Below are 71446 nucleotides of genomic sequence, written 5' to 3'. Positions count from 1 at the left end.
CTAGCGCATCGCTGGAATCACTTCTATGCTGCAGCAGTCCTTGGAGGGACTTCTTATTGAAGGTCTTCAGACTTCCAACATGGACATCGTGCGCCATTGCCTGAGGACGTATGCCACCATTGACAAGACCCGGGATGCCGAGGCTCTAGTGGGACAAGTGCTGGTCAAGCCATATATGGATCAGGTAAAGAACTGTTGAATCGCAATAAATACTCTTGGTGTAACATTTTCTTCTGTGACAGGTTATAGTGGCAGAGATGATCAAGTCAACGCCAAATGGCCTCCAGACGATGTATTCTAGGTTGCTGGAGTTTGTTCCTCATCATTGTAGACTGCTTAAGGAAGTGACTGGAAGCGGCATCTCAAGGTAGAAAAAAAAAGTTGAATGTAGGGATGCACTGATCCGATCAGGCCTCTCAGAGTAGGATCAGGTCGGATTGGTGGAACGATCTAGGTAATTAAAGTCACGCCACAAGATTCAACAACACTTGCTTCATTAAGCATCTAAAGAAGCATCACGCCAACGAATTTGAGCGGTTCAAGAAAAGCCATTAATTTTGCTGGCTAATCTGAGACAAGCGAAGCTTTCAACTGATTGTATAAAAGCGTCAACTATAACAGAAATAGTGCTTGCATTTGTTTAGATGGACAGTCCTAAAAGTGGTTCAAAATGAGACACATGTCGCAATGTTAATTATTTCAGAACCACGGCACTGTCTGCTCTCCCGTAAATATTTTTTTTTTTTTTTTTTAGAATCCCTTATTAGTCCCGCGAGGGGAAACATTTGATATCCTCTTAATAGAAATTGTATATTATATGCTATTTGACTTGGACATTTTTGTTCAATGGCGCTTAAACTTTGTTTTGACGTTTTGTTTTCACATACAGAGCTCGCACTGTTTGTAATTTCATATGTAGTTATTTTCTTTATTCAAAGCACGACTAGTATTATCTCGCAGCAGGACAAGAGAGTACATATTTTAACACTGGTATCAGATGTGGATCGGTCGACAGGTATCAGTGTCAGAACCATAAAAGTCAGATTGGTGCATCCCTGGTTAGATTTATTTGCAGTGCTGTACAATTTAATTATTTCACAATGTTTTTTCTCTCATAGTGACAAGTCTGACATCATACCTGGCTATGATTTCCTGGTAAATTCTGTTTGGCCCGAGATAATCAACGGAATAGAGGAACGACTGTCTTATCTCTTCAATCCAGGGAACGCTGACATTTTCTTTGAGGTAAGAGTGCTTCGTTATGCATTTTGTCTGGTCTGCACCTTTGAATTGTTTGTTCACGTTTAGTTTTCTTCTTCCCCAAGCGTTACAGTGGTAGTATGGACTTTGTGAGGAAATTTGAACGCCAGTGCAGCTCCCAGGCCAGCGTGAAGCGACTTCGAGTTCATCCATCCTACACCAGCTTCCACAACAAATGGAACCTGCCGGTGTACTTTCAACTGCGGTACATATTTTTCCAATATAATATCCATATGGTGCCATGGTACTGAGAAATCTGCAGCCGATTATATTGAGGCTGTGATCGTACAATAGTAAATCCAAGATTATCTTTCTAGGATCAAAACAGATTAACTAAAAATACAAATGCAACAATAAGAAGTTGACCTACATTTTATACTTGACGTGTTGAATGTATTCATAGATTAATGTTATTTTAGAGACCATGATGGCACAGATGTATGGTCCATTTATTTCTTTATATTTCTTTATATTGTCACGTACTAAGATAAATGCTCATATATGAAACCAGTAGAATGTTTACAATGTTTTTCAAACTCTGTCTCTTTTTCCTTTTGTATTAATTTACTTCTGTAATTAAAAAATAACATTAATACTTTAAGACATTATGTTTCATGTTTTATATGTTGTACTAGGGTTTATACTTTTTTAGCGAGATTGTGATTACTAATCCATGACTATTAAAAAAAAAAAACCCATTGCACACATTGTACTGTAAATACAACACACCCACACAAATGCACATAAAGATCAGACCTGTGTGCTAATTTTTCAATGCAAACCTACAAGGTTCACCGTGTTTGTTTGTCATTCGCTGTCATATTCAAATATTGTCATTGATGACGCACAAGATGTAACAAATGATGACCTTCTGTTTCTCAGCTACAAGGAAATCGCAGGAAGTTTGGAAATTGCCATAAACAATTGCTTAATGGCAGCACCAGGTATTTGTCGTTCCACTCTTGTGATTGTAAGACAATGTTTCGAATTTTAAGGTGAAGAATTGACACTTTTTATCTTTATGTTTAGCCGGCAGTTCGTTTCACCTTCATGTGACGGTGGTGTTGTGGTCCTGCTTAGTGAGGTGCTGGTCAGACGAGGTTTACCTCTCACCCCTGGCTCATCGCTTTTGGAAACTCTTTCTTCAGCTTTACTCACGATATGCCAAGTTTCTTGAGGAGGTAAAACCAAAAGTCGACTCGATAGTATTTTTAAATCTCGCCTTAAAAAACCCTTCCTGGCTTTTAAGACAGCATTAGACTCCATATGTGTTCTTAGTGCCTTTTACTTGTTTTATTTGGAATTGTATTATCTTAGTGTTTTTAACTGTGCTTATTTTATAAAATATATGTTTATGTTCTTGTACAGCACTTTGTATCAACTGATGTTGTTATCAACTGAAACATAAATAAAGTTAAGTGGAGTATTTGGTCAACTTTGCCAATTTTTCCCTGCAGGTGTTGACTAAACGCCCAATACCTGAAGCATCCAAAGAACCAACTCGGCCTCTTCCCAGCTCAGCGTCGTCCACTTCCAGCAGAACGTCGATGGAGGAGACGGGCAGTGAGAGTGGAAGTCCTACGTCAATTTCCACGAAGCAGCTTGTGTTTATCGCAGCAGACATTCAGAAGCTACAGGAACAGGTTCTCACTTTGAAAGACAGTCTGTGTGTCCTTTCTTTGGGTTTTCTAATGAAATAATGTCTTTACATACATTTCAATATTTCTTTTGTGATTTAATATTAATGTTGTCTCTTTTTTACAGTCACCAAAAATGTTAGAAATGGTCCGACAACGGTTGGATGTGATCGGATTTAAAAACTTTGCTATTGTAGAAGGTAAGAAGACTTAAAAAGTTCAAAACGACATAAAATCTTCCTATTTTCATTTGTTTACATTAATTTGCACTAACTAACCTCTTCTTCACATGTCAGAGGCTCTGGTGGACTCCAAGACCTGTCTATCAAGTAACATCCCGACCCTTAACACAAAGATGACCCAGCATCTCACAGAGAGGTGCTGCAGATTTCTCAAAAGTGCCTCTGAGGTTCCTCGACTCTACCGAAGGACTAACAAGGTTTGTGCTGCAGTCTAGACCAAACATTATGTTGATGATTGTAGTAAGGGGCTGTCAAAAAGCCCAGAAAAAAGGGAACAAGAATTGTATTGGATAATTTAAAGTGCAACAAATGTGACTCTCCTGACTCACTCACATGTTTCAAATGTTGAAGTCTTTCTCTCCAAGATACAGTAAGTCTCTCATCATGACCATGTTTTGAAATTATTACTTTATAAAGTTCTCCCCTGTCTGGAATTTGGGCAAACAAGAGGTTACAAGAGCGGAGTCCATTTTGACATAATAATGGCTTCACTCCTCCAGCCAGCTGTAATCACACCCCGCTTTGTTCATACAACAAGTCACTTGGAGGTGGAGACTTCCCGGATTGATGAAGTGCGGTGACAAACGCCAATGTCTGACTAATCACTGCACAGTGGGTGTGGTTATGGTAAACTAGATTTAATCTCCAGAAAAAACAGTGTTTTCAGTGGGTGGGCCTAGTCCTGGACTTAAAGAAGAGCTGGATGTTACCCTGTATGTATGATTTATGCTTTGAATGAATTCCATGAAGTGGAAATTATAGACAATTTATATTCCAATGGACCAGTTGTCTTCATGCACCTAGAAATATGGAAAGGAACCTCAACACTTGTCCTCCTTCTCTCTGGTCAGGAAGTACCTGTGCGTGCCTCAGCGTATATGGATAATGCTTTACGTCCACTTCATCAACTGGTGATCGACTCAACAGGACTAGTAACACCAGCCACTGCACATGAGTGGCTGCGCATCGTACTGTCTGACTGCACACAGAAGTAAGAGCGATCTGCACACAAACCTTCCAACTTAGTTGCTTCTTCAGACTGCTCAAAGTCTTTTTTCTAATCCTATTCCTTTTTTTCTGTAGATACTATGAGAACATTGCAGAAGTTCTGAGCTCGGTGAGGAAGATGGAGGAGAGTCTTAAGCGATTGAAACAGGCAAGGAAGGGGGCAACTATGACTACAACAACAGGACACAACGGTGGACCCTCAGATGACACCAAGATTCGTCTACAGCTGGCGTTAGACGTCGAGTACCTTGGTGAACAGGTAGGCGGCAGATGCAGATTCGTTCAAAGGGCGACTTATGTGTAGATTTAAGTGTTTAAAATAGATGTTGTACCTCTATTGTACTCATCAGTATGTGTCTGTTTGTAAAAAACTCTCTTTTCATTGAAATATTTATATTAGATTGGTCGAGTAACCAGGATTTATCAATCCCTGAAGTCTCCACCTCCTAGGGACTCGTTGTATAAACAAAGTGGGGCGTGATTACAGCTGACAGGAGGAGTGAATCCATTATTACATCATAATGGACTCAACTCTCGTAACCTCTCTTTAACTTTATAAAGTAATTAGTTCAAACTTCAAGAGAGTTGGGTTTCAACATTAGTTGCCCTTTAAAAAAAATGTTCTCAATGTTAATTTGAACTTTTTTCTCTCAGATCGTGAAGATGGGCCTTCAACCGTCTGACATTCCTATTTTCTCCACCCTGTTGGAGCTGGTCAAAGAAGCCCGGGAGCTGGCCGAGCACACCCAGTAGACGTTTGTGAGCACACAACTCACACCATTGACTAGGATAAAAAGAGTGAAGGAAGGAAACGTGTTTCTGTCCATTGATCAGGGATGACGTAGGACAATGATGCAGTACTACTATCAACCGTCTCTAGATTTCCAGATGGATGAAAGGTGGGACTAGAGGTTGGGGATCAAATGTTGGATGCACTGTAGATGAAGTCAACAAAGAAAATGGGTCTGGTGTTGGTGTTTTACTCTACACTATACAAGAAGTTGTCGGGATGAAGTTCCTTGTATCATTTGTTTCTGGATTTGGAAATAATAAAAGAAGGTGTGGTTTTATTTACATCTGGATAAATGAGAAAATTATTACATGTTTTTGTTTAGTAAACATGAATCCTTTATATTCTGCCTTTACCTTTAATTGTATTGAATTGTTTAAAGAATAATGCTTATTGTAATTATGGACATCTGGCTCATATTTTCCAGCTGCAACAAGTGCCATAAAAGCTGCAGGATCTGCATGTAGTGACAGATATCCAAAAGCCATCCCAGAAAGAGGTGAAAGTTGATGATGTAGTCTTGTAATTTTCTACCGTAGTTCACTTTCTTTTAGGAATTTGAGCTTTTGTACATTCCTTCCTCTAAACACCTTTGATAGGTTAGATATTTGGAGAGCAAGAGTTGCCAATTTTGGAGGAAAACAAAATAAACCCAGGTTTAAGGGAAATGTATCATTTTAATAGTAGAATATTCTCATTAATTATGATGCATTTCTTATGAAGTATATCAGTGGCATCAGAATAATGAATCGTTGAATTTAACATTTCAAATATTGTAACATTTAACTCATTTTTTAAATAATGGAAATCAATACTTTTTAAACGAAGGAATTTTTCACACATACAGTTTGATATTCCAATAATTCAAAAATAAAATTTCAAGATTCAGTATTTTTTTATTTGCAACCTTTTAAATTCAATATTATGACATCTGAAGCATAAATAAAATGCTGTTATATCAGTGCAACCAGGCAAACCAAAAGAGTACCAAAATGTCTTTATTTAAGATTTAAAATGCTACGAATTTAAAAAATGTTGAACCTAGAAAATTTAATTTTTAGTCATTGAAACGAGAGTATCAAACTATATGTGGAAAAGAAAATGTAATTCAATTCGAAAATATTCGCCTTTTTTTTTAAATTCAATTAATTAAAAAAACGAATTCAACCTTTCGATACTTGAATTATTGAATTAATTTATTCCAAAAAAATGAATTTATTCAAATGACAACATTCACATAATACAAAATGTTAAATTGAACCATTCAATATCCTACTGATATACTTCCTTAAATTTCTCCTGATTCTTAATCTGACCCTTTGAAATCAGATTAACACGCAGATTCCAGAGACCAACACAAGAACCAATTTATTGAAAACATGTTTTATTTGTGTAATTACAAACTACCAAACCAAAAAATAAACTCTTAGTTACAATATACAATGATATTATAGATCAACACACCTGTTCTACTGAAATGCTGTACAAAAGAAATTAACACATGAAAGCAATTATGTTTTTATAAATACTGAAAGTTTTTCTTTTTAAACAGAATGATGAAACATTTGAATACTGCACAAATGAACGAAGTGCTTCAGTTCATTTAAGTACTTTTGGTCATAATTTGGCAAGTAAACAGATACAAGATGTAACTTTTAAAGTGTAGGGTTGCTGATTCTACCCAGGACAAGCATGGAATTGGAATCTTCCTTCACGACGGAAAAGAAAAATGGACGGTTGATCGACAGCTTGATGGGAACGCCAGCCACGGGTACATCGTCCAGAGGCTCCAGTACTTCCTCAGACATCTCAAACGACACCTCGTTCACCGCCTGAGAAACAGAAGGTGCTCCACTCAGTGATTCATGCACACATTTAGCGTTTGCAGTGATTTACCTGATCTATGGTGAAAGGTTTGTTGTCGCCGATTTTGGTGTATTCGGACTCTGAGCCCAAAAGTTTGGCTTCCACTTCTGGATCCATGTTGGACAACACCTGACGCAGGTCGTTTTCAAAGGAGACGGGGAACTTGGGAAGAGATAGTGACAGCAAACTGGAGAGAGACGTTGGATTTAATTCATGGTTTTTGTTTGATTGAAAAAAACACCATTAGCTCAATAGCATTGAGCTACATTAAAACTTGCCGTTAAATTAACCTGCTCAACAAAACATTATTTTAAGACAACAAAGGTTATAATGTTATTATAGTGACCAGCAAACAAACCTCGAATACAACATTGTTTTATAATGGTATGTTAAACTAAAGGTTGTAATATACTTATTCATAGTTTTAAAAGGTATTTGTAGGCTTTCACCAAGTGCCAATCTCACCCTTCCTGAAGGTTCTCGTGCCAGCCCGACATGACGTTAGTGAGCAGCTTGGATTCAATCTGATGAAGGTCGACTCCTTCATGAGGCAGAACCAGCAACATGTAGCAGCTTTTGCTCAAGGACAGCTTGACCACAGTGCAGCGCCACATCTTTACGAATCATCAGAGAATATCTATTGAGTATTTTGTGCCTCAGTACATTCCCACCTCAGTGGATATTCACCTTGTCATTCAGGTAATGGAATTGGCCGATGCGGTTCATCGTTGGAACCATGACTGTAGTGTTTTTATCCACATGAAACTCTGCTACTGAGGTTTTTTCAGGCTTGAACGTTGTTCTCCAGTTTCCTAAGAACACACGCAGCAGGTTGATGAATGAAAAAACATCAACTTAATGAGCATATAAAAAACAGTTGACAAAATTATTAGAATGAAATGATTGATCGTGAAATTAAAAAAAGAATCCAAAGAACCGAAGATTGTATACATGTAGTACATATACGCTCTATTACTTACAATGGTAACTGGCATTTGAATAATGAAAAAAGAACAAAACAAGTTATGAATTTTACTTCAACAAAAAAGAACATTCAACGTATCATCAAATTCCATTTTGCGTTAAATAAAGACACAATGTCTCACAAAATCATTTGGAATGATCCAGACAAGGTGTTGCTTCAATTGTATTCTTTAAAATTGAAATTTTACATCAGACATACTTGACTTGCTATACGGTGTATCCTATGTAAATATATATTAGGGCCAAAAAGCGTTTAATTTCTTTTTTTTAATTTTAAAGTTGACTTAAATAATTTGTATATTGAATGGTTTAATTTATTTTCCTTGAATAATTGAATTCGTTTTTTGATTTTTAATAATTTAACTTTAAATAATTGAATATTTTCAAAATAAATGCATTTTATATTAAACATATAGTTTTTATATTGTAACTAATCATTAACATTTTAATTCCATATTGTTTAATTAGCTGTCTTTTAAATGTAATATTTTAAAGTTCAAAGTCTTTTAAATTCCATGTAAAATGCTGGTATAAGTACCAAGCACCTGATCTTCTATGGCTCACCTGATTGGCTAAAAGTTCAATCAAGTAGCTCGGCACTATTTTTGGTATTGTCTCAAAAAAAATTGAATTTAGAAAAATATTTTCTATTATTTGAATCAGAATATCAAACCTTATCTTTGAAATAAAACAAAAAAACATTAATTTTGAAAATATTCAAATTACTAATTTAATTTGAATTGAACTATTCAATAAAAACCAATTCAACTTTTTTATATTCAAATAACTGGAATAAATTTGTAAATTAAAAAGAAATGTAACTTTTAAAAACAGAAATAATTACATTTATTTTTCAAATAAATAATTAAATGCTATACAAAAATACATTGAAAGGTGTTGAATTCAACTATTCTAATATTCCGATGGCACTGATCTACTTCCATATGAGTTAATTAAATATGTTCTAATATTCTGTACATCAGTTGTCCAGTGAAGAAAAAGAACAATTGTTAAATTGCAACACAATATTTTAAAAGCAAAACATGGTTGCTTCGGTCCTTTCTTTGTTTTGGGGTAAATTCAACCTTTTTTTTTTACTTCACGTTCCTCAAAATCATGTACTTGTTTCAAAAGCTGTTAAATGAAGGCTCCAGTCTACCAAATCTTAAAGATTCTGGGATGCACTTGTTGTAGAAGAGGAATTAAAACAAACCTTGGAAGTTGAAGGAAGTAACGAAGAGCATGTTGGAGTTGGCGTTGATGTTTTGGAAGAGGCCCTTTATCTTTCCACCGGATGTTTTTTCCATGAAAGTGTTCACCAACGTGGCCGCCTCCTCGTGCTGGGAAAAGTCCACTCCGCGGACAAATGACGTGTCCGAGAGGTCTTGAGTGCCTTTGACAAAGTCTTCAGATAACGTTGTGTTGTGGCGGACGAACGCCCAGACTTGTGTGGTGATTTCATCCTTGGGTCCGTCGTCCACCTGGGAGACGATGCTTTGTAGGGTCTTCAGAACTTTGTGTCCGTCCATCAGGGACACGCAGTCCTCGCGGTCCGTGTCGCTCCCAAGACCCAGAAGACGCTAGGAAGTCAAGAGAGTTTGCGTTAGTATGTGGTGTGTGTTGTTTTGGCGAAAAAACAAAGATGTACCTGGAACAGTCTGGCGGTCACCTTGGACGTCCCCAGGTAGAGGGTGACCAGAGCTCCATACGTGTTGATGGGAGAGATGACGGTGTTGATGCCCTTCTGCTTGCTGCTGAGACCCTTGTACATCCTCAGGCCCAGAGAGTTCACCAGCTCAGCCAGCACTGCAGCTCTCTCTGTGATGTTCTGTCCGTTCTGTGTCAGAGCGTCTCTGCCGTCGGCGGCCAGGACCTCGACGTCCAGAGGCGTGACAGGGATGTGTTTCAAGTTCAGGTCGGTTCGGCTGTGCAGAGGCTCACAGCTGACGTTCTCTGCGGCGAAGAGGGCGAAGGGATGCACGTAGACGCGGTTGCAATGTCCTCCCGCGAGAAGGCAGCAGAGGAGCATCGGCAGATGCAAGGCTTGCATTTTTACTGTCAAGGAGCTACAACTCAAAATGATTCTTCTGTTGAAGGAAAATAAAGTCAATGTCATGTAATACCTGCAAACATTCTCTTGAAGCTTAGCTTGTCATATGTAGAAGCCACACTGAAAGGTGAAATTGATCCAAAGCCACTGACCTAAATAGGTTATGCAGTGCTGGTTACGCACAAAGATTTTGGATCGCTTGTGTACATAATTTCAAACATGACAGCCAAAATACTTTGTCACCTGGTCATCGTCACTTACAGGGTTATGGTCGAGATGCACAATTGTTCAAATTGCAATTGTGATAATACACCGTGCGATTCAACTGGTTCAACTGGATCTCAGTTGTCTTCATCTTCTTCTTCGTCCAAAAAGACACTTAAAAAATCCAAATACCTCCATACTACTCGTCTGTAACGTCCATCTTGTATTGAAGCCTCGACATGAGGAATTGTTATGACATCAATTTAAATAAGTCTATATTTGAAGCTTGTTGGTAGCAGAAGGAAAATCTCACTCAAGTTTTCTGTCTGTGTAGCATGTTAGCATTCACGCTTTCTCTTAAAAAAAAGCTTAAAATATAGAATTGTTTCATTATTTTCTGAACAATTCCTCATGTTGATGCTTCAATACAAGATGGACGTTACAGACGAGCCGAATGGAGATATTTGAATGTTTTTAAGTTTCTTTTTGGACGAAGATGAAGACGAAGACAACTGAGTTCAGTCGCTACATTAGCATGAACATACATTTTTGTCTATAATATAAAAAGAACAGATTACTAATATATAAAATAATCCCAACTCTTAGTCAACATGTGTGAGTAGAAAAAAATTCAATTTTGGGTGAACCATCACTTTAACTTGTTTAATTAGCACGATATTGGATTCAAAATTTTTGTATTAGCAAAGTATCAAACGACAACATGTAGAAATATTATTCAATTTAATACATGTTAAACTATTGACAAGAATACAATTTCAACTGAATAATGCATTCTAGTGGTCTGGAGCTTGTGTTACTGATGAATTTTTGGTTAAAATAACACATTTGGGTTTTTAATCGGTGGATCTTGTATCTGGCAGAGACGAATGGACTCACTGAACGTTGATGCCATCTTGTGGACGTTTTGCCGCACTATTCCTTAACATTTATTACAATTATTTTAATTTTATTATTGTCACTTTGTTTTTTATTAACTCCTGGCTAATACGTTTTGTGACAGCTCCTTTTGGTGCAGCATCAGTTGGCACTTAATCTATGTCAATTGAAAAAAAAAACCTGAACAAGACTTTTTTTTAAATTCAAATTAGATATATTTTGATGCATTTTTTTTGTCACAATTTAGTACCTCCATATCTAACACTGTTGGGCACCAAATTAAAGTCACTTTTGGAAGAAAACCTACATTATTTATTTAACCGTTTGTCTTATTTTGATTGTAAACTTCTGGTTTTATAGTTTTTATTTGTATGTTTTGATAGTATTGGCAATATTGTTCACGTACATTAAACATTTTCGTCCCATCTTGCAGCCATAGTTTATGGTATGATGACTGACAAACACAACTATAACGAACTTGAAAACTTATATAACATATAGTTCTCTTAAGTGTTATTATTCGTTGTGTTTTTTTTTCTTCTGGAAATTTGGAATCCAAGTACAGAAATTGCATGATGTGAGGATGTAAACAGGAAGATAAGTTAGAAAAAAGGTATTCTATGACCACTGAGTCAAGACACGCTTAGTTCTTTTGGTACCAACAAGTATTTCTGTAAGTCTAGTTTCTGGTTTAATGTAAAACTAGTATGCAATAGATGGTTTAAGTTCTTGCAGGCCACATAAAATGTCATGTCCTGTTTTGCAATGTCTAATAGAGTTGCTGCTGAAATGTTTTCCTGTTCCTAGTTCAGGTTGTGTGACAGTTAAAAATAGCAGCTCATAAAACTCTTTTGTCAGCACTTAATAACACACACGCAGGTGTGCGACTAGTTCTGAGAATTGTATGGACTGAAGTACAATTCTATTATGTTGCTTTAAGAAATCTGGCTGGATCTGGTTTGTTGTCTTTGGCAGGAACGTTGAGCTCAGAGCTGCATGTCAGTGATTGATTGATTGCTCTTTGTGTGTCCTTTTCCCAGGCTGGTCGTTGAATGAACTTAGGCTTTAGCCTGCGACGCAGAGGTTGCTTAAATAATGAAGCGCATCTTTGCATGTGAAAGATCTTCGTCAAAGTTTCTTGCAGTTAAAGGTGCATTTCCCTGTTTAGATGAAGGAGATCATCAAGGTTGTGCAAAGGGACTTTATCATCTCTGCAGTAATCTGGACTGATGGACTTTCAGAGGAGATGAACAAACACAAGATTTCTGGGTGTTTGAACACGTACAACAGGACATGGCCTTGGTCCCCAATCAATAAAACCTTTTTAAGGTGAACCCGTTTAGTTCAAGCATTATCTGGGTTATTGACTCCATTCGAACAACTTTTTAAAGTTTATGTGTCACATATTTCACGGTGAAATCTTCAACATTCACCATATAGAGTCTGAACCACACGGTTTAAATTAATATCAATGCTATGTAAAATAAAGGAAATGTCTTACTGTGTGAAGGTTGTTGCTGCTGCTCCTGCTTCCAAATGAAGTCCCGACTCTTTTGCTCCTCTTTTTGAACTGGATCAGCGGAGATCCTGTCCCTGTTACTGATTAACCCGGACCAGCATTGACTCAGGGGTTGTCCTGTCGTGACTCATTACTGGTACTGACCAGAAATGGGTCTGACGGAGAGGAGAGACCACCCAATGTCCCTCTCGGTGTTGACTTTAGGAGGTTGATGCAAGCACATCCTGGAGGGGGAAATAGTGGGTCTCGACCTCCACCTCGGAGGGAAGCAGTAGGTTTGTTTGTGTTGGCTGTTCTTCAAAGTGATTCACTTATTCTTCAATCTTGTTCAGGGGCACAGTCTTGTCGTCAGCTGCTTGTGAAATCGTGAAGTATGTTGTGTCAATATTTTCTCATTGATTGAATGAACGAAACAAAGTTCTACGTAGTGATAAACACATGTTTTATTTTCCAGAAACAGATAATACTAACCATAGAAGCAGCCTCATTCTATAGGCTCTGCTGGTTCATCACATTTGATCAAAAATACATTTAAAATATATCAATTTATGACAGAATAATGTCCTCAGCTTGATATGAGAAAGAAAGGTTTGTTATTTTGTATAAGGCTTGTACTCTGGGCACTCCGGTTTCCTCCAACAGTTCAAAACATACAGGGGTTGATTTGGAACTGCAAAATTTCTGTAGGTGTAAATGGTTGTGTGTCTCTGTGTGCCCTGGGAAAGACTGGCGTCCTGTCCAGGGTGTCCCCCGTCTCGCCCTAAGAAGCTGGGATAGGCTCCGGCCCCCCCGCAAACCCCATAAGGGAATTAGTGGAAGAAAATTAATGATTTAGTTAGTTAAAAAAGATAATTATGAAATCATATGTGAGCATAGCATAAGGAAATTGTCATTTAAAAAGGAATCAAAATTGTAGATGTTAAATTCCTTTTTTTTTTATTGTCATTTAAAACATTAAAACAATTTTACTAAAGGTCTTGTTATGTAAAAAACAAACTTTCCTGACTCACTCGCATGTTTCAAATCACTTTAAGACAAGAACCAACAAACATTTTCAGGAAACAAATATGAAAGCATCATGAATAAATACTCAAATCACATATTATATTAGAATTGTAAACTTGAGAATCCACTTTGGTCTTGCCGGGATTAAATGATGTTATGAGATTATTTCATCTATCAATCAGAATCATTGTATTTGCTGCTAAACTGGTTTGATTAATCCCATTGTAAAATGTTGATTCAACAGAGATGTTCCCACACATGATTGTCATCACACATTATCTGAATAAAGAAGTTAAAAATATTCAGAAATCACAATCACAGACTGTAGATCTGGACAGTTTAGATTCTGGCGTTTGTACCTGATGTTAAAAGTTATCAAAAGAGAGGTGAGGTTTCAATTTAGAAACGAAAACCATTAACTCACACACCACCACAATTTTTACTATAAGACTCAATGATAAATTGAAATTAAACTGTAAACATTTCCTTGCGAGCAAGCAAACAATCTATCAAGCTTTGACGAAAAAGTATTCAAAGTAATTTTCATTTTCAAAGTGTTGAATTGTGATCTATACACTGGGCTCTTTGCTACGTACATTTTTTAATGGGTTTTGTTGGGGTTTTGAGAGTTTAAGAGAAAATTCTCGTTTAGTGAAATATGCAAAAGTCAGAGACACACTTACATGATTCATGGACGCTTAGCAAGCAGAAATCTATCGCAGAGAGGTCTTTAAATGTCGAAGCAAATACTAACGAAATGGCGGATCTTTTATAGTATGACTATTCAGGTAAACGCCTCTAGTCATTTGTGCATGTATGATTGGTCACACCTGACATCTAAGATGGCCGTGCCACGTGGTGGTTGTGGAAAGTTACCAGAGTTTGATCTTCTAGAGAGAATCTGTTTATCAGATGAATTGCGTAGATGTCTGTCCTTGGTCCAGAGACAAACTGGCGCCATCTACAGATTGTTTTGTATTTCTTAGTGTGACCTGACCTGAAGAATTGCCGAGGACATGAATTTCTAAAGAGATATGAATTAAATATGAAAGATTATCAGTTAATCAAGTGATTATTTGAAATGTATGTTCAATTCTAGATGATTGATTACAGTAATGCTGTCATATCCTTACAGTTTTATGCAAACAATTACATCTGGTATGTGGCAATGGCATCATCCTATTGTCTCACTCACATGTTTTAAATGTTGAAGTCTTCCTCTTCAAGATGCAGTAAGTCCCTCATTATGACCATGTTTTGAACTTATTACTTTATTAATTTTTCTCCTGTCTGAAATCTGGGAAAATGAGAGGTTACGAGAGCGGAGTCCATTGTGACGTGATAATGGCTTCACTCCTCCTGCAGCCCGCTTTGTTTATACAACGAGTCCCTTGGAGTTGGAGACTTTTGGAATCGATGACGCGCGGTGATGTTTGACCAATCACAGCAGAGTGGGTGCCGTTATAGTTAACAAGATTGAATCTCCAGAAAATGTGTTTTCAGTGGGCGGGGCTTAAGCACATTTTCTAATGTAAGTAAGTAAGTAATATTTATTTATATAGCGCTTTTCGAGACCAGGGTCACAAAGTTCTAAATATTTCAATGAAAAGAGAGTTTTGTACAAACACACACATACTGATGATACAATAGAGGTACAAGATGCATTTAAGACACACTTAAATAAACACTTTAGTTGAACTATAAATGAACTGATTACAAGACAAGGATTTAATTGATGGAAAATAACGCTGGTATAATTCTTTATTTGTTTCATTCTCCACTCCAAGGGTCACTAAGCGCTGTAGCCAATCTGACTTCCCTTGAGGCACAAGTGCATCCTGGAAAGAAGGTACCAACTGCTAGTTAGGGCTGGTCATTATTGAGTCTGGAGGCTTTACCAGAACCATTGCATTCTAATAGAGCTTATCTAAATTGCCATGAGAAATCTCTGAACAACCTTCACATGGTTTCTATGAGCAGCAATTTCAATCGTGGCACCAGTTGTGTGGGGAATACACACCTGAACAAATAAAGATATCTTCATTTTTGTCTCCTACAGCACTAGTAATACTAGTAATACTAGTGCTATAGGAGACAAAAATAAAGTGTAATTGATCGTATAGTGAGAACATTGTAGTTCTAACAAGTGTGGTTAAACTTCAGAAAAAAAAGCAGATCTTACCTATCTCCGACCACAATCTTCATCCTTGTCCGACCCACGTCAAGAGCCTTGTGATCCTCCAACTCAAACACCATAAACCACCTTGATGATGGCCCACGTCTGTGGCATTCCCAGGATTATTATGGTGACACGCCATTCTTTATTGTTGCCTGTCTTGTATAAAGGAAATGCACCTCAGCATTCAGGCAGATTGAAAGGTGACAACATTCATCATGTTGAATCTTCTGCTCTCCCTCAGTCTGCTCCTCACTGCTCACAGTGAACAAGGTAAAATTTGCTTGTCAGCGTTTTTTCAGTTTTTGCTTCAGTCATTTTTAAGATCTTCCTGTGTCCGACGGTAAAGATCTTCCTCTGTCCCGCGGTAAAGATCTTCCTCTCTCCGGCGGTAAAGATCTTCCTCTGTCCGGCGGTAAAGATCTTCCTCTGTCCGGCGGTAAAGATCTTCCTCTGTCAGGTGCTAAAGCTCCAAAATGGACCAACTACTGGACCGCAGGTACTTCTCTTTAAATTCACAACAGCCACGGCTATTATAAAATATGGAGACAGTAAAACATCCACGATTCTTCTTCTTGAAGTGATGATTGGTTGATCAATAAAGTTCTACCTAACCTGGTTGTTCCATGCGGCGTAAACTGTTAACTTTGATCCTATTCTCTCTCTATTTTCTTTTCAAGTTAAATCAAAATCAAAGTCATTATTTAAGTTGGCCGTTCATCTGATTCCATCCTTTCATGCGCTTCCTCTTCAGGTCAGCAGTCGTGTCGCTACAACTGTGGCTATCACATGGGAGGCTGCTCCTGTGAAAGCTATTGTTGGAACTATGGCAACTGTTGCCATGACTACAACAGTAAGTGTCAAAAAATTATTTTCCCTTTTTTTTCTTTAAAATATCTTTTTACAAATGATAGATTTTCTCTGCTCTTTTATAGTTATTTAAGTTGTTAAGTGTATTAAAATAAAACAGTTATGATTTCACACTTTAAATAAAAGGTTTCTAATGAACACATTTTTGCAGGATACTGTCCCTCGACGACTTATGAGCCTCAGCGGTCGTGTCGCTACAACTGTGGCAATCACATGGGAAGCTGTTCCTGCGACAGCTCTTGTCGATACTATGGAAACTGTTGCCATGACTACAACAGTACAACAGTTTTTCAGTTTTCATCTATGAAAATATCTTTTTACAAACTAGAGATTTTCTCTTCTCTTTCATTGAGTTATTTAAGTTGTTATGTGTATTGAAATAAAACAGTTATGATTCCAGGCTTTAAATAAAATGTATCTAATGAACACATTTTTGCAGGATACTGCCCGTCAACGACTACTACACCTCCTACGACCAGTGGTATGAAATATATCTTTTTAAACTACTAACGCTGATTCAACAGTATATTTCTCACACTGAAAGAAATATGTCAACCCTCAGGTCAGCCGTCGTGTCGCTACAACTGTGGCAATCACATGGGAAGCTGCTCCTGCTCAAGCTCTTGTCGATACTATGGCAACTGTTGCCATGACTACAACAGTACAACAGTTTTTCAGTTTTCATCTATGAAAATATCTTTTTACAAACTAGAGATTTTCTCTTCTCTTTCATTGAGTTATTTAAGTTGTTATGTGTATTGAAATAAAACAGTTATGATTCCAGGCTTTAAATAAAATGTATCTAATGAACACATTTTTGCAGGATACTGCCCGTCAACGACTACTACACCTCCTACGACCAGTGGTATGAAATATATCTTTTTAAACTACTAACGCTGATTCAACAGTATATTTCTCACACTGAAAGAAATATGTCAACCCTCAGGTCAGCTGTCGTGTCGCTACAACTGTGGCAATCACATGGGAAGCTGCTCCTGCTCAAGCTCTTGTCGATACTATGGCAACTGTTGCCATGACTACAACAGTAAGTGTCAAATTTATCTTTTCCAGTTTTTGTCTTTAAAATATCTTTTTACAAATATAGATTTTCTCTTTTCTATTATAGTTATTTAAGTTGTTAAGTTTGTTGAAATAAAACAGTTATGATTTCACACTTTAAATAAAATGTATCTAATGAACACATTTTTGCAGGCTACTGTCCCTCGACGACCAGTGGTATGAAATATAACTTTTTAAACTAATAATCCTGATTCAACAGTATATTTCTAACAATGAAAGAAACATGTCAACCCTCAGGTCAGCGGTCGTGTCGCTACAACTGTGGCAATCACATGGGAAGCTGTTCCTGCTCGAGCTCTTGTCGATACTATGGCAACTGTTGCCATGACTACAACAGTAAGTGTCAAGAATTGTTTTGCAGTTTTTGTCTTTAAAATATCTTTTTACAAAGATAGATTTTCTCTTCCCTTTTATAGTTATTTAAGTTGTTAAGTGTATTAAAATAAAACAGTTATGATTTCACACTTTAAATAAAATATATCTAATATACACATTTTTGCAGACTACTGTCCCTCGACGACTTATGAGCCTCGTCCAACCAGTGGTATGATGTATATCTTTTTTAACTAATAATTCTGATTCAACAGTATATTTCTAACACTGAAAGAAACATGTCAACCCTCAGGTCAGCGGTCGTGTCGCTACAACTGTGGCAATCACATGGGAAGCTGCTCCTGCTCGAGCTCTTGTCGATACTATGGCAACTGTTGCCATGACTACAACAGTACAACAGTTTTTCAGTTTTCATCAATGGAAATATCTTTTTTCAAACTAGAGATTTTCTCTTCTCTTTCATTGAGTTATTTAAGTTGTTATGTGTATTGAAATAAAACAGTTATGATTCCAGGCTTTAAATCAAATGTATCTAATGAACACATTTTTGCAGGATACTGCCCGTCAACGACTACTACACCTCTTACGACCAGTGGTATGAAATATATCTTTTTAAACTAATAATCCTGATTCAACAGTATATTTCTAACAATGAAAGAAACATGTCAACCCTCAGGTCAGCGGTCGTGTCGCTACAACTGTGGCAATCACATGGGAAGCTGTTCCTGCTCGAGCTCTTGTCGATACTATGGCAACTGTTGCCATGACTACAATAGTGAGTCTCCAACCTCCAGTTTTCATCATTGAATTATCTGTTAAACATTATTGAAATGCAAGGAAATATTAATCTAAAATAAATGTGTAGGGTACTGTTATACACCAACTCACGACCCCTGGTGGACAACGCCAGGTACTATACCTCATTAAACTTCAAACATTTACGGGTTAACTGCAAATTTCAGTAATTCTGTTTAATACAGCGAAAACCTGTGGAGGATCCTTGTATGGTGGTGGAACTTTCACCAGCCCGAACCACCCAAACCACTACAGCGACAGGACACGTTGTGAATGGCAGATCAGGGCTCAAAGTGACCACCGGGTTTTCTTGAGGTTCACCTACGTGGAGTGAGTTCTTTTCTAATTATTTTTTTCTTTTTGCATCATGTAATCAAGAATCAATAATTTAAGCAGCACCAACAGTGGTTATATATTATTATATATATATATATATATTATAAATGCAAAAATTAAAATACTGAGAAAATTGTCTAAAAATAATACTTAACTTACTTAAGGAAAAATAAAAATATACATATTGTATATGAATTGTGATTGTCATTATTTGCAGATTAGAGAACTGCTGTAACTGCGACTACATCAGCGTCTATGATGGTCCTTCCACTGGATATCCATATCTTGGGAAGATCTGCAACAGTACCTTAAGGTCCTTTTACTCCTCTGGCAACGTGATGACTGTGGTTTTCAAGACCGATAGTTCAGTGGTGGCCCGAGGATTCAAAGCAGAGTATCACAACTCTCTGTCTCCCAACTCAGGTGAGACAACACGAGCCGCCTGTCTGAAACAAAAGGTTTAGAAGCAGCCCTTGACTCGTTGACCAAATATGCATTAGTGATGACTGGGGTGGGTGATCTTCAAAGCTTTGTGAGCACACGGAGCTCTGGCTAGATTAACCCGAAGTGTCTCTGTCTGTGTAGCATGTTTGCTTGTAGCTTCTGCTACAAATAAGATAAAAATATAGACTTTTTTAGACATTTTTTCCAAACAATTCTTCTTGTCGAGGCTTTAATACAAGAGGGACGTTACAGACGAGCAGTACGGAGTTATTTGGATGTTTTTAAGTGACTTTTTGGATGAAGATGAAGACAATTGAGCTCCAGTTGCTACATTAAAATGAACAAATATTTTTTCTATAACTCTTAAAAGATCAGAGTACTCTGAAAAAGAATCCCAACCCTAAATCGACATGAGGACGAGTAGAAAATGAGTGAAACTGTCCCTTTAAGTGTCAACAATTTATATTTTTTTGAAACTTTGAGTTTTTTGCATTGAATAGAAGTAGGTAGAAGTTTTTGGTGCCAATAATAGGAAATCTGCATTTATAGAAGTCAAACTTTGATCCATTGATTAGATTGACGAGTCATTTTGTTTAGATTGTACATCAGATGTCAGTGTAGCTCGGAAATTGTCCTTATTCTGTCATAAGACCTGGAAGCGAACTAGCAAGTGAGTCGATCCCGCTAAACACTGCACCACCGTGCTCCCAAGTTATTACTTCATAATGTCCCCCCCCGTCTGAAATCTCGGTGGACAAGAGGTTACGAGAGCAGAATCCATCATCATGTAATCATGGCTTCACTCCTCCTCCAACCCGCTGATTTGTTTATACAACATATCCCTTGGAGTTGCAGGCTTCCTGGATTTATGATGCGTGATGACAGACCTGGATGCTTGGAGAAACCGAAAACTGTTTTCAGTGGGTTTGGTCTCTGTCTTCAGGCTCCATCAGCTGCTCCGACTCCAAAATGACCGTCACGCTCAGAAAAAGCTACTTGCAGTCCGTGGGCTACGAAGCTGAAAATCTCTTCCTGAACGACGAAACCTGTCGACCTCGGGAAACCTACTACGATGTCATCTTCAGCTTCCCCATCGACACGTGTGGCAACGTCCAGAAGGTGGATCTTTGCTCCTAATTCGTTCAGCCTCGTGCTTTCTCCCTCTGAGCGTCTGGTGTCTTCGGCAGTTCGTGAACGGCACCGCGCTCTACACCAACGTCCTGCGAGGCTTCCCCAACCCCGGTGGCGAGATCACACGGCAGGACTTCTTCCGGCTGAACCTCACCTGCCTCATGAATCAGGAGTCGTTCTCCCAGATCCTTTACGTGGTCAAACATAATGGGAACAGCAGCATCATCGGAAGTGGGATGTTTAAAACCAGCATGGATTTCTACACATCCAGCAGCTTCTACTACAAGGTGGCCACACACTGAGCTCCACTTGAAGTGAGTCACGCTGACCTGTCGTTGTGAAAACAGGTGAATCAATGGCCGTATGAGGTGAGCCTCAGGCAGTACCTGTACGTGCAAATCAACATGGACCACCAACTCAACAACAGCCTACATGTCTATATCGACACATGCGTGGCTTCTCCTTCCCGCACAGACTTCCAGAACAGAGCCTACTATCTGATCCGCGACGGGTACGTCAGCAGAACTTCTTTTTTTCTCTTTTCAAAAATAAAACTAGAATGAATTTGAGTGCAGTTCTGTAGTTCCAGTCACTGTTGCTCACACATTCGTGTCTCCGGGTCAAGGTGACCCAGTGGCCTGAAAACAAAGTTGTTTGTAGTATCATCTTGTGTTATCTCTGGGTCAAGGTAACCCAGGGGCCTGAAAACAAAGGCGTTTGTGGCATCACCTTGTGTTATCTCTGGGTCAAGATGAACGACCTCCACCAGTGCATATGTATGAAGCCAGGGAGGTTGAGAGACAACACAAGGGATACCACAAACACCTTTGTTTTCAGGCCCCTTGGTCACCTTAACCCAGAGACAACACAAGATGATACAACAAATACTTTTGTTTTCAGGCCCCTGGGTCACCTTGACCCAGAGACAAAACAAGGGTTAGGAACTAGCAACAACAGTTTTTTTTAGCTATGTGACGAAAAATGTATGCTGTCAAGTGAAAAATGAACAGATTAATTGATGATACATAATTAATACATGCTTTTTTTATTTTTATTTAATGATTGTATCAGATGAACAATTGAGACATTAGTGGTTTTGCTGAAACTGGTCCAAACTGTTTCCTTCAACCCTATGTTTCCACCAGCAGAGTTCAATATTTCTATGTTCTTTCTCAGATGTACGCGTGACAGCACCTACTACTCCTACGTGAGCGGCACGCAACCCTACGCCCGCTTCAGGTTCCAGGCCTTTCAGTTCCTTAGAGCCACGGACACAGTCTACCTGCAGTGCAAGGTCTTCGTCTGTCAGGCTCCGTACTGGAACTCCGCCTGTCGCAGGACCTGCAACGGACGAAGGAAGAGAGAACTGACGTCCAATCATGAGATCCGAACTCTGACCCTGGGTCCCATCCAGCTGAAAGGTTGTGCGAGTGTTGGCCGTCGTCGGAGCTGAAGAGATCCGACCCTGATTCTCATCTCTTTAACTTTGTCCACAGCTGGTGAAGACACCAAGGAAGAAGGGAGTGAGAAAAAGGAGCCTTAAAACGAGGCGGGATTCATCCTTCATTCCACGAATCAAAACCGTTCTACAAGATTTCTTACTTTCCTCCTCTTTTTAATTAAAAGCATTCAAGTCATTCTGTGTTCACGTGTTTCTTTTTCACCATCGGACTCTTATTTAGTATTTAAAAACATTGCAGGAAAGTTCTACTTCTCATCATATATATTTCTACTTCAATACCTGAGGGTCAAGTATCCGAATGAGTCACTCCGTTAAGCACTTGAATCTTTATTTAAAAAATGATCTCAGTGTCTCAGCCACACCTGCGAAACATATCCCAAACTCGGGTCTTCTTGGTTTTACTGTTGTTCAGTTAAAAAGCAGCAGTTAGTCCAGTGAGAAAACACTTATAAATTCAATAAAAGAAAGGAATTCCAGACGTTTGATCGTCCAGAAACGATTGAGGAGCGATCGAACATTCCAGAAGAACCTACGACACCGAGTAAGGCGGTCATGACCGAACTTGACAACAAGAGGTTCTAAAACTATTTCTGTACAGGCGTTGCCAGATAATAGGCAACTAAGAACAATCTTTAAATATAGCAGTTTTACAGTTGAGTTGCTTCTTTTACGACACTTACATCAACACTTTGATTACAAGTTTAGAGTCAGAGAAACAACATTGGCTCGACGAAAGACTTCAAGTGTTATGCTACTTCTGACGGAGCCTGCCGAGCTAAGACGATTCCGATCTCTTACACAACGTGAAAAACATGTGCACTTGATCTGAAGCTCTGAGGCAACAGATGAAGAGGTGAATGTGAGGGCAAGTGGTGACTCAAAGCAACATGGTGATAGTGAGGGGGGGGCTCTCCATATAACATCACATAAACAATGTCTCGGACTCACCGCAGGACTTTGAGTAACAGCGCTGAATGACGTTTAAAGCAAACACAACATACAATCCCTTACACAACTCACACACGTACGTGCACACAATGATTCACAGACGAGTGATCACAAAAACAAGGCAATAACCAACATAAACAGTGAAAGTATGAGTATATTTTGCTGGAGGCAAAAACAATTACAAGTCAAATAAATAAACAGACACACAAACATGTGTGTGAGGCACAAAAAGACACACTTTCACACAAACACAGACAGACATTGGACCCACAGCACTAAGAGAAACTAGTAGTTTTCAAAGTTACTCAAAGTCTTGCAGCGTGATTGTCGACTAGTCCGGCCATAACCGTGACACCAGTGAAGACGAGGCACATCAGACTTACTCAAACTCCTAAAAAACTTTTAACTTTTAAAATACTACAATCTGTCATCTATCATTTCAGTCTGACATTTTGTTGACATCATCCGACACACAACGCTCATCTTAAATAATTCCTTGCACTTCATGTTTATTCGTGACAATTAAACAGTTTCCTTCCTTTAAGACAGACACATGAGAAACTTGGTCCAGTTAGTAAGGCAGGTTTAAAACACTTATGATTAAATGAGCCTCGTCATTTTGAGCACTTAAAACAACAACTTTTCTCTCACAACAATGGTATAATTCTCAAGAGGCAACAATTCTTCTCTAATGTGTTACTGTGTTTATACTTCAGTAGTCAATGGAAACTAAATATTGCTGCTCATGTTCAAGTCATTCCAACCGTCCACCGACGTCATCCCCTTTTTCCTTCTGGCTGTCAGAACGACTCGTCACTTTTCACCAGACAATTTCACAGACGACGACACATGGAATCACCTGATTGAACGTCTATGCTACATGGCGGCACCAGTAACGGATGAAACTATTCTCCGGAGCGGCTCCCCTTCACTTGTGCTGCCCGCGGGCGAAGTGGCAGGCGAAGTCGTACTTGCTCTTGCACTTGTGGCCGCAGATGTTGCACTGGAACGGGTTCTCGTAGCCGTGGCAACCCATGTGGATGGTGTAGAGGATGTTGTCGGAGAAGTAGATGTCGCAGTGCTGACACTGCTGCAGCACCTGAGGGTCCAGGTTCGGGGCCGAAAGCCCGGGGAGCGGGGTGCTGGGTTGGCTGTTCGAGATGCTGGGGGTGCTGGTGCGATCGCTGCAAGCTCCGCCTTCGGGGCTGCAGTTACTGTGTGGAGGGGGGCGGGGCTCCGGGGGCACGGGCGACGAAGAGGAGGGGTGGGTCATGTTGGGCGGTACAGCAACAGGCGCCGTGGCCGGGTAGGGCTGCTGGATGAGGAAGGGTTTCTCGTCGACGATGGACTCGGCGCCGGGAGACAGAGGAGGTTGACTTTGGGTCTGGGACTCGGAGGGAAGGCTCGCCAATTGTCCCGCCAGCGTGGACAGCTGGTTCAGCGGGTTGTCCATGACCATGTCCTGGTGGTTCTGACCGATGGAGAGACCCTCCTCGCTCCCTTGACTCTGGTTCTCGTAGCACTCCTGGTTCAGGTGCGGCAGCTCGTGGGCGTAGCCGCCGCCGCCGCTCTCGGGCTTGAGCGCCGCCATGGAGGGAGGGTTGTAGTTGATGAGGAGGCGGCGGCTGAAGCCCAGCGAGCTGGCCTTCTTCTGCAGGGCGCTCAGCATCTTCTTGTGGGACAGGGAGCGGGCGCCTTTCATCGGCAGGAGCTTGTGGCGTCTGCGGCGATGGTGGGACAGGTTGCTGCGGTCGCTGCAGCGGAAGGAACAGAGTTCGCACTTGTACGGCTTCTCCCCGGTGTGGGAGCGCATGTGCGCCTCCAGGTGGCGCTCGTAGGCCGAAGCGAAGGGACAGAGGTGGCAGCGGTGAGGTTTTTCCCCTGTTGAAAGTAATTTTTAGAGATTTAACAAAACAATTATGACACATTTTTTCACATTTGAAACTGGAGGGTTTGTGTCTTCACCTATTTTCACCTATTAAACTTATCCAATCAAATTCTGTAAAATCAATCAACTAAAAACTAATTCTGTCTCAATGTTAGACACCATCTCAGCAGAAGCACTTGCCGGTGTGAATCCGAATATGCTCGATGAGTCGCGCGGTCCCTCTGGTCGCATAGTTGCAGTATCGACACTTGAGTTTGCCGTCGTACGTTCGCTCAAAACCGTCCACCAGAATCCCGGAGCCGTCCTCCAGGGACATGTCCACGGGTGGATGGTCCAGTCCGTTGTGGCTGCAGTCTGCAGGAGAGGTCATCAGAGGGAGTTCATGCTTTAACTTTGTACGACACAAACATGCATAATATCTAATTTTCCTGGATTGTGAACACTTTCGTCTTTCGGATGTCAAGACGGATAAAAGCTATATTAAGTAAGTAAGTAGTTATTGTTAGGGCTTTTCCAGACCAGGGTCACAAAGCGCTTAAACAATCAAAACAATATTCAATAAAGTATATACTTTAAAGATCAAGATAAAACTGATAACACAACAGGAGTTCCAGAAAATCAAGGAAAAGCCTGAACAAATAAAAACGTCTTAAGATGTTTCTTGAAGGAGTCAGTAGATCCATCAAACACAGAGAGAGAGGAAGATTGTTCCAAAGCTTAGGAGCAACAGCCTGGAAGGATTTCTCTCCTCTGGTCCTGAACCTTGTTCAGGAACCATAAGTAGATTCTGATCCACAGACCTCAGAGCCCGAGCTGGGGTGTAAGGCTGGATCAGATCAGTGATTTAAGGAGGAGCCTGACCATGAATAGATCTGAAAGTAAGAACCAAAATTTTAAAGTTGATCCTGAAAGAAACTGGAAGCCAGTGAAGAGTTTTAAGCATCGGAGAAATGTGAGTTCTTCTACTAGAGCGGGTTAGAATTCTCGCTGCAGAGTTCTGAATCAACTGCAGGCGAGACAGCTCCTTCTTATTAAGACATGAAAACAAACTGTTACAATAGTCCAGGCGAGAACAAACAAACGCATGAATTACAAGCTCCAGATCATCTTGTGACAACATTTTCCTAAGTTTAGAGATTTTTCTCAGTTGAAGGAAACTTCTGGTCAGTTTTCTGCATCATTTGTTTTATTTTCGACCATTCCTTGGTTTACAGATCCGTAAAATGTATTTAGAATAAACTTATTTGATTTTTTTTACCATGCAGACATTGAACAAAGAAATCCTGGCAGATCCAGGCGATGACTGAGGTTGAGAGGATACAGTCCGCTCCAGCAGCTTTTAAAGCTGATGTTTGGACATATTTTGGTTTCAAAACAAATGAAAGTATATACGACTTTGTCAAGAATCATGTTCTGTAAATTCTGCAACCCCAGAGTCAAGTACTCGACAACACTACAAATATATCCTACAGTACCACAATATATCGTATTGTTCCCCCTGTATCATACATGTAGGTATCGCCATATTCTTGCCAATACACACCCTGACAAAGTATGGTTATCTGAATTAGTAAAAATAAGTAAGTAAGCTTAGGATTTACTAACAGAAAAGTGGTATTATACAGAAATCCCTACAACTTATTTGGTAGCAAAACGATCAACCGCACACACTTTTAACAATATCTATCAAGCAAACAAAGCAACTGACAATCAAAATGACGAGGGCAGGAAAGTGTGTCACCTGGTGGAATTTCATCCGTTTCTTTCACGCCACTGACGGAGCCTGATATCATGTTGACATGCTGCGTCTGCTGGCTCAGGTACTCCTGGAAGTCCTTGACGAAGTCCAGCGTGTCGGGCTTCTCTTCCCCCATTAGGACGATGTGAAGGGCCAACACTGAAATTCAAAATGTGAGAATTGATCAACCGAAAAACACAAAATACAATATAAATAAATCCATATTAACCTCTGCCCTTAATCGTCACTTTGCAAAAATGGCAGACTAAACATGTGTTTTACTTCTTAAATGTTTGACAAGCAGAGGAGAAAGTAGGACAAAGTAATAAGATTCAAACATCTGATTTAAAAAAAAAAAAACGACAATGAATTTGTCACTGTGCGTCATCAATCCAGGAAGTCTCCACCTCCAAGTGACTTCTTGTTATTACGTTATAACAGAAGGAGGAGAATTTATAAAGAACTAACTTTACCAAAACATGGTCATGATGAGAGACTTACTGCATCTTGGAGAGAAAGACTTGAACATTTGAAACATGTGTATCAGAAGAGTTGGGTTTTCACATTAGTTGCCCTTTAACTGTCAAACTTTCATAGTTCTGGTAGAGATGATCTTCTCTCAGTTCTCACCTAATATGGAACATTTAGGTGACTCAAATATTAAGATTTGCTTTGAAAAAAAAGCAATAACAATTATTATCTATTGCTTGAAACTGTTTATATGTGACTATTTAATGCAACCAGAATAATATTGACTAGTTAAAAGTAAACAAAGCAGGTAAAATGTTGTAACACTTGGATGGACATTAGGATGGAGTGAAAGAATGCAACAGTTTTCAACGTAAAGACGTGATGAAGCTCAATGATTTCGTTTTGTGTCCATAGTTAACACCGACGTACCTCACAGACAATATCCAGCTGCTTGTAGCGGATTATTTTCTCAGGAAACGGGTTTAAGACGAACTGAACATGAGTGTTGATCCAGAGTCGAGTGTTAGCCTGAGAGCAAACATTAGCTTCAGAGATAAACACGGTCTTCGTCGTCCCGGTGACGAGGCCTTTCCATCATCGTCAGTGGACGACAGGGAAAAATGGCTGTGAAAGAAGAGGTTTTTTCTAAAAGGCCGCGATGTGAATCTGGAGAAAAGACGAACCAAAACAATAATGTCTGTGTTAAGGTAAAGGGTCGCGGCTGGGCGGTGATCGGTCTTCGAAACACCGCCACCTAGTGGACCGGAGGAGGTTATCGCCATGACACAGAAGAATACAACAACAACAATAATAATATTATAAATGACGATGTTAATAATTATGACAATAACAATAATGGCAATTACGAATATATTAATTACTATAATAGTAATAATAATAATATATGCTCTTAAATTATAATAAAACTCTATATGTAAAACGACCACGAGAGCTTCTGCTACTGCGACTCTCTAAAACAAACGAATGAGTTATTTTATTTAAATTTCTAACATGATAATGTCTCTTTTTTTATTTAAATGTATTGTATGGTATTTTATTAATCTCTTTTTATTTTATTCGTATTATTTCTTTAAAAAATATATATATTCTTTAATGCCACTACAACAAACAACGGTGTCACTGGCAATAAAAGTTTTTCTGAATCCGATTCTAAATTATTGACAGTTGTATTTTTGCGTGTTTAAACATTGCTTTCTGACCATGAATACTATTTAATAATATTTAACGTTTTTCATGTTTTAATTTAGTTTAATGTAATTTAATATATATATATTTAAATTATTAATTATTCCTTATTTATAAGCCATTTTGTGTTATTTTATTTTAAGGTAAGGTAAGATAAGGTAAAAACTTTATTGATCTTGAAATTGTTTTTTTCCAATAGCCACAGAAAATACAGCAATTTTTCATAAGAAATAAATCAAAATAAAATAAGAACAAGAACAAAGAGAAATAAAGAGAAAGCACAAGATGATACAATCTAAGTCTAAAACGATATTTATTATTACGATATATTTATTAACAATATTTATTGTACTAATTTAATTTTTTTTAATTCACATTATTTCATTTCTATATTCTCTTATATCACCACAGCAGATTCCTGAGTTGTGTTTACAACACTGACATTAAAAGTCTTTTTGATTCTGATTACAAATATCACAAGATACAATTATTTCGAGATGAATAAAACATGTCCATGATCATTTCATTGTTATGATGAGATACAGACGCTGGCTCACTTTGCCAGCAGCTAGTTAGTTATTTAGTTAGTTATTGAGCTGATCCTGACACGACATACTTTCATCATGCGATTACAGGCAAGTAAGTTGCTAAATGAGGCACAACAATCGCATTACTTTCAAAAGCTATTGACTCATCAATAATTGACCAGTGAGTGCTTAGCAAAGATCGAGTTGCTCCATTTGTGTCAAAGTTGCTGAAGAAGCACTGGTGAGAAGATGATAAATGGTCAAGTTGAGCGAGGACGCCGGATCCTTTTACCACATTTACAACTCCATTGTCAAGAGTCCAGTTGCTGTCAAAGCTTGGACACAAGCTACAGATGATGTCAATCTAATTCAGCCGACATGATTGTCAGCTAAAATAAAACTGCTATTATCACAACTGATACTACTGTTGCTACTACTAGAATTAGAACCGCCGTATATAATGTATTATTTAATTAACAACTGCTGCTATACATACTACAAGTTGCAAAAAAAGAAATTACTACTATTTAATGATGGATTACAAAGAATGAAAAAATATAACACACAAAATCGGCAATACTTGCTGACTTACTTGGTGCTGGTTATGGTAAAGAAGATTTAATCAACAGAAAAACAACCATTGCAAAACTCCATCATAGTTTTAGTATTTTGGGATTTTTGTACCATAACCACCCCAACTCTGCTGTGATTGGTCAAACATCAAGGTTTGTCACCATGTGTCACCAATCCCAGAAGTCTCCACCTCTAAGGGACCGATGTATAAACAAAGCGGGGTGTGATCACAGCTGGCTGGAGGAGGAGTGAAGCCAATATTATATCATAATGGACTCCGCTCTCGTAAGTCTTGTTGGCCGAGATAGACAGACGGACGGACGGACGGACGGATGGATGGATGGATGGATGGATGGATGGATGGATGGATGGATGGATGGATGGATGGATGGATGGATGGATGGATGGATGGATGGATGGATGGATGGATGGATGGATGGATGGATGGATGGATGGATGGATGGATGGATGGATGGACGGACGGACGGACGGATGGACAGACAGATAGATGGATAGAATGGACCTAAATGGATATCGACTGGTCCAGTTTCGAACAATGAACATTTCTTTTGCCCTTTAAAACACATTTAGTATCTCTTACTGGTTACCTTAAATGCAGTTTGATATTTAAACACTAGATGGCAGACTTGCCTCAGAGACTAATCACCAGGTTTCTGTCCATCCAGGATCATCTGAAATGTTTACAGTGTGTTTTATATATTTAATGTCTCAAATGTTTCAACGTTTTTTTATTTTTACTCACGGCTCACAAACCAGATTTATTGAAAGCAAGTGTCAGCCGGCAGGTTGAGGTGGAAGACTCGCTGACACTTGACCTCCTCAGGTGAACCATGACCAAGAACCGGAGCAGCTAATTACATCAACTCCCAACAGCCTGTCCTCACTAATGTTATTTTATTGCAATTTAATTATCCTCAGGTTTCCAGCCGAAGCCAGATCCTGCTCAATAATTCACCTCCTGACACAATGATTTGTGAACGTGGAAGACAAAGAGCATGTCTCTCACTAGTTTCTCTCACTCGGACCACACTTGTTGACTGAAATCTTACTGCTTAAACACACCTGCCGGTGAAACTTTCATTCTAAAACGATCGAGTCCAGCTTCATTTGCAAGGATGTGTACTTACAACTGCAGTTACGTCCAGTCTAGATTCAACAAGCTTAAAGTGATAGTTCACCCAAAATTCACCCTCATGCCGACTAGGGGCTGGGATTATTTTCAGTAATCTGATTGTTTTTAGTGTTATGGACAAAAATGTTTGTTCATTTTAATGTAGTGACTGGAGCTCAGTTGTTTTCGTCTTCATTTCATCCAAAAAGACACTTAAAAACATCTAAATACCTCCATACTGCTTGTCTGTAACGTCCATCTTGTATTGAAGCCTCGACATGAGGAATTATTTTGAAATAATTAAACAAGTCTATATTTTAAGCAAGTTTGTAGCAGAATGCTAAAAAGCCAACAGGCAGCGTATATTAGACATTAGCGTTTCCTGTCTGTGTAGCATGTTAGCCTTTTAGCTTCTTCTAAAAGCGATCTTAAAGTATAATCTTATTAACGTATTTCTCATGTCGAGGCTTCGATACAAGATGAACGTTACAGACGAGCAGTATGGAGGTATTTTGATGTTTTTAAAAGTATTTTTGGACGAAGATGAAGACGAAGACAACTGAACTCCAGTGGCTACATTAAAATGAACAAACATTTTTGTCTATAACTCTAAAAAGGAACAGGGAAAATAATCCCAACCCTCACCCGAGGGTGAGTACAAAATGAGTCAAATAAAAATTCTAGGTAAACTATCCCTTAAACATTAAAAGTTAAAGTATTTTTTTTTTTTACATGTAAACATTCACAGTGCAGTTTGGAAAAAGTGTATAGTATTCAAAGAAAGGGCTGTTAAAAAATAAATAAAATACATATATATATACATATAATTTTGTATTCACTTTAAACATAAATGCACACCTTTTCTTTAGTATTAATAGTGAATAATTTCATTTTCTCTCTCCAGCTTGACTGTGTTTAGTACAACAAAACAAACAAAGATGTCGAGGTGAGGGTTGAACCCGTGCTCAGGCTCCCTCCGTTGAAAAGGTTCCTCCAGCTCTTCACCGCTTCCTTCAGGAGCTTGTTTGTGGTTCAGCCAACACATCATTGAAGCCTCGTTTTCCTGTGAGGAATTGGAATTTAATTTGTGGCAGCAGTTCTGGGTCACTTTGTGGGGGCAGCCTTCTGGAAAAGCCCTTTGAACGGGAGACAAGTGCAGCCATAGTAACGCGGGCGGAGGCCTCTCCAGGCCGAGGATTTATTCTTCTTGTGAGACTGTTTCTTTCTTGAAGTCGCCCGCTGCTCGTGGAGCTTTTTCAAAAAGAAGGAGAGGAGAAATAAAGGAGGCGTATATTGAGCTTTCTTCCCCCCTCACCACTTAATTTCCTCGCAGACGCGCCGCACGCCGTTGTAATGAATGTAATTGCTGCCTTTGATGAGAATGCTATTATCTGGATCACACTTTACATGGACAAACAGGCCGGCCCCTCCTCTCCATTCAACTCGGCAATGAGACCCCCCCCCCCCTCCAATTATGCAGGAACAAGTGGCTTTTCATGAGCCGGCTCTTGATTGGCGCGGCCCGGATCCAGCCACGTGTGGACAAAAGAGAGATTAGATGAGATACAGCCTCCACCAAGAACCCTATTTCCCTGATTAATTTCCTGCGTGTCGCTAGAAAGGCTCACTCGCTCCCGAAGTCTGTCTCGTCCTGAAAGACAAACTTTCATCTTTTGCAGTCAATGAGGGAGACCATGTTTACTGACTCAAGTTTGACAACAGGTTCATGTTTTCTGACAGAAACTGCTTGTGTTTAGATAACCTTGAAACATTATATTGTGTTGTGTAACGACAACATGCAAACATGTTTACACACACGCAGACATACATGAACACACATGCACACATGCAAACACATTTACATACACACACACATGCAGACACACTCACACACGCACACATACACACACACATATACATATTTAGACACATACAAACTCACACACAAACACATGCACGCATGCAGACAGACACGCACATGCATACATATTTACACACACACATTGACGTACACACACACACACACACACACAGACAAACTCACACTGAACACACGCAAACACAGGTTTGATGGTCGATGTGAGAGAAAAACTGAATTTTGTCTGAAACGACCCCTCATAGACAAACACACAAAGACACACTCACATAAACTCGGACACACTAACACAACGCAAGCAGAAACACACGCTTACACACATACACCTACACACTTACAAAGAAATGCACACACAGATACAAACACACGTATACACACAAACACAAATGCACACACATGAATGCACACACACATGCACACACACACACATATACATACAACCCTACATCTAAACACACACACACAACTAACTTTCAGATCTATTCATGGTCAGGCTCCTCCTTACATCAGTGATCTGATCCAGCCTTACACCCCAGCTCGGGCTCTGAGGTCTGTGGATCAGAATCTACTGATGGTTCCTGAACATGCCTCCGGACCAGAGGAGAGAAATCCTTTCAAGCTGTTGCTCCTAAGCTCTGAGTTTGATGGATCACCTGACTCCATCAAGAAACATCTTAAGACATTTTTATTCGTTCAGGCTTTTCCGTGATTTTCTGAGACTCCTGTGTTTGTCTTATGTGTCTTGATCTTTTAAAGTATATATTTTAACTTTGTATTGTTTTTGATTGTTAAAGGGTTTTGTGACCCTGGTCTAGAAAGGTGCTTTACAAATAACCATTACTTGCTTACTTGCTTACTTACTTACACACAAACACACACAAACCCACACATGAAGACATGTTAAACAGCTATAATGGACTTTACCATGTGATGCGCGATGAAGCTGCGCTTGTGTGAGGAAGTCTAAGTGTTTTTCTGACTGGATTATTACAGTATTCAAGCATCACTTGACAAATCCTGGCACACCTCGGCCTCATTCAGCAGGCTGACATATCGGAAACAATCAAATGAAAAAAAAAAGAAGTGACAAATGACACTATTACTTCTTAAATATTGTCATCCTTGAAATGTATTCACACATTTGGTCTTCACGGCTGATGGATGGTTCCTCACAGCGAGCCATTCCCAGCTGATGGATTGATAATCAATTCATTTGACTATTATGCTTGGCTGCGAGGGGTTAGCGCTATTGCTCACTTTTATCAACCATAAAATGACCAGAGCTGATGGATGCCGGTCGCCCGAGCACCAGATTCCTCCGGAGGAGCTTCTCATCCCGGAGCAGGTCAGGTGACAGCCAAACGATCGTCCAATATTTGTGACTAAAGTGGCCTTTTAGCGGTTTTCTGGACGAGTGCTCGCCTGGGCCACAAATAAAGAAGATGGTATCGGGAATTCTTGCGTGGTCACCGGGCCACGGATTTGAAATGAAGTGTCTGGCTGTGAGTTATAGTGACCCAACATCATTTGTACAGCCCGGAAAGTTGGGACATTTACCAGCTTGTCACTCCTCGGCTATAGTTCATTGTCTCAATGCACATGGATTTCGCTGTCCGTGAAAATATACGGGTTTGAATCTGCTTCCTTAAACAGCAGCAGTCGTGAGATAATTTCGACCACATTCCCCTGCTGTGTCCTAACTATTAAGTTAACAATACTCAGCACTACACAACTTTGTCTGGACAGTCTGTGGATTTTAGACTTAAGACAGAAGTGCTGAGACACTAAAAAACAACGGTTTTAATATTTGGTAAAAAAAAATTGTACATGTCGTATTTGGCAATGGTGCAGCAGAGAAGTCACGACATTGAAATCGAAACATTTTCTGACACTGTGAAGAGCCATAAGAAAATAAATGTATCTTCCTTTCTGAACCAGTTGCTTTTTGATGTTAACTTTACTACTATACTTTACTACTTGTACTCACTATTGTGAACTTGTTACTTTAGCATGTGGTCGGCTAGGCAAGCCAACCTACAACATGTCAGCAGTATATTCTACATACCTGCGTTGGATCCCGAAGTATAGATTCTATGATGAACGATTCCTCGTGTGGCAGCTGATAATCATTAAAACATGCCCAAAGCCCACAATCAACACTGTTGCTGGCGCCATTCTTGCCGTATCTGTTGTTGTAAAACGCCACGTCGATGTATTCGTGGACCTATGATGACGTACCTACTTTAAGGGTGCGTCCTATTTCTTAGTAGCTAAATGTCCCTCATTCCTTAGTTTTAAAGGGTAGCTTTAAGGATAGTTCTTGAGCACGATCGTCGTTTACCTTGACCCAGTGTCTCTCCACAATATCCTTGGTCTCCCCCCATGGTCTCCTAATATGGGTCATGCCCTCACCAGCGAGGCGTCCAGGAGGCGTCATTACCAGTCACAAGCTACCTCAACTGACTCCTCTCAACACGGAGAACCAGCAGCTCTACTCTGAGCCTCTCCTGGACGACCATTCTTCTCACCCTATCTCTCAGAGAGAGCCCAGCCATGCTTTAGAGAAAACTTATGACCATTCATGACCAAAGGTGAGGGAAGGAACGCAGATAAACCGGTATACAGAAACCTTTGCATTTTGGCTTAGCTCTATTTTTACCCCCCCAGACTGCTGTCAATCTCACGCCAGATACTTTGGGGCAGGATAACTTCAGTCTTATCACATGACCAAAGACACATGTTATATATCTTCATGACATCATAACACATTAAACACAACATTTCCTTGTATTTCTGATCACATGACCAAATACACAACACATGGTATATACTTTAATGACATCATAACACATTTAAAAAAACACTCCCTTGTAGTTCTGATCACATGACCAAATGCACAACACATGTTATATACTTTCATGACATCATAACACATTAAACACAACACTTCCTCTTTGTTATGATCACATGACCAAATAGACAAAACATGTTATATACTTTCATGACATCATAAAATATTAAACACAACAGTTCCTTGTTGTTCTGATGACATGACCAAATACACAACACATGTTATATACTTTCATGACATCATAACACATTAAACACAACACCTTCTTGTAGTTCTGATCACATGACCAAATACACAACACATGTTATATACTTTCATGACATCATAACACATTAAACACAACACTTCCTCTTTGTTCTGATCACATGACCAAATACACAAAACATGTTATATACTCTCATGACATAATAATACATTAAACACAACACTTCCTCTTTGTTATGATCACATGACCAAATACACAACACATGTTATATACTTTCATGACATCATAACACATTAAACACAACACTTCCTTGTAGTTCTGATCACACGACCAAATACACAAAACATGTTATATACTCTCATGACATCATAACACATTAAACACAACACTTCCTCTTTGTTATGATCACATGACCAAGTACACAACACATTTTTAACACTCACATGTTCAACACATTGAACACACTCCTGCCTCTCTGCTCGTCCTGCAGGCATCGTTAGCCGGCGATGATGGGAGCTACGGCGGCTATAATGGAGGGTTGACTGACCTCTGACCCGATATTGATCTGATGGCTGTGTCCAGCTGGGCCTCCCCAAACCCAGTCAGCTGGAGAGGTGTCTGAGAGCTAACACTCGAGCACCCGTCCAGTCCACTACACACTCATTAATTACATCATTTACCTGTGACAGTGACAAACCTGCACGACCACGCCGCACTTTATTAGGGTCAGTGTGTGAAGTCCAGGCCAAACTCAGACCAGACGTGTGTGAGCATGTGTGTGTGTGTACGTATGTATGTGCACGTGCGTGTGTGTGCGTGTGTGTGTGTGTGTGTGCAGTGGGGAGTGAAGGACCCATCTCATACAGTGAAGCATTACGATTATGGATGTACGCTCCAAACTGGAAGAGTGTGTAATTCGTCTTGGTTTATTTTGATTTATTTAAGATGTTGAAAGACGATAATAGACATTTTCCCTTTCAAAAGATGAAATCTACAATTCAGTAAATAAAGCAACTGTACAGAAAAATAAACTCACACAAAAGAGGAGTTGAGCCAAAGATGATGAAATTAAAAAGTAAGGGTAATAAAGAGAGAAATGTGCATATATGTGTGTGTGTGTGTGTGTGATGATGCTTGTGTGTCTGTGTATACATTTGTGCATGTTAAAATCATGGAGGCGTCTGGAGATGTCCAAGTAAGGTTGGTTCCACTGTCATTATTAGCAGCCAAATAATTTATGTTGTGAATTATCATTAGCATTAGCATTACTTTGTGTATCAGTTCAGTTACAGAGACTAAATGTTTTGCTAAAAATAATAAATAAAAAATATATATAAAATGACTGCTCTCACTTTCACAAGTTTCAAGACCTCTTCTTTGCGCTTGATGGAGTCTACTGACTCCTTTAAGAAACATCTTAAGACGTTTCTATTTGTTCAGGCTTTTCCTTGAATTTCTCGAACTCCTGTGTTGTTCTCGGTGTTGTCTTGATCTTTGAAGTATGTACTGTTTTGAGTATTGTTTTGATTGTTAAAGCGCTTTGTGACCCTGGTCTCGAAAAGCGCTATATAAATAAATATTACTTACTTACTTACTTACTTACTTTTAATATAGGTCATGACAACCTGTGTTGTTCTCAGTAGTATCTTGACCTTTAAAGTATATGTTTTATTGAGTATTGTTTTGATTGTTTAAGCACTTTGTGACCCTGGAAAAGCGCTCTATAAATACAAATTACTTACTAACTTACAACAACATAAAAGAAGTACATTTAAAGGTAGTATTCATTTTTTTTTTCAAAACAAGCTGAAATATATAAAGTAGAATGAATGTGACTTGAATGAAAACAAATATATATTAAATGAACAATGGGGAGAAAATAACGATAAGACTTTTTGAAGCAAGGAGATAAATATCTTAAACAACTTCTACTTACATGTTTAAAGGACAATATAAAAACTGAACTCTCTTGAGTCACTCACATGTTTCAAATGTTGAATCTTCCTCTCCAAGATGCAGTAAGTCTCTCATCATGACCATGTTTTGAACTTATTACTTTATAAAGTTCTCCGCGTCTGAAATCTGGGCGAACGAGAGGTTACGAGAACAGAGTCCATTATGATGCAATAATGGTTTCACTCCTCCTTCAGCCAGCTGTAATCACACCCTGTTTCGCTTATACAACAAGTCCATTGGAAATGGAGACTTCCAGGATTGAAGGCGTGAAGTGACAAACCTTGATGTTTGACCAACGACAGCAGAGTGGGTGCGGTTATGGTAAACCAGATTTCATCTCCAGAAAAACAAAGTGTTTCAGTGGGCGGTACTTAACACATCATGTAAATATTTCAATAAAAAGAGAGTTTTGTACAAACAGACACATACTGAAGAGTACAATAGAGATACAACATATATTAAAGACACACTTAGATCAACACATTAGTTGCCCTTAACTATTTTCCTTATAAATAAAAAGTATAACCGATGCAGATATTAACGCCTGTGACTCATGGAATAATTCACTTGGTTTGGTCAGAGTTAGTGATCATAGATCAATGATACGTTATATTTACAACATATTTTCTTTTTGCTTTCTGATGTCTCTGATGTGTTGACTCAGCTCTTGGCTGCTGTGTGTTGTCTTAGCAGGATTTAACGGTGAACTTTTGTTGCTGACCACTGCCTTCAAACCACCGCTTTTCTCATCCACTGTAGCCACGATTGAAGTCTATTGTTTCCCTGTCGCTGTAGCTCTCCCGCTGCACACTGGTATTTTAATCTTGACTGGGCCTACCAGTCTTACCTGCCGGCATAAAGAATTGGGACGGGAACTAAATCTGCAGCAGGTCGCAACTGGGAGGAAATAAGCAGCAAATGTAAGCAAGCATGAAATAGTTTTTCATTAATAATCCTCCTGACAGCGGCTTTTCTAATGCTGCCAGGGGGCTGTAAAAGAATATGTTGCCAATTCCCACCCTATTAAGGTGGAATAGAATGGGAAAGCCATAATGGTGCGGAAGGAGACGTTGCATATAGCAGCAGGAGATGGTGCTGGAGCGAGAGAAGGATGTCTCTGCGACGATCAATGGGTCAATCGTTTTCTCACACCGAGGTTCCGCTCATCAAAGTGTTGAGTATCACTTATGACTTAGCAAATAATCAATGCTCAAGTTGGACTGATAGGGTAGGAAAACAGTGACGTTTAAACACTACAGTCCAACAATGTTCTGCACTAAATATCCTGTGTCAACCAAACATCAACGACCTTAAAGCAGCTATATGTAAGATTGGAAACATTGACTTCTGTGTGGCTGAATTATAAGATTATTGTTGTGTCAAGGTCTGGTAACTTCAAGAAGTCTCAGTAATTCAATAATACTGTCTCTGCGTAATAGCGGTTTGTTTTATTATTTTTTAAAACAAAAACAAAAGTATACAACAACAAAAAATAAAAGCTATTAGCAAACAAACTAAGCAAAACATGTTAAAGTGATACTTCACACAAAATTCAAATTTCACTCATTTTCTACTCTTCCTCAAGTCGACTAAGAAGGAGCCGACTACTTGGAAATAATCCCAACCCTTTGTCGACATCAGGATGAGTAGAAAATGAATGAAATCTGAATTTTGGTTTAACTATCACTTTAATCCAATCTGCACATAAAAAACATAAATGTTAATAAAATGAATTATGACCTTAGGGTGGATCATTGACTATCATCTATTCGAGAAAGTTCTTTATTGTGGAACATATCCAACACAAAGCCGCCTCTGAACAATGTCACATGTAGTGTCTGTTTAGTCCTCTGTGCTGTGAGTATTTGTGTCCTCATGTTTCCTGACGTTACGAAGCCCTGCTGTAAGAGCGAGTCAATCACACTGATGAAACCAGAGAGAGAGGAAAGAAGGCAAACAAACACCAATTGTCGCCTGTCACAAGGAGGAGGAGAGTTTCCCTAGTTCTCACTGAGCCAACAAGAGTTGTGTCAATCAGTGTCAAGTAGGAAACGCCGCGTCTGCCCTTTCATCTTGTTAACTTGAGTCTTGTTTGGTTGTCTCCTCAGTTTATCCTCTTCAACTCCTGACAGACGAAGCTGAGGGAAAACAAACAGGTAGTTAAATGGCTATTAGTTTTGATCGGCCAGTAATGGACTCTTATTTAGAAGTCGATTGATTGATCATGGACTAATCAGTTTTGGTTCATTTCCAGCTCATGGGCTGGATCTCAAGCCACTTTCCTCCAGTGAAGAGAATCCAAGTGAAATTGATCTGAAGTCCATCACAGACCAAAGGTCAACAGAAGATCAAAGAGTTTCCACATAATTTATTTAGTCAGAACGCTTCATAAAGGAAGGACACTCTGGAAAGGATAATTTGTCTCCTATTATTTTTTCTTCATTACTATATCATTTGTTCATCATTATTTTCTTTATTTGCTACAAAACTGTATCAATATTTGACAGCACTGTATTGATTATTTAAATTTAATATATATGTATATAGTTGAATAATGTGTATGTAAAATTAAAAATAAATATATATTTTTTCATTTATAATTAACAATAATAATTGCAGATCAATATATTGCAATGTATCCTATCGTTTCCCCTGTATCGTGATACGTCTCGTATCGTCAGATTCTTGCTTAACACGTATGACATATACTCATGATGTGCTTAAAACGACATTTAAAAAAAAAGAAAATTCAGATATCTTGAGTGAAAAAGGCTGTTCAACTAGTGATCGATAACAAGACTAAATTCACAGTACTGGTCCGGCGATACTATCCCTGTCTCTCATGAGGCCCCTGCCTGAGGACCCTGAATGGCTCCGCCCTGGTCTAAGGTAATAGAACAGCCCCTTATTTATGCAGCAGAGGGATCAGATGTCTCCTTGGATGGACAAGATAATGTCGTGTCACTGAAGGTTCACTACATTGTCTCTCTGAATCGAGTCTCTGGATTTGTAGCGCAAGCAGTTAAGAGATCAGTCATGATTCTGGAGGAAAATACTCCAGTTAGTGTCTGATTGTAGGAGAACTAACTTCACATTTCTTAAGCAGTCCGAGAGTTACTTCCTATTTTACTAGAGTTTAAGATGTTAAAAGCTTCTTTTAGAGGTCAACTAATGTGATTTAGGTGTGTGTTAAATAGATCCTGGACCTCTATTGTACTCATCAGTATGTGTCTGTTTGTACAAAACTATATTTTCATTGAAATATATATTTACATTACAAAATGAGCTTAAGCCCCGCCCACTGAAAACTCTTTGTTTTTCTGGAGATGAAATCATGTTTACCATAACCATTCCCACGATGCTGTGATTGGTCAAAAATCCAGGTTTGGTCACCGAGTGTCATCAATCCTGGAAGTCTCCTCCTCCAAGGGACTTGTTGTATAAACAAAGCGGCTGGAGGAGGAGTGAAGCCATTATTACGTCATAATATTTAAATAATAAATGAGGACGTCTATAGCCTTCGCCATGAACTATTGAACGAGGAACTATTACCAACATATTGGTACGGTCTATCATGTTTTTCTTCATGACATTTTATGTTGTTTTTAATTTGACTTAAAGCAGAGATCAGAATATCATGACAAGATTAAAAATGCAGCAGATTTCCAAACAAATCAATGGAGAAACAAACATTCATTCTGGGTCATGTGGGTCGGTGCCGGGTCACATTTAACATTGTTAAGTGGCTGTGAATAGCTGCCTCCATTTTACAGTTTCCAAAATGACCCACAATAATCAGGTCATTAAAACGAGACCATTTCCCCGCATCGGACACACTTCCACGGCCGCCTCATCTGAATACCAAATCGGACGTTCAAAGAAAAATAGAAGGGAAGGACGGAAAACAAGCTTTTGTTGTCCAGTTAACCTCACAGCGACATTTGAGTGTAAAGAATGGGACAAAAAGAGGAAAGGCCGCTGTCCAAAGTACCATTCTGTGTATGAAAGGAGGCGGTTTTCTTAATTCATCCCTCAGGACCGGATCAGTCTATCAATCTGTTGGATTGGAAAGCCATTAGCTGCCCTGGTTCATGTGTTTCAAGCTGTTAACTAGAGGCTGATTGATTGTTGTTCCTTTGATGGGATATGCTGATCTAATCTCAGCGTGTGCACGTTTGCAATAAATTACACAATTCATTTCCCACATTTAGAGGGGCGACGGCGGTGGGGGTCACACCTCCAGGCATGCCGGCGTTCGGCAGGCAAAAGAGCAGGGAACCTATTTTATGGCGCCATTTAGCCGGCGAGCTCGAACAATCCCAGCGATCCCTCTCCAGGAGGGAGAGAAAAAAAAATCGAAGCATAATCAAGGTGTATGTTTATAAAATTTATTGTTATAATTTCCCACGTAATCTGCTCCATTTTCACGCAGCGGCACAGGCATAGATCATCATCTAAAATAGAAGAGAATTGATCGCAGTTTAAAATTTATCGGCCTTTGATTCTCAATTATACGTTTTTATGACTTCATCTGTCTTCGGCCACTTCAACCTTTTCCATTACGGAGGAATATTATTTGTACGGAATCCATTAAATTTACCAGGAAAGGCTCTAATGGCCGCGGCTGCAGCGATGTGCAGAGGGAAAAGTTTTTGAGAGGTTGTCTTTAGGAGACCGTGCGCTGTTGTGACACCCCAAATTGCTTTATTGATGGTCAGCCTGGCCGCCTATGTATTTGGCCATTTGTTACCCGGCTCACATCTATATCTCACACTGACACCGGTGACAACTTTTCAGGTGCCCTCATGTGATACATTCAGGCGTAATGGAGAAAGGCTGGGATGAATCTGAAAGAATAAAAATGTGGAAAAACAGGATAAATTATTACAATATTTCAAATATTCTTGGGTTTAGAAACTGAAACAATAGATGTGAGAAGAAGTAGGGGATTATTATTATTGCTTCGGACGTCCACTTATGTGGGTTTCTGATATGTTTCCACCAAGCTGTTTAACCATCTTGGACCGGGACCATATTTGGTACACTTTGCTAGACGTACCAAACTAGGTTATTTGGGGCTCCAACGCTGGTAAATGGTAAATGACTCTTACTTATATAGCGCTTTTTCAAAGTGCTTTATACTTGGTTATGCTTTCACTCATACACACACAAAAAAGCACTGATGGGAGTAGGCTGCAACGCAGCGGGCCGGCTCAACCATCAGGACCAACTAGGGCTGGGTATCGATATAAAGGTTTGGATACCGGTACTAATACAGATACATTCACTTCAATACCGTTTCCTGAAAGACATTATTTTCGATACTTCTTTCATGAAATCGATTCTAAAAAAAAGAAAATAATGTTACACTGTTCAACATTGCACAATAAATACTCCAAACTGTTTTCATACAAAAAACATTAACCACCAGTTTTTCTTCAGAAAAATCCACACATCATGTTTTTTAGTTTGGATTACACATGAATACTTAAACTTGGCAACGACGGACGAAAGATGTTTGATACTCGGTATTACCGAAGCATTACGGAGTAATCAAGGATGAAGTTTCTTGCTCAGGAACACAAAGCCACAATTTCATCCAGGGCTGGGATTGAACCCACAAGATCTCAGGCCACAAGCCACTTTACCATCTGAGCTATGAAACCTGGTGACACTTTGTGTGCCGTGCATACATTAATCAAAATCAACATATGCAACAGCAGTCATGTGTGACTGTCATTAGCACAGTAGCCGCAATGAATACAACATTTCAATTCCTTTTTTTTTCCATTTTATTTTTTCTTCAAAATATACAGTACTGTGAAAAACTTTTAGGCAGATGTGAAACAATGCTGTAAACTAAGAATGCTTTCAAAAATCAAAAGTGTTGATAGTTTATTTTCATCAATTAACAAAATACAGTGAATGAACAGAAGAGAAATGTAAATCAAATCAATATCTGGTGTGACCACCTTTGCCTTCAAAACAACAACAAATTCTTCTAGGTTCACCTACACACAGTTTTTGAAGGAACTCGGCTGGAAGGTTGTTCCAAACATCTTGGAGAACTAACCATAGATCTTCTGTAGATGTTTCTCAAATCCTTCTGTCTCTTCATGTGATCCCAGACAGATTCCATGATGTTGAGATCAGGGTTCTGTGGGGGCCATACCACAGAGCCCTATCTTATCTGCCAATCAAATGAGGTCTGAATCAGCAGATCTGTTGTGTGGAGTCCCACAAGGTTCTGTTCAGGGTCTTTTATTGTTTTTGCTGTACTTGGTTCCCCTCGGTAAAATCATTCAGAGATTTCTTGATGTTTCTTAATACATTTTTGCTGATGACTACCAGCTTTACTGCTCTTTTGATCCAACTGAGCCCGAGAGGCTGAACAGCTTAGTCAATGTCTGAGTGAAAACCCTTTGCAGCTAAATGTGGAAAAAACTGAAACTCTGGTTATTGCGCCTGATGATAAAGTTCTAGGGTTGAGTCAGTACTTGGGGGACTAAGGTCTGTCAAACTGAGCCTGAGAAACCTGGGTGTTGTATTTGACAAAGACATGTCTCTTGTTTAGCACTGCAGAAAACTGACCAGAAACTGTTTCCTTCAACTGAGAAAAATCTCTTAATTTAGGAAAATGTTGTCACAGCATGATCTGGAGCTTGTAATCCATGCGTTTGTTTCTTCTCGCCTGGACTATTGTAACAGTTTGTTTTCATGTCTTAACAAGAAGGAGCTGTCTCGCCTACAGTTGATTCAGAACTCTGCAGGATTCTGACCCGCTCTAGTAGAAGAACTCACATTTCTCCGATCCTTAAATCTCTTCACTGGCTTCCATTTTCTTTCAGGATCAACTTTAAAATGACTTACTTACTTACTTACTTCCACGACTTCTTCTTCTTTACGCTGATGATATTTCTCAATGACATTGGCTGTATGCTTGGGGTTGTTGTCCTGCTGCAGAATACATTTTGGGCCAATCATACGCCTCCCTGATGGTATCTGCCTGTATTTCTCAGCATCGATACCAATAATTCTGACCAAATCTCCAACAACATTTGTAGAAATTTAGCCCCAAACTTGCAAGAAGCTCCACCATGTTCCACTGTTGCCTGTAGACACTCATTATTGTTCTGCTCTCCAGCCCTTCTGCAAACAAACTGCCTTCTGCTACAGCCAAATATTTTACAATTCTGATTCATCAGTCCAGAGCACCTGCTGTCATTTTTCTGCACCCCAGTTCCTATGCTTTCGTGCATGGTTGAGTCGCTTGGCCTTGTTTCCATGTCGGAGGAATCTTTTTTTGGCTGCAACTCTTCCATGAAGACACTTCTGGCCACACTCCTCCGGACAGTAGATGGTGTACCTGGGTCACACTGGTTTCTGCCAGTTCTGAGGTGATGGCACTGCTGGACATCTTCCCATTTCGAAGGGAAATAAACTTGATGTGTCTTTCATCTGCTGCACTAAGTTTCCTTGGTGACCACTGCGTCTATGATCCTCAACTTTGCCCTTTCTTTGTGCTTCTTCAAAAGAGCTTGAAAAGCACATATTGAAACCCCAGTCTGCTTTGTCTTTGAGAAACCTTGCTGATCCAGTAGAACTACCTTGTGTCTTGTTGCTGTGCTCAGTCTTGCCATGTTATATGACCTTTGACATGAAACTGTCTTCCACAACCTCAGCTTGGTAGCAGAGTTTGTTCCTCTCCCAGTTTTAACTCCTACACATCTGTATCTTTTTCACTTAATGACTGTGTTTCAACATACTTGTGAAATTGAAGATCATTAGCACATGTTTGGTATAATTGGTTGATCATACACATCACTAGAATCCTACAAAACTCCTGACTTTGTGCAAATGTACCTTTAAGAATTGATGCTGGTTTGAAGGCAAAGGGTAGTAACAACAAATATTGATTTGATTTCAATTTCTCTTTTGTTTGCTCACACTTTTTGCACGCCTGCCTTAAACTTTTGCACAGTACTTTATATTAAGTGCAGAAAAATATTTAAGTATGTCTATGCCAAAAATGTCCATTTAAATACTTCAGTGGATAAAAGGAGATACATATTAACACATTACATTGGAAATAAAGTAAAACAACAAAAGTTATTTTGAATGTGTGGAGAAATATTAGAGAAGTATTGTTGGGATATGAATGTCTTGTCTGTCTGTGGCATGTTTGCTTTTAAATGTAACTGCTGGTAAAAGAAATATGGAGCATGATGTCAATCAACCCAAAAGGCTCTCTTTACGAAAACAATATTCCAGAACCACTACTTTCATCTTGTTGCCTCTACCTACACGTTTCCTTTTGTGTAGCCCTCGTCAGAAAGTGCCTCAACCTAAATGACATTGAGATTCTTTAACTGGTGAGTAAAACACTTATCGTGCCGTAATTCAAGATCCGCCAGAACACCGATCAATACCAGCAAAACCCCAATTAAAGTTTGCCGGGTCAGTGCCCGGCCATTTCGTGGTGAGTTAAATGCGGTACTTAAGTATCAGCAATCTCAGTGTGGCCTCGATCGTTTTAACGGTCGGACCCGGGATGAAGTGTCCGGGCTGGAACCAAACACGAGAAGATTTTTAGTTTTGAGAGATGATTAAAATGTGGATCTCACGTTCCTAACTGTGATGGCTCAGAGTTACACGTAAGATTTCTGGATTCTCAGTGTAAAACATTCACTAATAAACCTTTCATTTGAATCCAAGAGTTTAGAATTCAACACATTATTAGCCTTGAAGTATCATTGACTCAACAGTACTCTCTTGAACAACACACATGGACATGTGAGGGAGCTAATGCTCCTTGTGCACCATTGAAAACAACAAAACCTCAAATAATTTATAGATCCAGATGGTAAAATTTGAACAACAATGCCAGAGTTGAGCTTGTTCCATACACTGCAGGGTCTACTCCAGGTCCTTCCTTTCTCTAAACAAACCTTTTCTTTTACAAAGCCCATAATGCATTGCAACAATTGAAACACCAAAGATATTACAGATACATTATTATAAAAGTGAAAGAAGGATTAAAATAACCATACATGCCGTTGTGACGTAGTTCCGTGTTCATTTGTAACTACTATTTAAAAAAATACAGATTTCTGCAATAGTCATTGACACCACATGAGGTTAAACCTTTATAAAATGTTCATAGTAGTACATGTACAAGCAACTACACGTGTCGTGTCATTTCAGTCGCTGATACTTCACCTCACAACTCAAACAAACTCCCAGTAAGACCATTAGTTTCTCACACTCCACCACCGTTCTCCGTCTGAGCTTTCCACACCGAAATTCTCACCAACAGAAATGAATTCTCAAGATATCAAAACAAAAATCTATATTTAATATGGGAGCAATTACAGGGCAAAGTTGGCTGCACAGGCCCCGTTGTCAGCCGAGCGCGTGTTTTTCATCAAATAGGTCATTAGAGGATGATGGATGTAAACCTATAAAGTATCTAAACTGGAGCTTTTAACAAACCTCCAGCAACACTATCATTTCTCTAATAGAACCTGCTGACCGTGTCATTCCCTGCTGCCATTTGTCATTTTTCCTTGTGAAATAATCAATACTGCAGCGCTTGGAAATAAATAATATAAAAGTCATAGTAACCTACCCAAGGAGCAACAAAAATAGACTTATGGAGTGTTCAGAGAGCGAACCTGGTCACTGGGCAATCTCTGCTACACTTTTCTAATCAACGCTTAACAGTATTTTTTAAAACCGCGCGAGCAAAATTGCTATTTTTTTTCTTCTTCGGCGTACTGCTCTGACGTGACTAGCTAACACCAGAGAACATGTCATTGACTGTTGTTAACACGGTGTGTGTGTGTGAGAGAGAGAGAAATCCATAAATAATAAGGAAAATATCTATTGAGTATATTAATAAAGTATATGAATGTTAAGAAAGAAATGTAGAAAATTAAAACTTAAAAACAATACAATAATATTTACTCTTTCAAATAAATCTAACAAGTTGTATTTAAATGATACATTAATTATTAATTAATACATTTTTAATAAAGCGTCCTGTTTACGCACATTTGATTTACTAATGTCTAACTATTTTAACACATGAATAACTGTCTAATAAAACATTCATTCATTAGAAATTAAAAAATATTTTCTTCTTTTCTTTCTATATTATTTAATATATAATAATAATAATAATAATTTAAACCTTAATGTGTAAAAACAAAACGTTTTCTAAATGCTAAGCTAAGCAAGATAGTATACCAACAGAATAAATAACATGGGATTTATTTAAAAGGTAGAAACTACAAAATATTAAATAATATTAAAATAATTGAGAGAACAGCTTAATAATGTAAATAAATGTCAAATAGATATTTGATAATTATTATAAACAAAGAAAACACTGTGGGTTCAGTTTTTATGGCAGCAGATATATTTTTATTTGTGTGTTTTCACATCCACATTTACACATAAAAAATGCAGTAAGTTACCTAATTATAAAAACAGCTTCTAAATAGATACTGGAATATTTTCAATGAACAGCAGTTTCAGACCAAATGAGAGCTACTTACCACTGCAGAGTCACACAGCATCAATGTTATTAAGATATACTGTATGTCATTTTTAAATTTAAGAAATTAATCACCAAAGGTCAGATGATAGTCACGTGCTTTGTATGTACTGTATTTACTTTAAAAGAACGACACCATCAAAATAAACACTCATAATCTTGGACAACACTCAAGACAATTCATCATTATTATTTAACTAGTGATAATAATCTTTTTGTTCGGAAATCCCCTCTTCAACTTTCCGGATGTCACCTACAGGGGGCGCTATCCTCTTGCTCATAGGCTTCACCAATTCAGCAACAACGGCTCACTAACTCGATTAGTGAGCGCCTGTTTATCGTTAAGAACTATTTGTACATGTCACGAGGTATTTGGCTGTTTAAATAGAATCAAGCAAACCGTTTAATTAAATTAAATGATTAAATATAAAGAAAACTATTTATTTTTTTGCTGTTTTAAGTAAATAAAACCAAGTTACTTTTTCTATAATGCATCCGTGGCTAAAATAAAAGTTGTCAATAATGAACTAAGAATAGTTATAACATTATACATTCTTACAATACGTGCCACTAAACACAATTAAATGATTTATTATCCAACGACATCCTCCATTACTGCTCGAAATGTTATTTTTTAAACACTGCAATAAAAATGTGAATATTTCAAATTATTCAAAAACACTGAAAGATGCATTTGATGAGCCACATTGATATTGTTTTCAGTTGCATATGATTAAAAACTAATCAATATTTCAGGCTAATTGATCTGTCGGACCAATAACAGACAAGCTGAGGGGAGGAGTGAGAGAGGAGGAGGAGGATACTCACTCACTCTCTCTCTCTCCACTCACGCTCCATCCCATAATCCCATTTGCCATTGTAGATGCCCAATCGTCTATAGTTTCCGCATTTAACTTGGATGACATTTTTTATTTCATCATTAGCGACAGTGAGTGACCGAGGAGCGGCAGGGACCAGTGCGGGCTGACATGTGTTCTTCGCCCCTCTGCTTGTCTCGCAGGTGACGTTTGTTTGAATATCAGAAGTTCCGCTGCAGCCTCTCCTCAAGACCCCCTAAAAATATTCCAGCCCTCGTCTCAGAAACTTCCGAGCCGCAAAGATGCCAGAAACCACGCAGGAGACGTCGGTTAAGGACTCTCCTTTCTTTATTAAGAACCTGCTCAATTGTGACAGTAAACCGTCCAAACCCAGGCCGGTGCTGGCCGCGGGGAAAGGGGCCCTGGAGGGGGGCTTCGCCTTGTCCCAGGTCGGGGACTTCAGCTTTCCTCGCTTTGACCTGCCGGCGCAAAGATTCAGTCTGCCGACGCACTACCTGGAGCGGACCTCGGCCTGGTGGTATCCTTACGCCCTCAGCTCGGCCACACACCTGCACAGAAGCGACGGTAAGTCTTGATTTCCCCTTTATTCACACACTCAGACTGTACCCATCTTTTAATTTTTTATTTTACAATTATTTCAACGTCAACTGAGCAACTTATAAAGCTTAATTCTAATTTAAACCCATATTTAAATCATGTTTGTTGTTGTATTTGTTGAGCACAATTATTTGATTTGTACACAAAAGAGGCAGTAAAATATATTATATCCATCATATATTTATTATTCAGCTGAATAGTTAATTGATTTTTAAAACACAGGCGCGAATAATCTGTCCATGACACGAGTATGTTTTTAAAACGAAGACAAAAACATTTATCATTTTAACTAAATGGCTGGGACATGTGTAAAGAGAATAATGTACAACGAGCTCATGCAATCAGTTCTAAATAGTTGAAATGGTCTAAAAATGGTCGTGAACTGGTGCTTGTGTATCGATATTGTTTTGCAATGCTTCTATTATAGATCAATAAAATGACACGCGTGTATAAAAAGAGCGTCTACATCACCAGATCGTTGGACTATTTCCGGACTATAAACATTAATTGATCCCACTATTCTAAAATCCTACACATTCTTGTATTACCACCATTATGAGTAAATATATATTTGTAACATTTAAAAAAACGTGTAACACATTTTAGAGTGATATTTTTATATAATAATGACATTTATTTATTTACCATTTACTTTATTTAGAAACAAATGCCATAAAATGAAGATGGTTTTATTTTTAAATGCAACATTAAAATAACTACAAATTAATTTTGTAATTACTCATTATTTTTAATTTATAAAGAAAAATATTTACAGGGTAATTTGTTTCCCTAAATCAATTCCTAGAAAATATTCAGAATAAGTGACAAATATAGTTGGTCTGCATCAGTGTTTAAATGATACATTAATTATTAATTCATACATTGTTTATAAAGCGCATTTGATTTACTAATGTCTAACTATTGAATAACTGCCTAATAAAGCATTAATTCATTAGAAATTTAAAAAATATTTTCTTCTTTTCTTCCAGTGATCGACAAGCTCGCGGTGAGAGATTCTTCACCAGCTTCAGGCACAGACAGAGACTCGCCAGACCCGGTTCTGAAGTCGGAACCGGACGCCAAAGAGGAGGAGGAGGAGGACGAGAACAACAACAAGAGCGGCGACGAGATCATCCTGGAGGAGAGCGACAGCGAGGAGAAGAAGGACGACCTGGACGACTGGAAGAAGAGGGACGACGACAAGAAGCCGTGTCGCAAGAAGAAGACCCGCACCGTGTTCTCCCGCAGCCAGGTCTTCCAGCTGGAGTCCACCTTTGACATGAAGCGGTACCTGAGCAGCTCGGAGCGGGCCGGCCTCGCCGCGTCCCTCCACCTGACCGAGACCCAGGTGAAGATCTGGTTCCAGAACCGCAGGAACAAGTGGAAGCGGCAGCTCGCGGCGGAGCTGGAGGCCGCGAACCTGAGCCACGCGGCGGCGCAGAGGATAGTCCGCGTCCCGATCCTCTACCACGAGAACTCGGCGTCCGACGGTTCCGGTGTCGGCGCCGGTACCGTCCCGGTCAGCCAACCCTTGATCACCTTCCCTCACCCCGGCGTCTACTACTCGCACCCCCTCGTCACGTCGGTACCGCTCCTGAGACCGGTGTGAGGTCGAGCACAGAGACTGAATATTTTTGTACAAGTGAGTATAAATAAAAAAAACATTTGTTAGACGACTACGTTATTTCCCATTCAGGGGAAATATTGTTATTATTCTATTATTATCATTATTGCAGTTTTTCACAATTGCTGCCGGACTCATGGGTCGACTTTTGATTTGTTTTTTTTCTTCTAATAACAAAAACCCAACTGTCAAAAAACGGTATTGTTACCGATTATCCTTTTGTTGGACATTTTCTCACACAAATTGAATTTAACGATGCTTTACAGTGTAATCGCAATCTCTGATGGGAAAATATACACACTTTAAAACCCTTAAATAAAAGATCATTTCGGTGTACAGTTTAACAAGGGAAGTTAAAGTAAAGTAAAATATGTCTGAGTTTATCAGGTTTAATTTTCCAGCGTGGTAAACTATTTAAACATTTCTTTATTGTTTAAATAATCTTGCTGTCATGCACAACACACTCACATCCTGTATACCAAAGAGTGAAAGTAAAACACTTTTACAAAAAAATAATATATGTTTTAATGTCTAAGGATGTTAAAAATCCTGGTGTAATTCGCATGAAATCTTCATTTCGGGGATTTAAAACCCGGGAACTATTTGTTGTCAGAAGATATTTTTTTTCTTTCACAAATAGTCGAGAAATAAATAAAGGTCTATGGAGATTAAATGTGTTGTTATCCAATAGAGACACGGAGTAGAGCAACGTCTCATTTGGGTTTTGAGACGTTTTTTTGCAGTCAAAATCAAAGTTATTAGAATCGGAGAAATTTAGAACTGACCCACCTGGAGCCTCTTATTTTTTTTAGCAATTGTGGAAAACTGTATTATTATTTCTCAGGATTTCATCTTAGATTTAAGCTTCTTCAATCAAGCTACATTTCCCAAACTTCTCCTTTGCATGGTAGCATCATGAAATCACTTCAAAACAGTTAATGTTTCATTTCAAAATCAAGAAAAGTCACACTGACTGTAACAGGTTATTTATTTCCTAACAGTAAACTCACATTGAAGTAGACAAAATACCAATAAAAAACTCCAAATCACGAAAAACACCCACGTGTGCAATACAAGGAAAGTGTGCTGTGAATGAATCCATCTTCATTTGTTTTATCAATTAAACTGTAATATATTTTATTTTTTTAAGAGCTTGACATGTGACAATCAAAACACTGAACTGTAAAAAAAAAAAAAAAAAAAACCTATGACCTCTGTGTGTTTAGTTTTGTGAGTCACCACTTGTTGTTCTACTGACACGTTAAAAACACTGTTGTATAAACTTGTAAATGTATATATTTAAAGGATTCCGGATTGTTTGTACAGAAGAAAAAACAACCTTTTGATATTGTACTGCTGAACCATGTTGTGGAATAAACAGAATATTCCAGATGCATTTTTGTATTTTTCTCAGAATCAATGAGGTAGAAATTCAGAGTCAGAGTGGATGTTAAAAGTGAGCTAAGATCTGATTCTGCATCAAGAGTTTGACACATTTTCATCAACTTAACACAACAGTGTTGCTGCGAGAACAGTTGGAGGCGTCTGGGGAAGTTGACAAGAGGTGTCTTGCTCCTGCAACATAATGAACATGGAATGGATTCAACTTAAACAAGCTGAATCCTCACCAATATACTTTCCAGACATAAAAAGCAAAGGTTATATGACAATGAAATCACTTAATTAAGTGGAAAGTTTAAATTGGAATGAAAATCAAAACTTGGCTGGACATCAATATCTATATCAGTGAAAGTCAATTGAAAGTCATTCTCAATATATAACAATTAAATAATATAATTCAATATTTTGACTTTTCTAGAGACATATGCTGTAAAGTGTATCTGAGGATCCTTTTCTTTAATCTTACTCTTCATTTTGTTTTTTTTATCATATGTTGAGGTTTGTTGTAGCACGTGAACTTGTTTACCGTATTATATAAATCTATATCCACTCTCTATATAACTTCCCTCAAACAGTATAAGTCAAACCAATTACAAAATATACATAAGTGCTGTATAAGCATTTTTATCACTTTGGTGCTGGATTATATCCATTGTTTTACTGTCAATTTCTTCTATTAGAAAGTGACAGTAATAACTGAACTTTTAATTGGACAATTTATAGGACTTTTAAAATGTGAATTAAACTTATAAAATGTGGTGTTTTTTATCTATGCATCCGTTAAATATATTTGTATCTGTTATAATTCATTAAACGAATATCCATTATGAGGACCTTAACAAATAATCTTTTCAACTATAAATGTGTTTATTTGTAAACTATTAAATTTCCAGTAGTGTTAACTCTTAGTATCCAGTTTGTCTGAATTTCTTACATGAATGCCAAGCACTATTTACTCTGTGATTCGATCTTTTTAGAAAAACAAAAGTAAATAAAAATATAAAAAAATATTTTTTTAAATGAATTAGTTCCTGTCTCGGCACTTGTTCCCCAATATCAAGAGTCATAGATTCAGGCATCATTCGTTTACAACTCACATGTATTTATTTATTTTTTAATAATAAATGAATAAAAGCAAAATAAATCAATTCGTAAATAAGTGAACTATGAGAAGAAGGTGAAAATGATGTAAATGAGACGTAAAAATCGAGGGCAAATGGGCATCAAATCTGAGTTTACCCCTAACAGGTTTGTACATTTGCACATTGAAGTAGAAAACGATGTTCACCCTTGTGTGAAACAAGCGACGCGGCTATTGAAAAAGAATCAGTCATCTCTTAACTCTCGCTGATGACCTCATCTAGAGACAAAGGGTTCATTCAAATATCATAAGTATTGACGTGCACCTACCATGCTCACTCCACGCTGCCCCATTACTGGAAATTAATAGATCGGCGCAGCATTATTCCTCTGGCACATATCGATCCGCAAACGTCTGCAGCACATTGCGTCAAAATAAGCGCGCGCTAGGCTGATACGACCTTGATTTGCGCGCATAAATTGATGAAAAAAAAATACTATCACTCGATAATTTCCATTTGTGGGACTTTATGTTTAAGGGGAGAATTGTCAGCCGGGCCAAATCCAGATAAAACACATTTGCAGGGATGAGGGGCAAACGATCATAGACGCGCATTAAAATATGGAGTCACTGGATAGTTTTCACTTTAATGCTTTTAATGCCAGTTTGAAGCAACTCCGTAAGGTCGCGCTTTTCACCGCTCGAACCAAGAACATTCACTTCGAAATAAATATTTTTTTTAGCAGATTAGTCTCGAAAAATGTGGTTCTGGTCCCACCAGGTGGTCGCAACAACAATAATAGACAAACATTGGTAATTACGCAAGAATCAAAATCAGCAAACATTGACACTTCATTATTTAAAGTTTTATAACATATTTACAAGAAGTAGTTTTCTAATATAATATTTGTTTTTATTATAGATTTGAGTGTAGGTTACAAAAAAGTTAATACGTTGTTACCAGCTATTTTTTAAGACTGTGTTTTAATTTATTCATAATAAGTCATGCATTATAATACAATTCTCATTTAAAAATATTTAACTACAGTTAATTCAAATTTGAAAAAGTTATACATTTCAATTACAACTTGTTAGTTTAACTTTATGTGCAGAGTTGGGGGCACATTTCGTTAACCAAAATTTCAAACTTGTTTTGTTATTATTAAGTGTTTTAAGTTGATGCACGTCGATACATTAGAGCATATTTTATGTTTAAAGATCATTAAATGGCTTTGATTCCGTAATAATTTGACTTTTTTTAAAGTGAAGGTTAAACAAATGATTTAAAATAGAATTGAAAAGTAAATATAAGGGCTATACAAATACAACTTTGATGTAACACCGTTTATTGGATTTTCTTATTAATACCAGTTACTGACGTTTTTTTTTTTCTCAAGATATTTTCTTTGGAGGAATAAAAAGAATCTTGTTTTGTGGGAACTCTGGTTTGGCTTCCCACCGCTGATTGAATGCGAGCATCCGATTTTCATCAAAGTTCTATTAAGTGAAACATAGGTTGCAGGGCAGCATCTGATTGGAACAGTTTAAATTTTAATTGTGTTTTTAATTTGACATATAGTTGCTGTGAAGAATGACAGTGGGACGCCGAGGGGGCGGTCGATTTTCTTAATTTCTCCCCGAGGAATTGATGAGTCTATCAGGGCAGTAGATTGGAAAGCCATTAAAACTCAATGGTTCGCTTGTTAATTGGAACTTGATGGATAGGAGCCCTTGGATAGGCTGTACTGATCCAATCTTCCTGACTTTGTGTTTTCCAATAAATTACCCAGTTCATTTCCACACTCAGATTACATAAATTGTACACCTCCAGGGCTCTGCTCGCCTTTACAACCAAACACACACACACACACACACACACGCGAGGAAAAGGGAGCAGGTCTGGCTCTCTTGAATGAAAATCGAAACATAATCAACGTTTATACTTAGAAAATTTATTGATATCATTTTCTCTGGTAATTTCCTTATTCTAGACTCGGACACGCCATACATCATAATACAGGCGCGTAAAAGGCTCTTTGTTTAATATTTATCGAAGCTTGATTTCCAGATCTAAGCGCCTCATAACTTCATCTGTCTTTCTCTAAAGATCTTGTTTCTGTTATTGCGGTTTGGGCGGCCGAGGCAGCAGCACCAGCACCAGCAGCCCATCAATGTGATAGAGCACGAACTTAGGACCGGTACTTACAGCCGGAACCAGGGAACACGAACAAGGGGTGGAGGGGAATTTCCATGTTAATGGACCTGGATCTTTTCTTGCTCAGGCTTCCAGACTCATCATAGCAAAATACTCTTAATGTTGACCCATTCGACAGTAGTTATTAGTTAGATTTGGAACCCGATTGTTTATATGCTGAATACTATACTATATTAGTTACATGTTTGCACTTGGGTTTAAAATGTACGGACACAAACATACACAACATACACACTCTCAAATAACACAAATAAATGATCTGTAACATAAAAGACACAATTTAGATACGTGCGAATAGATGGAATTTCAGTTTTTATTTAGTCAATATACAATGTTATCTCAGTTATTCAATGAGAAGTTGAAGTTTATCCCATGTGTGTCACTCGTTAACCTGAGGTTCATTTCAAACCGTGGGAGGAAACCAGAGACAATTTGTCTGCGGTTATTTTACGTTATTTTACGTTTGGACCTGTTAAAAAAAAGCATTTTCCATCTGATTATTATTATCATGAATTATCATGTAGTTCACACTCAGAAGCTGATCTTGATGTCTATTGCATTTACTGTTTCATAGGTTGGTGAATTATATGCGAAAAAAACAACAACTCAAATTACAACAAAAACATTAAAACCAAGTTCACAAGCTATACAGCGCACCTCTATCAAACTACCGGCTCGGGGGGCAAATACGGCCGTCTAGGTACTTTTCTGTGGCCCAGAATGAAAAGTTGCTGTAGGTAGAGATTCATGTCAATATATTGACCAGTAAAGATGCAAAGGTTTGAGAAAATATTTTAGTAACTGACATCATTGAGACATTTTGAATTCATCCTCAAGGTTAAGTTTTGGACTATTTTCCTTTTATAGCTATTTTTTCCATAAAGCTTATTCTCATCTTTCTGCGGATGAGCCTCGATAAAGTTGACAGAGATAAGATCATTAAGACACTTCCTGACTGAATTACGTCTGTCATCATCCCACCTTCCAGTTAGCTGATGCTACATGCTACATGCTACATGCTAGCATCCTGTCAGGTATTAATGTTTGATTCCCATGGACAGACACAACCATTAGAAACACACAAACACAAACACAAACACAAAAACACCAATTGAGCCTTCACACCGGATAGAAATGTAATTATTTATCCAATTAAGTTTGAATCACAGAATCATGTCTAAGAAGAAACATATGTACAAAGGTTTTTTTTTTTTTAATATAATATTTTACTTTCCATCATGGGTAGTTTTGAAAGTAAAAAGAGGATGGAAGAACTAAAAAAAAAAGTTTTCAAACAAATGATCATATACCAATTTTTACTTTTAAAATTTCAAATCAACAAATCTTAAATACTTCAATAGTTTAGATTGATATTCATTTTAAATGAATATCTGGAACATTTAATGAAAAAAGCTTATTCTTCCATATAAAACCTATAAACTTATTATATTATACACTGTATATATTATACACTGAAAAAAAAACACGTCAGAAATGTTTTGGCTTATTATTTATTTTAAATTAATTAAAAATAAAATGTTACTTATCATTTTTTTATGCAATGCAATTAAATGATTGTATTATGTGGTGATATATTAGATGTCATTTCGAGGGAAAGTATTTTATAAGAGAGACTTTAAGAAACCACTGGAGATCACAGGGAAATATATATTTATATATATATTTGTTTTCCTCTTCGCCCGTTTGTCAAACCCTGACAGGGTTTTTTGAAAATGTCCGGGCTCGTGCGAGTGTCCACCATTGGCTCAGGAGGAGCTTACCTACATGCAAATGAATCCACGCAACTTTGCTGCCTGTGATCCACAACATGAAGAGGAGGACGGGGAATACACTCATTTCCCCATCAGCTCCAGAAAAAACACCTTCCATCACTTTATTCCATTAAAAGGGCTAAATTGTGGCGCACAAAATAGAGCCGCTGCTTAGACACGCCATAACGGAGTACCAGGAGAAATTCAGTCGCTATACTGTGATGAGGCGAGAATGAGCAGCGCAGAAGACAGCGGGAGCAAGTCCTCGACGGGCCCCATCTCCAGCTTCACCATCCAGTCCATCCTGGGGACGAAGACCGACGCGCCGCGCCCGGGAACCAAAGACGCGTCGCTGCGGAGGCGCACACTCTCCGTGTCCTCGGAGGAGGAGTGCAGCGGCGCGGAGGACTCGGCGGACTGTTTCTGCTCCTCCGACACCGGACACAGCGAGCCGTGCCACCGGCGGACATCCCATCATAAGTTCTCCTGTCTAGGTGAGCGAGGAAGTTCAACGCATTCGATATTATTTTTTATTTCAGCGGATCGCAGGATCATCTTGATTTTAATCCCGGTGTTTATGGAATTTATTTTAAAATAGCAACTGATGTAAAAATAATAGTTGTTTGTATTAAGTGTAATAATTTTACGTTTCACTGTTTGTTTGTGTTTTTATTTCATATAGAACCATAAATATACATTTGATATAACCTCAAAAATGCATGTTAAAAATGTAGCTGACGGACTGTGGTTAGAATTTCGCACCTGACACGAAGCAGCGGCTTTTATTTGACAAATATTTCGCATTTTACTCACGAAAATATGTCGTGGTGAGTGTGCAAAAAAATTGCTTTACGTATTTATTGTCGCATTTAAGATCAGAAATCCGACCGTAAAATGTTACAATTTTTTTTAATCGCCTATTCGTTTTAAAACATTGCGATTTAACGCTTAATGAAAAAGTTGTATTAAATAGAAATAATATGCAACACGTTGTTCTGTTTTTTTCCATAACAATTGTCCTTTTTAACTCATCCGTATCCGCTCGTTCTCAGCAGAAAATGAAGTTTATTATCTCTTCCCCACAATTAAATAAAGATATTATTGGACAGAAGTAGGAGTTTGTGTCATTCATAGTTGTTTTTTTCCTGTACCCCTCGCAGGTTCCTCCAAAGGGGTTCTGTCCGGGAATGAGTCCCGCAGGGGTCTCCAGGACTATAAGGACGAGCAGGAGCGTCAGATGTCCCCCATGTCGGACGAGAGACAGACGGACAAACAGGGAGGCTCGGCCAAGAAGAAGACCCGCACCGTGTTCTCCCGGAGCCAGGTGTACCAGCTGGAGTCCACCTTCGACATGAAGCGGTACCTGAGCAGCTCGGAGCGGGCCTGCCTGGCCTCCAGCCTGCAGCTGACCGAGACTCAGGTCAAGACGTGGTTCCAGAACCGCAGGAACAAGTGGAAGCGGCAGCTCTCGGCCGAGCTGGAGGCGGCGAACATGGCCCACGCCTCGGCCCAGACTCTTGTGGGGATGCCGCTGGTGTTCAGGGAGAACTCCTTGTTGCGGGTCCCGGTTCCGAGGTCCATCGCCTTCCCGACACCGCTCTACTACCCCGGGAGCAACTTGCCAGCGCTGCCCTTGTACAACCTGTACAACAAGATCGAGTATTAAATTGGACCCCCAGGAGCCACAGAAAACCACCAAACATGTGTTGAATGTGATGTTCGGCTGAAGCTTCCCTTCTGTGTATAAATGTCTATAATTAATTATAATAATTTTTCTATTTGCTTTGTTAAACGAAAAGCATCGACTTTGCCGTCACAACGTTTTTATTTTATTTTATTTGCATTGGACGTTGTTGGCTGGTTTTAAATACGATTCTTCCATTTCAAGAGAGAGGTAAAGGAAAAAAAAACCTTTTTTTTTTTGGTTTGTTTTTTTTAGAAACTCGACCATCAAATAAATTTTTCTATTTCAATCAAATATGGGTGAATTTATTTTTAATTCATTGTTCAGACATATATCAGATTTAAATATCTATAACTTTATAATTGGGATACGATTAAGACTATATTAATCTTTGGATAATTGTATTAAAGAAAAGTAAATGAAACGCGTGTCAATATGATCTATGCACACGACACAAACTAATAAAAGCCCACTTTCTTGACACTGGATTCCATTTGTAAACATGTCTTAACAAGGAGAACAAATGAATAAATAAATGAAGAAAATGTCTTTTAGCAAATATGATGAATTTTTATACAGATATATATATACTTTATCATGGTTAATGTTGTATGCTGTAGTTAATTAACAATGAGATCTTATCAGCATAAACAGAAGAAGAGTTGACAACATTTAAAAGGACACGATAATTATATACGTACAGAAATGAATGTTTTTGGCTCAAAATTGACCAGATAAACAGAAGGTTGGTGTCCACAGACATGTTGCTATGCACAGTGAACATAAAAAAGACCCCAATTCTTCATTGGTTGCGATTATTTTAATGGTTTGGAACAACAGATCTTAGCATCAGACATATTTAATTGTGATTTATAAAGGATCAGTAAACTGAACTACTTTCCACAAAAGCCGACACTAAAAACAGACAAATAAAAACCAAAATACATTCAATTAAACATAATAATAACAACAACAATACAATTATAATAAAACATTCAAAATGATCACTTATTTTTTTCTTTCTTAGATCCATTTGAAATGTTCAAATTATTTACACATTTGAATATCGTCAGTGTAATAGGGGCTAAAAAGGCGATGTTTGTTAATCGTTCAGATCTTTCTGAACAAGATTTATGTCATATGCACGGTTTTGTCAATCGGTTGGATGCGTATGTCTTATTAAATTAAGTCAGGGTGCTTCTGGAGCATCCCCACATGCACAGTGCAAAGACCCCCCTCATGCATTCATGTAACCAGCCCACCATCTCTCATTCAACACTAATGGCTACATTAGCAAATCACAAGGAGTTACACTGTAGATTATTCCTGACCCAATTTCAGCAAAAGCCACCTTGTTGGCAGAATGATGGTGTGAGACAATAGCCGTGATTTATGGGCAGTCGTGAATAACTCCGGCAGCGGCACAAGGGTGCAGAGATGAATTTGTGACAGATCGGGAAAGAGAGAAAGAAGAGACGGAGGGGTAGAAACACTTATGAAAAGGGAGCAATAGCTCTGGTTGAATGAAGCTGTTTATTAGTTTCCACGCGGTCATTATGTCATCAGGTGTGACGGGAGCGAACTGCTTCTCTGGATGGATGTTTGCTCCTGCTGACTTGTGGGAAATCTGCATGACCTGTCACCTTCAGTTTGATTTACAAGACCTGGATAGATGTGACATGAGCGAAAGGGAAGGAGGGATGGGTAGAGGAGTAACTGTGGATCACTACAATGGCAGGTGTGAATTACAAATTTTAATAGCACAGCGATGAAAATGATTTGGAGCCATTTAAACTGCAATGAGACACTGTGATGAAGATTTGTTGAGCTGATGTGTTGTGCCTCAGGATTCATCAAAGCTGCCTGCTAAGGTGAAAAGCAAGTGTAATTCACACTGGGCTGTGATTTATGAAGGAAACCATGAGCTGCACACAATGTGGCAGGAGAGGATTCTCGGCTTGTCGAGCAGATTCAAGTCGGATCAGAAGCACCAGAGATAGAAATGTGTCTTTCAAGCTGAAGAAGAAATAACTGAGGCGTAAACTAATTAACCTAAACTAGAGACCTTTGTAAAATATTAAATGATTCAATTTACCATTTGACACATCTACGAAACCGATATCTCAAGATTAAGATATTTAATTCTAAATGAATGTATGATAATAACCTGCTTCAAATAAATTTGCTCGCAGTTCTGCGTTAATCATCAACTGGCTCTTCATCACTCAATCTTCTTCCTCAAAGATGATCCTCAGAGGTCTCAAATCGTGGATGATCACAACTTTGTGCTAAACTGTCCTCAGTTTAACACGACTGTTTGACACCAAGTGAGCACCACAGTAATCACAAAGTAATTTATAGAAACTATTATTTATTTTGTAAATACAGAAAAAAAAGCATTTTATCTTTATTGTGTTATCTCTGGCTCAAGGTAACCCGAAGACCGTAAATACATTTGCAGTGGTGGAGGTCACCTTGACCCGTAGAGACAAAGCAAGGGATACCACAAACACATTTGTTTTTGGACTTTAGGGTCACCTTTTCCCAGAGACAGCACAAAGGCTATTGATGTCTCGGTTTAAAATCAGGTCACTGTGATAGCAAAAGAGAGTGTTTTCCATAGAACCTAGATTATATTTTCCCAACAGTATTAAGTCCATTTTTCACTTCTCATCACTTTGAAAAGTACTTCATCAAGAGCTTTTGAACTTCGTGTAAGGAGCATCCATTACACGTGAGCTGGCTACGAGGCCATTTGCAGAAGCCCGGGCGCCGGCCAAGACGAGGGTTTTAAACACGATCGCAATGCATTAAGCAAGACAACTCTCAAGACCTGTTCTCCTCCTAAATTAATTTGAGCCGGGCCTAACAAGATTTCACTCCGCAGGCCCTGTCATCCGCTGCCGTTAACCAACCGCTGTATTTGTGAGTTAATGGTTCGGACTAGAAGTGATTTTTCATGATTCTGTTTTCTATCAACGGGAATTAAGGGGTTTCAGTTTTCAGCCTTCCCTGCATGACTTTATGTTGAAAACAACACAAAGCATCAACGATGCAGAAATATCTCTTTGAGGTTTGATTTCATATTTATTTGCTCGACAAATTGACTCAAGTTTTGGACTTATTTCTTCTGTACAATTTCCTTTAATGCGATCCAACTTCTCTAATAATCATTTTATTATCCAACTCATGCCATCGTCTAAATCACTTTACATGTGTGAAAGTTCTAAAGCAATAAATCCCCATATTGTCATTATTTACTCACATATATCACTGTGTAGAATAAATCCAGTGTAACAAAAACTAATTGTGTGTTTAGTAGAAAATAAAGGTAAAAAGTAAATCATTTTATTATTTACAATAGAATGTCTAGAGGAGCTACAGCGAGCCACTGATGTTTCAATTTGTTGCTTTATAAATTTGGCAAATTTCTAATTGTCTCAAAGAGATATTTTTAAACAGGTGCTTGTGATGAATTGTCTTGATATCTTCGCATTGGACACTGTCGGTGTTGAGTCACTTTGACTGAGCTTCACCAAAAGTAAGTCAACATTTTTTGTTTACTAAATGAATGAATCAACCAATCCACAGACGGCTTAAGCAGTTCACCCACAATATAAACTTCATTCATTTTCTACTCACCCTCATGTCGACTAAGGGTTGGGATTATTATCCTTTTTAGAGTTATAGACAAACATTTATTTTCATTTTAATGTAGCGACTGGAGCTCAGTCGTCTTCATCTTCGTCCAAAAAGACACATTCAATTCAAACATTTAAAATACCTCCATACTGCTCGTCTGTAACGTCCATCTTGAATTGAAGCCTCGACTTGTATTGAAACTATTCTGAAATAAATAGACAAGTTGACATTTTAACATTGTTTGTGGCAGAAGCTAAAATGCTAACATCTTACACAGACAGGAAAGACTTCAATGTTTACTGTCTACACTCTTGCGCGTGTGCGATATTTACCCGACATTTGTCACAACAAGATGGACGTTACAGACGAGCAGTATGGAGGTATTTGAATGTTTTTAAGTGTCTTTTTGGACGAAGATGAAGACAACTGAGCTCCAGTTGCTACATTAAAATGAACAAACATTTTTGTCTATAACTCTAAAAAGGAACAGATTACTCTGAAAATAATACCAACCGACCCTTAGTCGACATGAGGTTGAGTAGAAAATGAGTGTAAATTTAACTATTACTTTAAGAAGCTTCATTCAGCTGTTGTGACTTAAAACAAGGCGGTTTGACAGAAACTACAGACACATGAAGATGTGTTGATTTAAAACATTTACCAATGCTGATATTTAACCAGATATCGGGTCAGCCGTCGCGTCACAACACGAGCACAACACGTTCATTGTTAAATCACCAGTCATGTCTTGAAGTGAAGTGCCATCGGCTGTGCAATATGCATCAAACTATTACAGGCGACAGTATGTGGGGAGAACTTGCCTATTACTCCGCGGATAAGTCCATTAGCATTACCTTCGGCACAATAATGGATGTGAGATACAATTTTCTACATTTGTAAGGATAATAGGGGGATTATCTGTCAGGCCTTTCCCTACACACTCCAGAGAGAGACCACACTGAGGACAGAGAGCCCTGCAACTGTTGTTTTCACATCCGCCCCTCACTCCTTCTGCTCTCCTCACCCCTCGAAGACCCTCAGAGAGCGGCTGGACAGATAGAGCATGTCATTATTCTATTAAAGAGCTACAATTTTTGTAATGGGACTGGCAGCAGTCGGCAGAAGTGCAGGCAGCTTCTTCAATATCCTGGACATTATTTGCTCGTTTAGTTAAATGATGTTTCTAATTCCCTCATAATTACCTTTAATGAGGCTGCCTCCCTCCTTCTGATGCGGCCACATCTTAATATGGCATGACATTCTTTTTTAGGGATAATTACTTCTCAGGGGGCTGGGGAGCGAGGCCAGGGGTTTGTTGTGTGCTGCACACGTGGCAAATTGGCTTGTTTCCTGCCATTTTGTCTTCCTGCAAATTGGAAAATTAAGTTTCTCGGCTGGAGCATTAGAACGGTTAAGGTTGCTTAAAATGATCGAGGCACCACAAGACGCCGTGTCTTATTGATTTAGCTCTCTTTGTTTTTAACAGAATAAAGATACATTATTGTGCAGGAAGCTACTTCAAATAAAACAATTATATAAATACACAAGAAAGGTACTTACACTTACATTACAGACTGTAATTAAAGAAATAGTTCACCCAACATTTTCTACTCACCATCATGTCGACTATGTGTTGGGATTTTTTTTCATAGTAATATGTTCCTTTTCAGAGTTATAATCAAAATGTATATCCATATAAAAGAAGGACGAACTTCCTTCAAAATGACACACTTAAAAACGTTGCAACCGTGGTTCTAGTCTGTAACGTCCCTCTTGTATTGAAGCCTCGACATGAGGAATTGTTACCCAAAAGAAAATTGTTCTGGAAATGTTTATATATCAACTATATATATATCTTTATTTACGAGTACTCTGGGTAAATATAGCAAACGCTTCCAGAGTGCATAATGTCTTCTTCTACACTTTCATTATTTACCCGGAGTACTTTCAGAGTACTTCAGTCGCTACATTAAAATGAACATACATTTTTGTCTATAACTCTAAAAAGGAACATAGAGAAACAGTGATTTTTTAATTTCAACCAATATACATTGGCTCACACTAACATAAAAACTGAGGTTAACAGGAATTTATTATAAACTGTTGAAGACAGAGAGAGTTTGGTAAACATAAAATTAGTTGAAATAATTTGAAATGGTTTAAACACATCGGCTCACATTGGCCCATTGTGTGGTTGAGTTTGCCACCCCTGGTCTAAATCATTAGAAAATAATCATCTAATATAAAAAATGCTGTAAAATCTCACATAAAAAAATATTAATCGAATCCGTAAATGTCTACCGTAGGGTGTGACTAACCATTGCTTTTACTCCATACACCACACGAAAATATTTTACAAAAATACTACTTGTAGAGTAGTAAAACCAGATTAGCGATTAAATTGAATCAACACATTTAGACATATATTTCAGAATCAGAAAAGTTTTATTGCTGGTGTTTTAAACACAACAGTAGAATTTGTTGGGGTGGCGCTACAGAATATAGAAAATTAAAACATACAAATGAAATAGAAAAAGATGAATAAATACATTCAAAAAATGAACACCTGTAAATGGGATTTTTTTAAATTGAAATAAACGCATCATTCTAAAAATGTTAAATCTAGTCGTTCATTAAGTCTTGGAAAACATGTTTTTTCTCCTCACAACTTTTAACTTACCCTGAATATCTGATGAACGTTGCATGGCTCTGCAGCGGTCGTCACTTCTCTTTAAACCGATCCAGTTGCTGTAGTTCTAACCACAGCCATGGAAGAGTCGGCTGAGAGGTTTTCATTTCTAAGTGCTGATGTGTCGCAGACAGTTTGGCTCTGAAAGGGCCTGTTATGTGGCGTTTAAAGAGAAGGAAGGAGTGCTCCCGCAGGGCAGCCCCGTACATTAACGCTGACCACAAGAGGGTCTAACGCTTACGCCCTGTGCTGAAGTGACCTTCAGACAAGGTTCCTCAGCCGCCTGTGTGGGTATTGGAAGCGTCTTTCCTTCCCCCTCCTGTCTTTTTTTCATCTCTCTGAGTCTGGTTCTGATAGAGGTTTCTGCCTGTTTAAGGTGATTTTTCCTTGCCACTGTTGCCGAACGCTTGTGAATATGATCTATTGACACCTGTTTTTCTCTTCTTTTATATGGTTATCAAACTGTGTCTTAAGATAACTTGAATAATACTTCAGACTTTAAATTGCAATTTAATTGAATAGAGGATGTAAACAAACAGGAAGTGATGTCACATATTCCAGGAAGTTACAGCACAATGAATTTTCTATTTTCTATTTTTTTCAAATACAAGGGGGACTGGATTATAAGGCGTATTAAGCAAAACAAAAAAGTCAGATAAGTTAGTGAGTCAAACTTAATTAAACATGTTCACAATAACTTTCAAAAACATTCAGTTGTTTCACATAAAAAAACACAAAATCAATTGAACATTCAAAATAACTCTACTAAATTGTTCAGTTATAACACGTAAAATAACTTTGTCTACTTCTTGAGTCCTTCACACAACCCTCCTGACTACGGCAGTTGTAAAGCTTCAAGAAGTGCATCTGTGTGGTTTACCAAAGTCTAAACATTTGGACAGAGAGCTTGATACCACACAAAAACTGTGTAGGTCAGTAAATACAACCCAAACTAATCCATATGTAAAGCGCTCCAGATTATACTTTTTTTTTTTTTTTTAATTATATATGTTATATATATTCGTTTAATCACTCGTTTGTTTTTTAAAGTGGTTCATCTGGTTGGCAAGGAATGGCGTCAGATTTGTTTGTATACTTAAGAAATTACTTTTTCTAATTAAGAAAGTATAAAACAAGACAAAATTGTGCTTTCAATGGTGATCCATTGAAATGGTAATCCAGCCAAGATTTGTGGCAAGGAAAGCAGCCAAGCAAATCTAAGCAAGGGATCACCATTTCTTTAACCCTTGTGTTATCTCTGGGTCAAGGTGACCCAGGGTCCGAAAACACATGTGTTTCCCGGAATATATTTGCAGCGGTGGATGAGATCATGAGACAACACAAGGGATACCTCAAACACATTTATTTTCAGGCCTTTGGATCCCCTTGACCCAGAGACAACACAAGGGATACCTCAAAAACATTTGTTATCAGGCCTTGAGATATCACAAGGGTTAAAGAGGTATCAAAGACAAGAGCAAAGAGTTGAGTCTTTAAACAAGTAAAGGCTATAGAAATATTTCCCATATACATACAAAAGTCTGGTTACATCATTCAACCCCAAATCTCAGATTGAATGACACAAACAAATCGTGGACAATTGAGGGACTAACTACCTCTCAAGTGTCCTGCTGGGTCAGATGTGTGTTTGTTATGAGATTTGATATTGAGTTGCTTCTAATGCGAAGAGGTGTGAGCCGTTACACGGACCAAGTGGTCTCTTTCAGCTCCAGGAGGCTCATGTGTGCAGAGCTGATCTGTCACAACGTGAGACCGACAACTGACCACATAGCCTGCAGCATGGCAGCAGGGGAACACAATGAGAGCGGCACACTATCACCTGACAGCTAATTAGGGATCACTACACCGGGAGGGAATACATTGTCTTTGAGGGAATGAGGGGGAATACAGCAAAGAGGTCAGAGAAAATCCCTGTGAAGTGTCACTCAGAGCTACAAGTCGGTTTGCGATTCCTTTAAAAAAAAATTATATGTAGGTGGCGATGCAATGTTTGTTTTAGCTACCACTAGCTGCAGTACTTTTTAACAACAGTCTTCTAACTCTTGCATACTTAGATGAGGATATGTTGAATCAAATGTATAAAATATTTCACATTTTAATTTCAACCTACCTTAAGTTATAGTTTACCAAAAATTTAAATTTCACTCATTATCTACTCATGTTTTCACTCATGAGTCATAGACAAAAATGTTTGTTCTATTTAATGTAGGGACTGGAGCTCACTTGTCTTGTGTCCAAAAAGACACTTAAAAACATTCAAATACCTCCATACTGCTCGTCTGTAACATCCATCTTGTATTAAAGCCTCAACATTTGAAATTGTTCCAAAAAAACACCCTTAAATTAATCTACATTTTAAGATTGTTTGTAGCTGAAGCTCTCAGTCTCTCAGCTCCAACAACAAGTTTATCCTCATTCAAACACATAGCAAGTGTCAGTGTTCACGATTTTACGCTGATATCCTAGTAGCGTCCTCTAAGTCCAAGCTTCAAATGTGAACTTGTTTATTTTTTTCCAACAATTTCCAACGTCGAGATGGCTATAAAGTCCAGCAGCATGGAGGTATTTGGATGTTTTTAAGTATCTTTTTGGACGCAGATAAAGATGCAACAACTGAGCTCCAGTTGCTACATTAAATGCTCATATAGTCATTAAATTGACCTGAAACATACTTGACGTAAACCATCGGTTCACTCAGCATGAATACTGAAGAGCAGGGATTTTCATGGAACCACATTCGTAGCCATTAGTTGAGTGTAGAATTTCATGTGCATCTTTTGGCAGCAGCTTCTCTCCGGGACAGTAGGATGGCAGTGGTGTTGGTGTTTGAGGAGGAGGGGCAGAAAGGATGAAGGAGAGGCTCAACATCCCACCAACAAAGCAGCCCAACAAGCCCGGTGTAACCCAATCCCCCCCTCTGGCTCTGGTGTGCCACAGTGCACTCCGTCTCGGTGTGCACCCCCTAGATGCTTTTAAAGAGATTTGGTCAGCGAGAAGCAGCTCTTCAAAAGAATTGTCGTGACATTAGAAAGTAATTAGCTCGACCTGAGGCCGGGGATCCCCTGACCTGACTAATTCTGTATCTCCAAACAATCCGTCTTGGCGTGAGGCGGCCCCAGTCAGGCACGTTCTCGGTCTACGAGGAAGAGGATTCCCAGTGGTGGAGATTCCCATGGACCTGCAGGTGGACTCACCTCCCAAAGGTCAATGGGAAAGGTTACTAGTAATCCATCTGAGTAACAGTCAGCAGGTAGATTTTGAAGGACATCTTGAAATATGAAAGGAATAAAGCTTTGAAAATTCTTTGACACAAATTCCTGTTGAGAATACTCAAGAGAAGAAGGTTTTTCTATGCTCAAGAGAAATGAGAGAAACACAAATCAATCCTGAACCATACTCGTCCCTGGCCACCTGTTTTTCTATCACTTCAGGGCTCAGTGGGACTTTTATCACGACGAGAACAACTATCAGATGAAGAGTCGCAGGTGGGGAGGGGGCAGAAGCCTACAGATCGATGCTGCAGGGTGGGACTCGACACCATCAGTCCCCTCATTTAATGTCTCTGATGGCTTTAAGTGCTGCCGCAGCCTTCAGCGCCATCAGAAAAAAGCAAGAGATTTTTGAATTCATGAGTTGTGTGTGAAAAGTCTCGAATGTCATTAAGAATGTCATGAAAATACTAACTATTTATATAAAACTTCAACAACCTCACAAAACAAACATAAATGCGAAGCACTATAATGTAACAAGAGCAGAATAAACAATGACTCACACTTTGTAGATCCAAGAACGTTTTTAACCTCAAATGATTCAGTAAATTTTGCTTTCCCTGGAATCCAGGCATTACACCACCAATACATCCATCGCCAACATTTACAGCTCTACAGCTCAGTCATTCAGGGAAGACTCAAAGTAGAATCTCTGCTCCTCCATAGATTTGAGTTGGCTCAGGCACCTTTTATGGATGATTCATGGACGTCTCTCTCTGAGGAGTAATGCAGAGAGACTATGATTCTAATTATTTCTGGGTTTTTTTCAGGTTTCTGGGAGGAAAATCCTCTTTTCCCCACGACCCAACCTCGGTTTAGATGGATACATGGATGCATAGATGAATGGATTAATTTTTATATGGAAGTATGGATGTATAGATGTATGCATGTATGTATGGATGGATGCATGAATGGATAGTTGGATGACTGGATTGACGGATAAATGGATGGATGAATGGAAAGCTGGACAGACAGGTAACCTGAGGGATCAATGGGTGGATAGATGGATGGTTGAATGAATGGCTCAACGGACGATTGGATGGATGTATGGATGAATGGGATCATGGATGAATGGATGGATGAATCAATGGACTGCTGGATCAATGGATCGATGAATGGAAGGATGGATGGATGGATGGATGGATGGATGGATGGATGGATGGATGGATGGATGGATGGGTGGATGGATGGATGGATGATGGATGATGGATGATGGATGATGGATGATGGATGGATGGATGATGGATGGATGGGATCATGAATTGACGGATGATGAGATGGATGAATGGATGGATGAATGGATGGTTGAATGAATAGATCGACGGACGGTTGGATGAAAGGATGGATGGATGTATCGATGGATGAATGGATGAATGGATGAATGGATGGATGGATGGATGGATGGATGGATGAATGAATGGATGGATGGATGGATGGATGGATGGATGAATGAATGGATGGATGGATGGATGGATGGATGGATGGATGGATGGATGGATGGATGGATGGATGGATGGATGGATGGATGGATGGATGGATGGATGGATGGATGGATGGATGGATGGATGGATGGATGGATGGATGGATGGATGGATGGATGGATAGTCGATTGTTCGAATTGATTAAAATAAAAGTTATTTTGTGACTGGATTTAAGTTTATATTGACACAAAAAATACTTCCAGCCCTGTTACAATGAAGAGGGAAAAATAAAAACACACACTTGTTAAACTGGTAGCACTCAGAAATGGGTCCCAGAAATTGGCCAATTAGGAAGTGATCTGTCATGTCAAACTTATTTGAGGGAAAGGATCAACCCTCAGGGTTGGAAGGTCAGGATGAAAGGGTGTCCCCTATGGGACCGCACAGGGATTCTCAAAGAAACGCTGATCCAGAGCTTTTCTAAAGGAATCTTCTAATTACAATAAATCTCCACTGCGAGGTAGAGACCTGGTGATACAGTTGCGACACAAAAGCGCTAACCTGAGGCACTGCAGGGAGCCCATAGATGTCGGCTCTGAAGACTGATAGGATCCAGGACGGTGGGGACTTCTCACTCGTCCAGGTCAGACCCTTGAAGAGATCAGAGCTATATCAGTCTGACCACCACCTCTAAGCCTCCGCAGCCTCTGGGGTTTAAAAGGGTCTTTGACCTTGTGCACAGATTAGTATCAGTATCTGTATTAGGACTCCCTGTCTTGTGTCCGCCTCTCCTCATTGTCTCCGATTCTCATAAGGAGTCCTCGGAATAGAACCACGCTTGAGAAATGTCTCATTACCTATTGATTTGTGTGCATATTGTCCTGACATATACGTTTACACACAAGAGCATCACAAACTTTTGTTAATATGGGGTATGTTCAATCCTTCAGAAGACACAAGTAAAGAAATCATTCCGGAAGAATTAAGGAAATCATTCTTTTGATGTATCAGCAGTCACCTTCTAAAGAGAATTGTATTAAAATGTTTAACATTATACACACTGTTAAAATAACTGAGCGAACAGTGGTTCTCACTGTAGCTGATATTGGGATTTTCTGTGGAAACATGTATTTTTGTGAGAAAAAAAAAGGCAGCCTTAGGAAGGTCAAACGT

The 71446-nt window shown here is 38.7% G+C and overlaps 6 protein-coding genes across 6 annotated transcripts in view; 4 read left to right on the top strand and 2 right to left on the bottom strand.

Moving 5' to 3' along the window:
* The window catches only part of cog2 (component of oligomeric golgi complex 2), an 8153-nt gene extending 2932 nt beyond the window's left edge, over positions 1-5221 (top strand). The window contains exons 7-18 of the mRNA XM_087802662.1: positions 5-184; positions 243-367; positions 1119-1245; positions 1326-1465; positions 2143-2204; positions 2290-2441; positions 2718-2903; positions 3025-3097; positions 3194-3336; positions 3991-4130; positions 4223-4406; positions 4802-5221. Coding sequence (XP_087658788.1) covers positions 5-184; positions 243-367; positions 1119-1245; positions 1326-1465; positions 2143-2204; positions 2290-2441; positions 2718-2903; positions 3025-3097; positions 3194-3336; positions 3991-4130; positions 4223-4406; positions 4802-4900 — 1611 coding nt within the window. The 3' untranslated portion in view covers positions 4901-5221. The remainder of the gene's footprint in view (positions 1-4; positions 185-242; positions 368-1118; positions 1246-1325; positions 1466-2142; positions 2205-2289; positions 2442-2717; positions 2904-3024; positions 3098-3193; positions 3337-3990; positions 4131-4222; positions 4407-4801) is intronic.
* Positions 5222-6304: 1083 nt separating this feature from the next.
* On the bottom strand, positions 6305-12614 carry agt (angiotensinogen). The gene is made up of 7 exons (XM_087802667.1): positions 12440-12614; positions 9436-9874; positions 9001-9367; positions 7491-7615; positions 7269-7417; positions 6834-6990; positions 6305-6769 (listed from the first exon to the last, which is right to left on the bottom strand). The coding sequence occupies exons 2-7, from the start codon at positions 9835-9837 to the stop codon at positions 6593-6595; spliced, it is 1377 nt and encodes a 458-aa protein (XP_087658793.1). The 5' UTR covers positions 9838-9874; positions 12440-12614; the 3' UTR covers positions 6305-6592.
* Positions 12615-15856: 3242 nt separating this feature from the next.
* Positions 15857-22252, top strand: LOC148069651 (uncharacterized). Its single transcript, XM_087803298.1, has 22 exons — positions 15857-15911; positions 15964-16137; positions 16393-16491; positions 16660-16785; positions 16948-16989; positions 17071-17169; positions 17332-17370; positions 17455-17553; positions 17721-17744; positions 17826-17924; positions 18091-18132; positions 18214-18312; positions 18475-18516; positions 18598-18696; positions 18787-18831; positions 18902-19046; positions 19270-19475; positions 20440-20615; positions 20684-20914; positions 20975-21138; positions 21804-22048; positions 22124-22252. Exons 1-22 carry the CDS (start codon positions 15857-15859, stop codon positions 22168-22170), a joined length of 2397 nt encoding a protein of 798 aa, XP_087659424.1. The 3' UTR covers positions 22171-22252.
* Positions 22253-22400: 148 nt separating this feature from the next.
* On the bottom strand, positions 22401-27842 carry ikzf5 (IKAROS family zinc finger 5). Its single transcript, XM_087803021.1, has 4 exons — positions 27564-27842; positions 26667-26822; positions 25106-25279; positions 22401-24918 (listed from the first exon to the last, which is right to left on the bottom strand). Exons 2-4 carry the CDS (start codon positions 26797-26799, stop codon positions 23966-23968), a joined length of 1260 nt encoding a protein of 419 aa, XP_087659147.1. The 5' UTR covers positions 26800-26822; positions 27564-27842; the 3' UTR covers positions 22401-23965.
* A 21060-nt stretch (positions 27843-48902) lies between these two features.
* On the top strand, positions 48903-52434 carry hmx3a (H6 family homeobox 3a). The gene is made up of 2 exons (XM_087803010.1): positions 48903-49421; positions 50444-52434. The coding sequence occupies exons 1-2, from the start codon at positions 49139-49141 to the stop codon at positions 51061-51063; spliced, it is 903 nt and encodes a 300-aa protein (XP_087659136.1). The 5' UTR covers positions 48903-49138; the 3' UTR covers positions 51064-52434.
* Positions 52435-57496: 5062 nt separating this feature from the next.
* On the top strand, positions 57497-59501 carry hmx2 (H6 family homeobox 2). Its single transcript, XM_087803009.1, has 2 exons — positions 57497-58041; positions 58708-59501. The coding sequence occupies exons 1-2, from the start codon at positions 57780-57782 to the stop codon at positions 59211-59213; spliced, it is 768 nt and encodes a 255-aa protein (XP_087659135.1). The 5' UTR covers positions 57497-57779; the 3' UTR covers positions 59214-59501.
* Positions 59502-71446: the final 11945 nt, after the last annotated feature.

The sequence above is a fragment of the Callionymus lyra genome, chromosome 11, assembly GCF_982586985.1.
Source record: "Callionymus lyra chromosome 11, fCalLyr1.hap1.1, whole genome shotgun sequence".
NCBI classification, from domain to species: domain Eukaryota; kingdom Metazoa; phylum Chordata; class Actinopteri; order Syngnathiformes; family Callionymidae; genus Callionymus; species Callionymus lyra.
The sequence above is the reverse complement of the archived record's forward strand: the minus strand, read 5'-3'. Positions and strand labels throughout refer to the sequence as shown.

Bases quoted from the DNA above. Each gene is read 5' to 3' on its own strand.
- agt (XM_087802667.1), bottom strand. From the start codon at position 9,837: ATGCAAGCCTTGCATCTGCCGATGCTCCTCTGCTGCCTTCTCGCGGGA. The intron at 9,368-9,435 runs GTACATCTTTGT...TTGACTTCCTAG, and splicing joins TGACCGCCAGACTGTTCCAG to CGTCTTCTGGGTCTTGGGAG. The intron at 6,770-6,833 runs GTAAATCACTGC...TCTGTTTCTCAG, and splicing joins AACCTTTCACCATAGATCAG to GCGGTGAACGAGGTGTCGTT.
- LOC148069651 (XM_087803298.1), top strand. From the start codon at position 15,857: ATGTTGAATCTTCTGCTCTCCCTCAGTCTGCTCCTCACTGCTCACAGT. The intron at 17,554-17,720 runs GTAAGTGTCAAA...ACATTTTTGCAG, and splicing joins CTGTTGCCATGACTACAACA to GCTACTGTCCCTCGACGACC. The intron at 22,049-22,123 runs GTTGTGCGAGTG...CTTTGTCCACAG, and splicing joins GGGTCCCATCCAGCTGAAAG to CTGGTGAAGACACCAAGGAA.
- ikzf5 (XM_087803021.1), bottom strand. From the start codon at position 26,799: ATGGGGGAAGAGAAGCCCGACACGCTGGACTTCGTCAAGGACTTCCAG. The intron at 25,280-26,666 runs GTGACACACTTT...CCTCTCCTGCAG, and splicing joins AACGGATGAAATTCCACCAG to ACTGCAGCCACAACGGACTG. The intron at 24,919-25,105 runs GCAAGTGCTTCT...TACTTTCAACAG, and splicing joins GCATATTCGGATTCACACCG to GGGAAAAACCTCACCGCTGC.
- hmx3a (XM_087803010.1), top strand. From the start codon at position 49,139: ATGCCAGAAACCACGCAGGAGACGTCGGTTAAGGACTCTCCTTTCTTT. The intron at 49,422-50,443 runs GTAAGTCTTGAT...CTTTTCTTCCAG, and splicing joins ACACCTGCACAGAAGCGACG to TGATCGACAAGCTCGCGGTG.
- hmx2 (XM_087803009.1), top strand. From the start codon at position 57,780: ATGAGCAGCGCAGAAGACAGCGGGAGCAAGTCCTCGACGGGCCCCATC. The intron at 58,042-58,707 runs GTGAGCGAGGAA...TACCCCTCGCAG, and splicing joins TCATAAGTTCTCCTGTCTAG to GTTCCTCCAAAGGGGTTCTG.